Raw genomic sequence first — 72089 nt, forward strand, 5'->3', positions numbered from 1 at the left:
TAGCTGCCACCGATCCCTTTTTCCTTTTCGTTTGTTTTTGTCTAATTGTTTTCACCTGTTCCTTGTTGGGGTTTTGGGATGGGTGTTATTTAAGTTTGTTTAGCCCGCTGGTGTTTGTGCGGGCTTGTTGTTATTTTGACGTATGTGGTGTTTGTGTTCTTTTGGGTTTTCGCTGTCCGGGTTTTCTAGTAACTATGGTTTTGGGTTTGTTGCACCTGTGTTTTGGGCTTCACCCATGTTTTAACTGGTTACTAGCCGAAAGGACATTAAAGCGTTTTTCCCATCTACCTTCTGCTCTCTGCGTCTGACTCCACACCCATCACTCTCCAGACGTTACACATAGGTCATCTGCGAAGAGTAGGCATTTAACTTCTGAATTGTGGAGACTAACACCAGGGGCTGAGGATTTTTCTAGAATAGTGGCCAATTCGTTGATGTAAATATTGAAGAGTGCAGGGCTCAGATTGCAACCCTGACGAAGGCCCTGTTCTTTTCTTGCCAATTTTAATGTTGCACGTATTGCCAGTATACATTGATTTAATTATGTCATATGTTTTACCCCCTACACCACTTTCAATAACTTTGTAGAACAGTCCTGTAAGCCAAATAGAATCAAATGCTTTTTGGAAGTTGATAAAGCAAGCGTATATTTTGGTATTATTTCGGTGGGCATGTTTATCTATCAGGGTGTGTAAGGTGTAAATATGATCAGTTGTGCGATGTTTTGGTATAAATCCAATTTGGCTTTTACTCAAGACATTGTGCTTATTAACCTGTCTAGCCCCGGGGTTCCGCTAGCGAAAACACAATATATATTTCTATTAGCTCACTACAGTAGCCAAACACACAACGCAATTTACTCCCCGCCAAAATAGCTTGCACAAAACCGACAGAATAGAGATAAAATTTATCACTAACCTTGAACAACTTCATCAGATGACAGTCTTATAACATCAGGTTATACAATACACTTGTGTTTTGTTCGAAAATTTGCATATTTAGAGCTACAAATCCTGATTATACATTGTGAATACGTAGCATCGATTCACCAGAATCTCCAGAGATATTTTGGACACTCACCTAATCTGACCAAAGAACTCATCATAAACTTTACATAAAGATTCTGAGGGGGGATATATATTGCGCAAAGGAACACATATTTCAGTACAAGTTATTTTTTCAGTTTTAACCAAATGTGATATTTGCCCATTTTGAGGGGATCAATTAGGTGTTGTAGTTCGGATTTGTACCAAATGATCAGTCCTCCAGAGTCTCTGCCTCTATTGACAGAGCTGTGTTTCTGTGACGGCACAATGACCTCTCTGTAGCCTGTGGGACAGTGAGTGACAATGTCAGCCTTACACCATGTCTCCTGCAGAATGATGACGTCAACATCTTTAAGATTTTTGTTGAACTCCAGTGCTAAACTCTTCAGTCCAAAGGTTGATGAGTTTAGGCCCTGAATGTTCCACATGCTAACTGATAGTGATTTCATGTTGCAAAAAGAAAGAATAGCAGTCAGAAATACAATAACTACTAACTAATAAGTTGTTAAGAGTGAGATAAACAGGATAACAGCTAACATTTTTTCAGTTATATATATAAAAATTCCTATTCATTGAACAATTCAATTCTAGTACAATAGTGTGTGTGGTTGTTTGTGTGTGTGGGTGTGTGTGTGTTGGTGTGTTGTGTGTGTGTGGTGGGTGTGTGTGTGTGTGTGGTGTTGTGTTGTGTGTGTGTTTGTTGTGTGTGTGTGTGTGCGTCTGTGTGTGTTTAGTGCAGATGTATTGGAGGAGACTGTCTTATCCCACTTAATCCTACAGGGTTCTCCTGTCCTCTGACGACCTCTGCGTAGCTGCGCTGGTCCTGCTGTTGGGCCCTGTTGAGTGGAGGAGGGCCAGTTCTGGGCCGTGGGGCTTCCTTTCTGGTCTGGTAGGGGTGGTGGTCTGGTGCGGGGTAGTAGAATAGGCCCGGTCCGGTCTGGATAAGCCGATGGAAGTGGTGATGCTCTGGTGGTGGGTGGGGCCTGTGGGGTGCGCCAGGTCTGGTGTGGCGTTGAAGGGGCCTGGGGCTCCTTGGTGGTGCAGTGGTCTGGTAGGGGTCTCTGGGTGGTCTGTCCAGTGCGGCATGGGGTGTTTGTCTACCAAGTGCCACGTCCTTTAGAGACTTGGCAAACATCCCTACTGTCTGCTTCCTCAGGTGGGAGTGGTCGTGCAGATGCTCTGGGGTGATTGTTGGGTGGTGAGCAACGTGTACGTTCGGGAGTAGGCCACACCCTCTGGTGATGTCAGCGTTGACTTTCTGAATGGTACAGGGATGAAAGTCTTTGCGGGGCAGCAGAGTGGAGATGGTGATGTGGGAGTTGGGGAACCGCTCAGAAGCCCTCTCTGCTATTCTGTTGACCAGGCTGCCTACTCTTTCTCCCTATACTCTCTCTACCTCACACGCTCTCTCTACTTCACTCTCTCTCTACCTCTCTCTCTCTATCTCTTTACTTCTCTCTCTCTCTACTTCTTTCTCTCTCTACCTCACTCTCTACCTGTCTCTCTCCCACACTTTCTCTCCCTCACTCTCTCTCTACATCACTCTCTCTCTCCAAGTCACTCTCTCTCCGTCTCCTTCACTCTCTCTCTCCCTATCTCTCTCTCTTTCTCTCTCTCTCACTTTCTCTCTCTATACTCTCTCTCTACCCCACTCTCTCTCCCTATCCTCTCTCTCCCATGCTCTCTATCTCTCTCCCTATACTCTCTCTCCCTATACTCTCTCTCTACATCACACTCTCTCTACTTCTCTCTCTTTCTCTTTCTCTTTCTCTTTCTCTTTCTCTTTCTCTTTCTCTTTCTCTCTCTCTCTCTCTCTCTCTTTACTTCTCTCTCTCTCTACCTCAATCTCCTTGACCTCTCTCTCACTCCCACTCTTTCTCTCCCTCACTCTCTCTTTACCTCACTCTCTCTCCACGTCACTCTCTCTCCCTCTCTCTCTTTCTCACTCTCTCTCTCTTGACCTTCTCTACCCCCCTCTCTTTCACTCTCTCTCCCTCCCTCTCTCTCTCTCTACCCACTCTCTCTCTCTCCCTCTCTCTCTCTCCCCCTCTCTCTCACGACCTCAATCTCTCTCTACCTCACTCTCTACCTATCCTCTCTCTCCCCATCGTCTCAATCCACACTCTCTCTCTCTCCCTATACTCCTCTCTCTCCTCCTATACGCTCCTCTACTTCTCTCTCTCTTAGCTCTCTCTCTCTACTTCTCTATTTCTCTCTTTACTTCTCTCTCTCTCGCTCTCTCTCTCTCTACCTCACTCTCTCTATCTATTCTTTCTCTCCCTATCCTCTCTCTCCCTATCCTCTCTCTCCCTATCCTCTCTCTCCCCCTCGCTCTCTCTCTACCTAACTCACTCTCTACCTAACGCACTCTCTACCTCACTCACTCTCTACCTCACTCACTCTCTACCTCACTCACTCTCTACCTCACTCACTCTCTACCTCACTCTCTCTCTACCCCACTCTCTCTCTACCTCACTCTCTCTCTACCTCACTCTCTCTCTACCTCACTCTCTCTCTACCTTACTCTCTCTCTACCTCACTCTCTCTCTACCTCACTCTCTCCCTATCCTCTCTCTCACTCTCTCTCTCCCTATACTCAAATTCAAATTCAGCTGCTTTATTGGCATGAAAACCATTGTGTCAATATTGCCAAAGCAACAATGTATACAATATACATTGTAATAAAATTATTAAGAATAAATAATAATACAATATTGAATTATAAAATGTAAATAATAATAATATGGTAATAAATATAAAAAGCTATACATGGAAAATGAAACTATAACTTATAATTAAATCACTGTCATCTTCACCATTACATCAGTACTACAGCTACCATCATCATTACTAATACTACTACTACCACCACCACCATCATTAAACTGCTATCACTACCATCACCCCTACTACCCATACCACAACTATTCGGAATGATAATCACAACAACAATAATAATAGTAATAACAATAATAGCAATAACAATAATACTAATAATAAGTAAGTTACTCTTTACTATGCAGATGTTATTATTCCGTGTCTCTCAYGCTATGGCAGGCAAATACATGTTCGGCTGCAAGAGGAGCCATTGCTCCTTCGCCCATGATTATTTTTAGTTTTTCCTTTGGGTTTAATGAGTTAAAATTTGGAATAAATGTAGTAATTTCTGTGAATAAAGAATCTCTTGGTGAGGAATATTTATCACAGTAAAGGAGAAAGTGCATCTCTGTTTCTACCTCCCCTGTTATGCAGTGACCACATACACACTCCTCTTTTGGTAGCCATGTCTTTTTATGTCTGCCGGTTTCTATTGCCAATCGGTGGTCACTCAGCCTGTACTTGGTAAGGATCTGTCTTTGCTTCGTATCTCAAATGAAAGTTTATTTGTCACGTGCGCCGAATACAACAGGTGTAGACCTTACAGTGAAATGCTTACTTACAGGCTCTAACCAATAGTGAAAAAAAGGTATTAGGTGAACAATAGGTAAGTAAAGAAATAAAATAACAGTAAAAAGACAGGCTATATACAGTAGCGAGGCTATAAAAGTAGCGAGGCTACATACAGACACCGGTTAGTCAGGCTGATTGAGGTAGTATGTACATGTAGATATGGTTAAAGTGACTATGCATATATAATGAACAGAGAGTAGCAGTAGTGTAAAAGAGGGGTTGGCGGGTGGTGGGTGGCGGGACACAATGCAGATAGCCCGGTTAGCCAATGTGCGGGGGCACTGGTTGGTCGGGTGTGCATGAATGTATAATAAATAATAAACAGAGAGTAGCAGCAGCGTAAAAGAGGGGTTGGGAGGGGAAAACAATGCAAATTGTCCAGGTAGCCATTTGATTACCTGTACAGGAGTCTTATGGCTTGGGGGTAAAAACTGTTGAGAAWCCTTTTTGTCCTAGACTTGGCACTCCGGTACCGCTTGCCATGCGATAGTAGAGAGAACAGTCTATGACTGGGGTGGCTGGGGTCTTTGACAATTTTTAGCGCCTTCCTCTGACACCGCCTGGTATAGAGGTTCTGGATGGCAGGCAGCTTAGCCCCAGTGATGTCCTGGGCCGTACACATTACCCTCTGTAGTGCCTTGCGGTCAGAGGCCGAGCAATTGCCGTACCCGGCAGTGATGCAACCAGTCAGGATGCTCTCGATGTTGCAGCTGTAGAACCTTTTGACGATCTGAGGACCCATGCCAAATCTTTTTAGTTTCCTGAGGGGGAATAGGCCTTGTCGTGCCCTCTTCACGACTGTCTTGGTGTGTTTGGACCATTCTAGTTTGTTGGTGATGTGGACACCAAGGAACTTGAAGCTCTCAACCTGCTCCACTACAGCCCCGTCGATGAGAATGGGGGCGTGCTCGGTCCTCCTTTTCCTGTAGTCCACAATCATCTCCTTAGTCTTGGTTACGTTGAGGGATAGGTTGTTATTCTGGCACCACCCGGCCAGGTCTCTGACCTCCTCCCTATAGGCTGTCTCGTCGTTATCGGTGATCAGGCCTACCACTGTTGTGTCATCTGCAAACTTAATGATGGTGTTGGAGTCGTGCCTGGCCATGCAGTCGTGGGTCAACAGGGAGTACAGCAGGGGACTGAGCACGCACCCCTGGGGAGCTGTTGAACAATTTAAGCACAGCATTTTGCAACTCAGGTGTGCTGTTACTCAGCATTTCATTTCTGATGTTATCTAGACCACAATCCTTCTTTGATTTTATGGATTTGAGCTTTTCATTTAGTTCTTGTTGGGTTATTGGATAATCTAATGGATTTTAGTTGTTTTTAATGACTGATTCAAGGATGTTCCATTTTTTTTCTAATTGGTTCTGTTGTAAGTCTGTCTGTTGGATGTTTTTGTATAGATTGTCAAAATAAGTTTTCCAAATTCCTTCATCTTGTATGGTTAATTGTTGTGGCTTTGTCATGCTTAAATTGTTCCACATGTCACAGAACGGATTTTGGTCAATTGTGTTTTCAATTTCATTAAGTGTCTTGTTGGCATAATTAAATTTCTTGCGTTTCAGTGTTTGTTTWTACAGTTTCAGAGTTTCAAAGTATTCATAGCGTAGCTCTGGGTTATTTTGCTGCTTATACTTTTCATTTGATATTTGTCTTAGGTGTTTTCTAATTGTTTTACATTTGTTATCAAACCATTTTTCAGAAACATTTTGATTTTTGTTTCTGAGGGTGCATTTCTTTGGTTTTCTGAWATTTGCTTTTGACGCTGGAATATTCCAAAAACATATTTTTGGAATATGCAATTGATGTTTTGAGTAGCCGAATTGACACATTCTTTATTGTCTTGGTATTGTGAGTTATTGAAGAGCTGTATAGAGTTCATCATTTCATTTGCGTTCACTGTTTCAAATAATCTTTCTGCACTGTTTTTAGCCCATCTGTACGATTGGTTTATGTTGTAGAGTTTATTGGGCTGTTTTTTTATTGAATATTGCTGGCTAATTTCTTCTCTCTCTCTCTCCGCTCCCCCTTACTCTCCTCTTCCTTCTCTCTCTCTCTCTTCTCTCTCTCTCTCTCTCTCTCTCTCTCTCTCTCTCTCTCTCTCTCTCTCTCTTCCTCTCTCTCTTCTCTCTCCTCTCTCTCTCTCTCTCTCTCTCTCTCTCTCTCTCTCTCGTCTCTCTCTCTCTCTCTCTTACTACCTCTCTCTCTCTCATACCCTCTCTCTCTCTACCCTCTCTCCTCCTACCCTCTCTCTTCTACTCTCTACCACTCTCTCTCTACCACTCTCTCTCTCTCTACCTCACGCTCTCTCTCTCTACCTCACTCTCTCTCTCTCTACCTCACTCTCTCTCTCTCTACCTCACTCTCTCTCTCTACCTCACTCTCCCTATACTCTCTCTCTCTCTCCCTATACTCACTGAGCGGCAAGTGGCTAGAGCATTGGGCCAGTAATCAGATCCAATCCTCGAGCTGACATGGTAAAAATCTGTCATTCTGCCCCTGAGCAAGGCAGTTAACCAACTGTTCCCTGGGCGCCGTGGATTTTGATTAAGGCAGCCCCCCACACCTCTCTGATTCAGAGGAGTTGGGTTAAATGCGCAAGACACATTTCAGTTGAATACATTCAGTTACACAACTGACTAGGTACCTCCCTATTCTCTGCCTCTCACAGTGTTTTTCTCTTCCCAGCTCATTCCTCTTTGCCTGCAGAGTGAAACGTGCCATGTGGCACAGACACACACACGTAAAGGATAAATCCTAAGAGACAAGAGCTCTGCGTGGAAGTAAGAGAAGGGCAAGAGGGTGAGGAAGTAAGAGAAGAGCAAGAGGGTGAGGGGGTGGTCGGGGGGAGGAAACACACACTCAAGCACATAGGACTAGAGCGGTGAAAAGGAAAAGAGAAGAGCTGGGAGGCAGAAGGGCTGCTGAACAAAGCAAGGGAAGGAGAGGGGAGTCCATGGGAGAGTAGCAGCCGTGAAATGCCTCGACGGGAGCCTGCCAGCTGCTCCTGTGGCCACCTAAAGGTAAGACTCATGCTAGACTGAGAAAAAGTAGGGAGACACGACCGGAGCAGAGAGAGAAGGAGGGAGAGAAAGTATAGCCTAACGCTGTGGTTATAGGGTACCCTTGGGCTGCAGCTGAGCCGTTCGATCTGCCTTTGAATGCGATGCCATGCTGTCATTACCTTCCGTAATTCATCACCTCGCCATCATCCATTTAGCCGCGTGTCAGATCAAAGTGTGAACGTGAATTAAAACCATATAGTATGGTTGCTATGCTCCCTAAGAGAGAGATACCTCAGATACCTCCAGCCTGCACTGCCTACGACCTCTTTCCCATCACAGCCTGCTTGTGTTCTATATCACTAATGTCACTGCAGTGCATTTGTTTGCCCTCATTCTGAGGGCTAGGTAATCAAAAAACAATGGGTTTCCAGCCCTGTCAGACCAATGTGAGATGCTGCTGAGGCTACTGCCTAGTTGCCTGATGCGAGAGGATGCTTTAATTCTCCTATTGTGGAATGCAGGAGTTTTACGAGTGCAGCAGCCAACAGTGTGGGGGTTTACTACAGAGGGTGACAGCACATCGTTGTGTTGTGTTTCCGATTGCACACATTCAATGAAAGAAGGTGGTGAGAGAGGGATAGAGAGAGACAGAGAGAGAGAGCGAGAGAGAGAGGCCATTATCTGTTTGCAGTAGCTTTTCGCTGGAATATCGGAGACTAGTGAAGAATTTAGAGCAAATCATTTGCATTGATTCCGTTGGAGCACTCTCTGAGCCGGGGATTAGAGAAGCTGGTTTCAGGGCTGTGATGTGCTATTGTCTGCTCTTATAGGCTATCCTGGTTGAGTGCACTCTGCACAAAATATCTTTAGTTGTCCCTGTAAAACTTTCTTGACAATGGGGTCTGTGGCCATGTCCAACGGGCATGTTTTTCCTACGCAATGTTCCCGGGAATGTCCTCAGCAGGGAATGCAGAGGTGGTTTAAAAGTGTTCAGTATGTGATCATTATTTTTTCTAACATTTCCCATTGAGCAGTGTAAAGGTAGGGCTAACAGGCAAATGCTATAGGAGAAGGATGGTGCAGAACAGTAGTATATAGCAAATATTTTATTCTATGCTCACCTTTTTAACCTTTTGATTAAGTTTGTGTGTGTTTATGTGTGTGTGTAACCAGTCCATTGGTATAGGTATCACTTCAATATGACATGAACTGTTGATGAAACGGTGCAGCCTGGACGGCTGTTTGATTGTTGCACGGGGTGAAAGTTGTAGCACCGTAAGTGATTTTGATGGATGGCCCTTTGWCCTTGTAAACTGCATTAGAGTTATGCTGTAACTCCTTTTGGAAAGCCATCATTATCAGCCAGCCTCTGTGCATCACCTCAGTCAACCACTGAAACCAACCCAGTCTCTCTCATGTTGTGGACTGAGGTTCGATTCAGCCCAGAACGCTAGCCCAAATCTAATGAGACATTGAGATGAGATTACTGTGTGTGTGAATAATTAATTGTGTCAATTTATTTTGTGAAAGCCAGGTCTCTGGGTAAGGTGGTAGGCATGGCTGTGATAAAAAGCAGCCCATCCCCGCCTGTATTGCAGCAATGCATCTGTGTCAGGAGCTTAGCCAAGCGTGAACAATTCTTTGTATTAAGTGCTATGGAAACTGTGTCTGTATGATTTGAAAAGAAGGCTACTGCGGCCCTGTAAAGCCACTCAGCTAGGCAGAATGGGAGAGCATTTCTTGTCCAGGTTAATTGGCCGTTACCGAGGTGGAGGTGGAAGTGGGAGGAGAGTAATAATTGGGCATGCTCTAATCTGTCCAGTGTCACCGACTGGAGAACAATGTGGGATGACATTGAGGTTTTAGAGACAGAGCTCCTTGTAAAAGCAGTGATGTCCTTTATCTTGAAGGGAATTATGGGGATTAAGATGCTGCAGCTCGTACGGACTGGAGCTCCATTGTTAAAGGGCGGCTGAACTTCCTGATTTGGCCCCGTTTTAGATTTGGTTTGTTAAGAAATGCTAGAGGCCATGACTGAATTCAAAAGTGAGTTGGTTTCGTGGTGTGGTTTGATGTGGGTGACTCCTGTGTGTTTGCCGGTGGGAAGAGTTAGCCAAATTATTTCGCCAATTGGCTTCAGCTGGCTGGTGTGAAACAGTAGCAAAATTGGCTTGACTTTGGATATCCTATCTCTGGGTCGGTCTTGTCAATAAATGACACAATGTAAATGAGACAGTATTTTCATGTTGCACGTCTTTTAAGCTCTCATTAAATGCTTTCAATATCTGTATGTTCATTTCTAGAAATTATAGTTGGAGGTTTTTAAGTTATTGAAATTTGGAGCTATTGTAATTTGAACATATCCATTGTGTAATTTTGGATGAGACTGAATTTATGACCCAAATTATCCCATTTGCACTTTGTAATACATTTTGATAGTAAAACAAATGTTTCGTACTCATATCAATGCCACATACAGTAGGCTGTTTTCCAAACGTGAAGTTGGATTTTAGGGGCAGTTGCTCTTTAACTCTGATAAAGACATTCTAGAGGAGATCTCATGATACTGTTCCTTGTGGCCAGCTTGTTAACATGCAGGTCAAGTTAGTTGAACCTTATCTCTCTTAGGATCAGACTGGTGCATCAGTCCTTTCTCAGTATGTGTTCACCTTAAGTTACCTTGGCTAAAACCATCTGCCTCATGACCATATTATTATTATTTACTTCAGAAATGTATTCATGACATTATAGCCCGTGCATCAATCTAATTAACATAATACAATTATCCCCATCAAATCCGTCAGTTTAAGCTAGAGATATCTGGGGGTTTATATGGGCTGCCTCTCAATCCCCCGCATCTGCCTATGTCGTCCTTTTTCATCTGTGGTGGAAAGTTGCAGAGCTACAGTCCTGTTTGTCAGACCAGTAGACATCGCAAAAATCAGTCTTCTCACAAAAACGTCTGTAAACTCTCACAAACATGATGGTGCTCTCTGTTTTGCTCCACGACCCCCACAAGTGTCACAGACTCGTCTGAAGGTAACCTATACAAATGAATGGAAGTATGGAGGTAGTTTTGTGCCAAAAAAAAAAAGAGGTTAAATATGTGTCCAAAAAACTAAAATATTTCCTGAGCTTTCTTATATCACCTAGATATATGACAGACACTTCAAAACCTTATTCCTCATTATTTATTTTTGTCTGGCCTTTTTTTGCCATTTATGAATGTGTTATTCAATGTGTTTCTATGGGCTACAGTAGTAAAGGCCAATATAAATGTTTTTAAAATAAAACATTTTAAATCCAAAAATTCGAATTCAAATAGTTAAATGATCCATGGTATGACCGTCTTAAAACAATTCCATATGTTAGGTTAATAGAACCCTTTCATATGACAATATTCATGTATTATTTGTTCTATAATTTGAACCAGTAGTGGTGTCTCCTGAAGAATCATAATTAGAACCCTTGCTATCATTAAGGTGAAATAAGTTAACAACTTGTTGACTTAAACATCTCCAGACGGCTTTTCCTTTGCGTATACATCTATCTATGGAGCCAAGTGTGAGCATCCATCACCCAGGGTGAGAAGTTTCCCTCAGTCACAGCCCATTAACACAGGGAAAGAGACATATGTTCAGCATAACGGGCTCAAGGCTTATTGAGTGACACCATGGATGTTCTGATATGGTATGTGGTAGTGAGAAGGAGCGGCCTCCTCAAAGGACTGGTGCAGGGACAGTGCGAGGTGCCGCAAGAATTCTAATRAGGTCTGTGTAACCTTTGGCTCTTTCTGCATGCGCTCAGCACCCCCTCCTCTCTTCCTCTCCTGCTTTCTACCTCCTCTTGTCCATCCATCCCTCACTCTCTCACTCCTGTGAATGTGGGCTCTGGGCCGTAAATCACAATAAGAGGCTGACGAGCCACCTGATAAATGCGGGACATGGTGTTGGAGCTCCTGTCCTCTCCTTAACCCCCATCCTCCTCTCCTATCACATTCATGTCCTACAGGACTGCTCTGGTCCAGTGGACTGGGTGTTGTTGGCTTGGCCTGGTGCTCAGTCCGTCCAGCATCACTCAACAGTGTTGGGGAGTCTGGGGCATCACTTTTATAAATACACGTACCCTTAGCACAGGGGCGCGAGAGGACGAGATTCGAGCAAGCAGCAGTTATTCCTGGCTGTGGCTGTGTGGTGTTTAGTTTTTTGGTCCGTTGTCATTTCATTAGACTAATAGTCTCCAGTGTGGGCAGGACGTCTAGCTGAGGCGGTGTCAATTGCTCAGGAGAAGGTGATCCGTGAGAGATGATACAAGTACTAGACTGTATACGCTCAAGACCGGCTATCAGCCACGAGGAGGGGAAAAAGGAATCTGGGCCTGAAGCCAAGCTTGCTGGCATTCACAGGCTTTGGAGACATTTTTAGTAATTTTCCCTGACCGACCTCAAAGTGTCATAAGTGAGCAAAGATAGGGATGAAGCACTGCACTGTGAGCCACTTGTCTTATGGCTCGATCACACAGTGTCCGTACATTTTGGCACACCAGAAATACATTCATTTCCAATGGAACACTTTGCTTGCCTGATAGCATTGCGTTGCAGAGGCAATTGCAGTGCGTTCTGTGTGGTGCATACGTTGGAATTATCAAACGTATGCATCAAACTGTATGCGTAGACGGCTTGACAGAAATGGTAGCAGAAGCGGAATGTTGAACTTTTGTTGCACACATATCAAGATTATGCTGCGTACCATTTTGCGCAATGATGCTCTCAGTGTGATTGAGGCATTAGCCTGTGACTAACTCATGAATGAGAGCCTAGTAACCATGACGCTGCTGCTGAGAGTTGGCTCTGGGAAGAAGAAGCAGGGAGGGGGAGAGAGGAGCAGGGGAGGGGAGGGGAAGTTCCAGTAGGCTCCCAATGCTGGACTACAGAAATGACAGAGACATTGGAGCAACTTATTCCACTAGAGAAGATATCTATCTTCTGCACTGATTGTGCAGATCCTCCCAGTGCAGATATTATTGAAGACTCAGCTCTCTCTCTCTTTTCTCCCCTCTGTCAGACCTATGCTTTGTTTTGATGACTCCTCAGAATTGAATTTTCTGTGGAAAATAGAAAGCTTCTGTATGACCTCAGAATATATGGATCAGTGCCCCCAAATAGCATAATTTGTATTGTAAACCAAAGGGTTACTGCAGAATTAGCAGTTTCTCACTGCCCTCATCATTCTCTGAGGAATGGACAGTACTGTGGTATACTGTAGCTTGTTCACAGATCTAGCTTGAAACCATTTGCAAAAAACATGCACGTCTCATGGATATTTTCAGGCAGGAAATGTGCTTGTTTGAGTCCCCTTTTAAAGAGCTTTGATTACCTTCAAATGATGTAAGATAATCGAGAAAATGAAGTGCTCCAAACCCAGTTATCTTGTTGATCAAGTTTTTTGTCTTCTCAGGCAGAGTAATGACTAGTGGCTAATCTAAGGCCTCATTATTATGGTCCTCCAGAGGCCAGTTTAACTCTGTTGGCCGACGGCCGTGTTATTGGAGCAGTAATTAGTATTGATACAAGCCCCATCCTGGCCTGGCCACCTGGCTCCTCACGGCTAGCCCTCACCTTCCCAAACTGCACTGAGGGCTGACAACGACTACATTTTAGAAGTGCCTTTAATTAAGATAATTAAACCTTACAATAGCTGTTTGTGTAACTCAAACAAAGACTTGGACTGTCCTCAAAAAACATAATGTGAAAGTATACAGGTGGAAACACTACAGAAGCCTGACACAGCTGCTGTAGTGAGAGACAGAGAAAGATAGAGAGAGAGAGAGAGAGAGAGAGAGAGAGAGAGGGGGAAAGCAGGTTTACTTCTCTGCCACTGTCACCCTGCCTCTAAACACGACAGATGAGCGCTCACGCTATCAGAGCCTAAACACAATTTACCCAAAGCATCCTGTCGCTCTTCAAGTAACAAGATAAACGCTTGTTACCCTCTTAAAGATAAAACACTGAGCTGGAATCTGTGTTCGCACAACCGCTGGTGAGTCTGCAGCGAGAGCAAAGCAGCAATCAAACGCAGGCAGAGTATGCACACAGGTCCTGGGTTCACCAGTCACTGGGGAGATGTTTAATGCATGAAAGCCTAAACTGACTTGGGAAGCAGGACCTGGTAACACTATAATGCATTCACCCAGGGTTCTTCTGGGGCTTTGTGTGTCTTCTATTCCTCTGTCTGTCTTTCTACATCTCAGATGCCTGTCACGTCACTCTGCCCTTTGCTTTAAACCCGTCAATGTCAACACTGTATTCCTGCGTGGATCTCCTGTGTGACGTGAGCCCTCATTCCTCCACCCTGCTTTGCAATTTCTCTCCATGATGCCTTGCCTTCCATCTCACTGATCAAAACAGAGCAATGTCAGGGCAGGATGACAGAGACAAATCAGATGGTGTTGTAGAAGCAATCTGGTGATTGTTCTCTGATTGACAGAGGTGGGATCAAGTCACTATTATTTTAGTCACAAGCAAGTCTCAAGTCACAAGGTCCGAGTCTCAAGTTGAGTCCCAAGTAGAATGGGGCGGCAGGTAGCCTAGTGGTTAGAGCGCTGTAACCGAAAGGTTGCAATATCAAAAAAGGTTGCAAGATCCCCGAGCTGGTAAAAATCTATGTTCTGTCGCTGAACAAGGCAGTTAACCCACTGCTCCTCGGCCGTCATTGAAAATAAGAATTTGTTCTTAACTGACTTGCCTGGTAAAATAAAATAATAATGGATTGAGTCTCGAGTCAAGTCCAATCATACATTCTAAGAGCAAATCGTTTTGTCAAGTAAAGAAAAAGCTATACATGCAATGAGTTGTTCAACTACACATCTTTGTCTATTTATTGAGACTACCAGATAGCTCTTTTTATTATTTTGTCTAAAACATATTTCGATTATGTAAAAATTAATTTTAACCACAAATTCCAAATGCAAGCTTCATAAGAAAATTATAAATTTCAAGAAATGTTTGACACACCAAAAGACCAGTAGGCCTATGCTAGTAATTGTTGCTTGATGCCCCATTGCTGGTGAGCTTGCAAAGTAAACAGTGAATATCACCAAACATTTTTTGGAGCTGCATATTTATTTATGGCAATCCTCTCCATAAAATGTGATGTTTGCACTGCACCCGATCCTATAGCTGTATAGCAAATCAGAAATCTGTTTGCTAGCTCAATGGCTCTCAAAATGTTTGACCCTTGACCCCCAAAAAGCAGTGGTTAAAAGCTTGTGACCCCCGTGCACGCACGTACATGCGCCCGCAATAGCTGCGCAAACGTAGCCTGCCACTACCTCCATAAACGGCACTGCGTTTTCAAAACTATAAACTATGTTTTACACCTGCATTTTGAGCTGAAAGTCATTCATCTTAGCAGCCAATATCAAGAAGGCATATCATGTCACTTCTCTGGAGGCCAGAGCAAGCAGAATCATACGGCCTACCTACCTGTATGCAGTGGCAGGTGCAGGAAAGCATGGTCAGTCTACACCAAACACTATCACTTTCAAGGTCTGCCCGTCTCCAGAATACTCGTTGCCAATTGGGTAGCCCTTTTCTTCCTCACAAATACTGTATTTAATTCACCAGAATATGTTCAATATTCATCCCATAATATTGAAGGCAGGGAGATGTTACAGCTATCCTTAGACATAAAGCCACTAGCCACCCAAACTAGGCCTATCTGAAATATGGAAGTCACCGCAGCAATGTTCCAACATCTAGTGGAAAGCCTTCCCAGAAGAGTGGAGGCTTTTATAGCAGCAAAGGGGGACCAACTACATATTAATGATCATGATTTTGGATGAGAATTATTACAATATGGCAAATATTTGTAAATTCTTGGATTCTATCCATGCTGGCTTTTGCGACCTACCTGAGACATGAAACAGATAGGTGGGAGGGCATACAGCCTGTCACCATCTGGCAGTCCGACGGACGAATCTGGGTTTGGCGGATGCTAGGACAACACTACCAGCCCCAATGCATAGTGCCAACTGTAAAGTTTGGTGGAGGAGGAATAATGGTCTGGGGCTGTTTTTCATGGTTTGGGCTAGGCCCCTTAGTTCCAGCGAAGGGAAATCTTAACTCCACAGCATACAATGACATTCTAGACGATTCTGTGCTTCCAACTTTTTGCCAATAGTTTGGGGAAGGCCCTTTCCTGTTTCAGCATGACAATGCCCCCGTGCATAAAGCAAGGTCCATACAGAAATGGTTTGTCGAGATCGGTGTGGAAGAACTTGACTGTCCTGCACAGAGCCCTGACCTAAACTCCATCGAACACCTTTGGGATGAATTGGAACGCCGACAGCGAGCCAGGCCTAATCGCCCAACATCAGTGCCCGACCTCAGTAATGCTCTTGTGGCTGAATGAAAGCAAGTCACCGCAGCAATGTTCCAACATCTAGTGGAAAGCCTTCCCAGAAGAGTGGAGGCTTTTATAGCTGCAAAGGGGGGACCAACTACATATTGATGATCATGATTTTGGAATGAGATGTTCAAGGAGCAGGTGTCCACATACTTCTGGTCATGTAGTGTATATAAATAGAAATGGTAGGCTATATGTAACCTATTAAAATATGTATGACAAATATGTATTTTCCCATTCAGTTTCACACTCGCAACCCCCCAAAACCTTCTCCCCAATTTGAGAACCATTGCGCTAGCTCACCCAACCTTCTGGTCTAATCAGAGGGCTGAACATGCATTTCACTAGCCAATCTGTTGCAGGTTTTTTTGGTTTTGCAAATGCATGCTGCAGCTACGGTCTCTGACTGTGTGGAGAGTAATCCATGGAGACTCTGTGCCACAAAATGAGTGACAAAACGTGGCTAGATAATTTCAAGTCCACAGTCTCAAGTCAAAGTCAGGTCCCGAGTCTTGAGGCTCCAAGTCCAAGTCAAATCTCAAGTTATTTTTTTTCTATCAAATCGAGTCTCAAGTCATCGAATTTGTGACTCGAGACAGACTTGAGTCCAAGTCATGCGACTCAAGTCCACACCTCTTCTGATTGGTGATTAGGGAACACACAGTTCATACTCTCTGTCACTCTATTGGTTTATTTTCAAACACCAGTGACCCTATCAGTTATTATGCTTTTATATAACTGAAAAGGTGTTGTTATGAAATTGCTGCTAAAATTAGTCCTTATCGATGTGCCCTCTCCGCCTCTCATATCTGTAGTGCTGACTTCCTGTATGTGTTATTTCATCCTATTGCCAAAATATTTTTTTCTTCTGTTTTTCCCTCTGTCAGTTTGAGTCATTGTAATTGATGTTTAAAAATAAAATTTCCAGCACTTTAAAATCAGATCACAGATACTGCAGTCTGTCACTAGATCACTGTATTACACCAACATACCTAAAATAGCAACAAAGAAACCACATTTAGTGTTCGAAAGAAGTCTTTGAAACTACATCAAATCACCTTTCATAGTGTTACTTTATTTTAAAATGCCAAAGAGCTATTATTGTAGTCACATGGGAAGTTTAAACAAAGAAATGAAGATTTTAAAATGTGCTGTGGACAGAATGTGAAAGGTCCAGGCTGGTGATCGTTGTGATTCAAGTAATGGTCAGCGTGTCCGTGCAGCATCAGGGCTTTTAACAGTTGGGTTGGTGTTCAGCCCAGGCAGCGTACTGGCACTGATGTGTTCTCCTCCTCTCCTCCTCCTTAGACCACATTTACTCCACACACAAGAGATACATTAAAAGTTCTCCCCCACCCTCCATTTGTCAAATCTGACCACAATCATATCCTCCTGATTTCCTGAATTCAAAGAAAAAACTAAAGCAGGAAGTACAAGTGGCTCGCTCAATACAGAGCTGGTCAGATGACGCGGAAGCTACACTACAGGACTGTTTGCGAGCACAGACTGGAATATGTTTTGGGATTCATATGACTGGAACACCACCTCAGTCATTGGCTTCATCAATAAGTGCATCGACGACGTCGTCTCCACAGTGACTGTACGTACATATCCAACCAGGAAGCCATGGTTACAGACAACATCCGAATCGAAACTAAAGGCTGAGCTGCCACTTTCAAGGAGCGGGGACTAATCTGACGCTTATAAGAAATCCAGCTACGCCCTCAGACGAACCATCAAACAGCCAAAGCGTCAATACATGATTAAGATTGATCCTCTACACCGACTCTGACGCTCGTCGATGTGGCAGGGTTGAAACTTATTACGGAATACAAAGGGAAACCCAGACGTGAGCTGCCCAGTGACACGAGCCTACCAGACGAGCTAAATGCCTTTTATGCTCGATTCAAGGCAAGCAACACTGAAGCATGCATGAGCGCACCAGCTGTTCTGATAATGGACTGTGTGATAACGCTCCCAGTAGCCTGTGAACAAAACATTTTAACAGGTCAACATTCACAAAGCTTGCTGGGCCAGACGGATTACTAGGACGTGTACTCAAAGCATGCACGGACCAACTGTCAAGTGTCTTCAATGACATCTTTCAACCTCTCCCTGACCGAGTCTGTAATACCTACATGTTTCAAGCAGACCACCATAGTCCCTGTGCCCAAGGAAGCGAAGGTAACCATCCTAATTGATTACAGACCATGGCACTCACGTCGGTAGCCATGAAGTGCTTTGAAGGCTGGTCATGGCCTCACATCAACTGCATCCTCCGGACACCCTAGACCCACTCCAATTCGCATACCGCCCCAACAGATCACAGATGAACGCAATCTCAATCACACTCCACACCGCCTTTCTCACCTGGACAAAAGAAACACCTATGTGAGAATGCTGATTCATCAACTACAGCTCAGCGTTCAACACCATAGTGCCCATGAAGCTCATCACTAAGCTAAGGACTCTGGACACACCTCCCTCTGCAACTGGATCCTGGACTTCCTGACGGGCCGCCCCCAGCTGGTTAGAGTAGGCAACAATACATCTGCCACGCTGATCCTTAACACCTCAGGGGTGTGTACTTAGTCCCCTCCTGTATTCCCTGTTCACCCACGACTGCGTGGCAAAACACGACTCAACCACACCATTAAGTTTGCTGACGACACAACATGGTAGGCCTGATCACCGACAACGATGAGATGGCCTATGGAGGAGGTCAGAGAACTGGCAGTGTGTTGTCAGGACAACAACCTCTCCTCAATAGTGAGTACAAAAGAGATGATTGTGGACTACAGGAAAGGCGGGCCGAACAGGGCCCCATTTACATTGACGGGGCGCTCGGGTCGAGAGTTTCAAGTTCCTTGGTGCCCACATCACCAACGAACCATCATGGGTCCAAACATACCAAGACAGTCGTGGGAGGGCACGACAAACCTTTTCCCCTCAGGAGACTGAAAAGATTTGTCATGGGCCCCCAGATCCCAAAAGTTTCTAAGCTGCACCACGAGAGCATCCTGAACTGGTGCTCACCGCCAGTATGGCAACTGCTCGGCATCTGAACGTAGGCGCGACAGAGGGTAGTGCGAACGGCCAGTACATCACTGGGGCCAGCTTCCTGCCACCCAGGACTATTAAGGCAGTGTCAGAGGAAAAGCCATAAAATTGTCAGAGACTCCAGTACCCAAGTTATTAGACTGTTAATCTGCTACCGCGACGGCAAGCGGTACCTGAGCGCCAGTCTAGGACCAAAAGGCTCCTCAACAGCTTCTTACCCCCAGCCTTTCAGACTGCTGAACCATTCATATAAATTGCCACTGGACAATTTCATTGACCCCCCTCGTGTACACTTGCTGCTACTCGTACTTGCTGCACACTTGACTCGGTTACTTGGTGCCCCAACTGTATATGAGCCTCATTATTGTATTTCTTATTTGTTATTTTTTATTATTACTTTTATTTTAGACCTACTTTGGTAAAACGATCTGTGTTTCTTGACTGCACTGTTGGTTAAGGGCTTGTAGTAAGCATTTCACGGTTAAAGTCTACACTTGTTGTTATTTGGCACGTGTGACCCTAGATGCCTCACAAGTCCTCAACTTGCAGCTTCATTAAATGTACCCGCAAAAACAACCAGGTCTCAACGTCACAGTTGAAGAGGCGCATTCCAGGGATGCTGGCCTTCTACAGTTAAAGTCGCAGTCCCAGAGAGAGAGAGAGAGAGAGAGAGAGAGAGAACAATTGCAGGTTTACTTCTCCGCCACCAACAGATGAGCACTCACTCTATCAGAGCCTAAACCCAATTCACCCAAAGCGTCCTGTCGCTCTCCAAGTAACAAGATAAACGCTTGTTACCCTCTTAAAGATAAAACGCTGAGCTGGAATCTGTGTTTGCACAACCGCTGGTGAGTCTGCAGTGAGAGCAGAGCAGCAATCAAACACAGGCAGAGTATGCACACAGGTCCTGGGTTCACCAGTCACTGGGGAGATGTTTAATGCATGAAAGCCTAAACTGACTTGGAAAGCAGGACCTGGCGACACTATAACGCATTCACTATTCTGGGCCTTGTGTGTCTTGTATTCCTGTCTGTCTGTCTCAAATGCCTGTCACGTCGCTCTGCCCTTTGCTTTAGATCCGTCAATGTCAACACTGTATTCCTGTGTGGATCTCATGTGTGACGTGGGCCATCGCTCCTCCACCCCGCTTTGCATTTTCTCTCCATGATGCCTTGCCTTGCATCTATCACTGATCAAAATGGAGCAATGTTAGAGCATGACGACAGAGACAAATCAGATGGTGTTGTTATTCTCAGGTAGAAGCAATCTGGTGATTGCTTTCTGATTGGCAGAGGTGGAATCAAGACACTATTATTCGAGTCACAAGGTTAGAGACTCTAGTCGAGTCCCAAGTAGAATGGGTCGAATCTCGAGTCAAGTCCAAGTTGTGCATTCTAAGAGCAAGTCGAGTCTAATCATACGTTTTTTCAAGTCAAGTCTCAAGTATAAGAAATAAGCTATACATGCAATGAGTTGTCTATGTATTGAGGCTACCAGACAGCACTTTTCATTATTTTGTCTACAACATATTTTGATTATGTAATAATTCATTTTAACAACAAATTCCAAATGCAAGCTTCATAAGTAAATGATGCATTTCAAGCAATTTTGACATACTAGTAATTACTAGCATAGTCAAGTTTTGACTATGCTAGTAATTGTTGCTTGAGGCTCCATTGCTGGTGAGTTTGCAAAGTAAACAGTTGATATTCTTGATCACACATTTTTTGTAGCTGCATATTTATTTATGGCAATGCTCTCCTTACAATTTGATGTTTGTGTTGCACCCGATCCTATAGCTGTATAGCAAATCAGAAATCTGTCGGCTAGCTCAGTGATTCTCAAAGTTTTTGACCCCCATTCCCCAAAAAGCAGTGGTTCAAAGCTTGCGAGCATTGCGCACACACATGAATGCGCACACAATGGCTGCGCAAATGTAGCCTGTCAATACAGCCAGAAATGGCAATGCATTTTCAAAACTTAAGATACAGAAATAAACTATTTTTTTACACCTGCATTTGAGCTGAAAGTGATTCATGTTAGCAGCCAATATCAAGTAGGGATATCATGCCGTCACTTCTCTAAGCAAGAAGAATCATACAGCCTAACTACCTGTGCACAGGAGGTTGCAGGATCAGATGGAAAGCATGGTCTGTCTGCACCAAACACTATCACTTTGGAGGGCTGCCTGCCCGAATAATGCTTGTCAACTAGGTAGCCCTTTTCTTCCTCACAAATACTGTTATTAATTCACCAGAATATATCTTCATCCCACAATACTGAAAGCAGTGAGATGTTACAGCTGTCTTTAGACATGTAGCCAGTAACCACCCAAACCTTGAGAATGTTTTAACTTATTGTGTGCATAATGTTGCTGCTACCGTCTCTTATGACCGAAAATAACTTCTGGACATCAGAAAATCGGTCACTTACCACGGACTGGAAGAAACTTTTTCCTTTAACAAGTCCGACGAGAAGTATATCCTGCTTTCACTGGAACAGGCCCAGATCCACGCCTTTTGCGTGAAGAAAAGACGCTGGAAAAGGGGACGCAGATTGGGAATCCTTCTGAGAAGCCAGAGGCGAGCGAGTAAACTCCCAACTCCATCCTCCTTGCTAACGTGCAATCGTTAGAAAATAAAATTGATGACCTATTATTAAGATTATCCTACCAACAGGACATTAAAAACTGTAACATCCTATGTTTCACTGAGATGTGGCTGAACGAAGAAAAGGAAAATATAGAGCTGGCAGGATTTTCCATGCACCGGCAGAACAGAGACACTACCTCTGGTAAGACAAGGGGTGAGGGTGTGTGTCTTTTTGTCAATAACAGCTGGTGTGCGATGTCTAATATTAAAGAAGTCTCAAGGTATTGCTAGCCTGAGGTAGAGTACCTTAAGATAAGTTGTCGACCACACTATCTACCAAGAGAGTTCTCATCTATATTATTCGTAGCCGTCTATTTACCACCACAAAGCGAAGCTGTCACCAAGACTGCTCTCAACCAACTCTATAAGGCCATAAGAAAATGCTCACCCAGAAATGGCGCTCCTAATGGCCGGGGACTTCAATGCAGGCAAACTTAAATCAGTTTTACCAAATGTTTACCAGCATGTCACATGTGCAACCAGGGGYAAAAAATCCTAGACCACATTTACTCCACACACAGAGATACATAAAAAGTTCTCCCCCACCCTCCATTTGTCAAATCTGACCACAATCATATCCTCCTGATTCCTGAATTCAAGAAAAAACTAAAGCAGGAAGTACAAGTGGCTCGCTCAATACAGAGCTGGTCAGATGACGCGGAAGCTACACTACAGGACTGTTTTGCGAGCACAGACTGGAATATGTTTTGGGATTCATATGACTGAGGAATACACCACCTCAGTCATTGGCTTCATCAATAAGTGCATCGACGACGTCGTCTCCACAGTGACTGTACGTACATATCCCAACCAGAAGCCATGGATTACAGACAACATCCGAATCGAACTAAAGGCTGAGCTGCCACTTTCAAGGAGCGGGAGACTAATCTGGACGCTTATAAGAAATCCAGCTACGCCCTCAGACGAACCATCAAACAAGCAAAGCGTCAATACATGATTAAGATTGAATCCTACTACACCGACTCTGACGCTCGTCGGATGTGGCAGGGCTTGAAAACTATTACGGAATACAAAGGGAAACCCAGACGTGAGCTGCCCAGTGACACGAGCCTACCAGACGAGCTAAATGCCTTTTATGCTCGATTCAAGGCAAGCAACACTGAAGCATGCATGAGCGCACCAGCTGTTCTGAATGACTGTGTGATAACGCTCCCAGTAGCCTATGTGAACAAAACATTTAAACAGGTCAACATTCACAAAGCTGCTGGGCCAGACGGATTACTAGGACGTGTACTCAAAGCATGCACGGACCAACTGTCAAGTGTCTTCAATGACATTTTCAACCTCTCCCTGACCGAGTCTGTAATACCTACATGTTTCAAGCAGACCACCATAGTCCCTGTGCCCAAGGAAGCGAAGGTAACCATCCTAATTGATTACAGACCCATGGCACTCACGTCGGTAGCCATGAAGTGCTTTGAAAGGCTGGTCATGGCTCACATCAACTGCATCCTCCCGGACACCCTAGACCCACTCCAATTCGCATACCGCCCCAACAGATCCACAGATGACGCAATCTCAATCACACTCCACACCGCCCTTTCTCACCTGGACAAAAGAAACACCTATGTGAGAATGCTGTTCATCAACTACAGCTCAGCGTTCAACACCATAGTGCCCATGAAGCTCATCACTAAGCTAAGGACTCTGGGACRAAACACCTCCCTCTGCAACTGGATCCTGGACTTCCTGACGGGCCGCCCCCAGCTGGTAAGAGTAGGCAACAATACATCTGCCACGCTGATCCTTAACACCTCAGGGGTGTGTACTTAGTCCCCTCCTGTATTCCCTYTTCACCCACGACTGCGTGGCAAAACACGACTCCAACACCACCATTAAGTTTGCTGACGACACAACAGTGGTAGGCCTGATCACCGACAACGATGAGATGGCCTATAGGGAGGAGGTCAGAGAACTGGCAGTGTGTTGTCAGGACAACAACCTCTCCCTCAATGTGAGTAAGACAAAAGAGATGATTGTGGACTACAGGAAAAGGCGGGCCGAACAGGCCCCCATTAACATTGACGGGGCTGCGGGTCGAGAGTTTCAAGTTCCTTGGTGCCCACATCACCAACGAACCATCATGGTCCAAACATACCAAGACAGTCGTGGAGAGGGCACGACAAAACCTTTTCCCCCTCAGGAGACTGAAAAGATTTGTCATGGGCCCCCAGATCCTCAAAAGTTTCTARAGCTGCACCATCGAGAGCATCCTGACTGGTTGCATCACCGCCAGGTATGGCAACTGCTCGGCATCTGACCGTAAGGCGCGACAGAGGGTAGTGCGAACGGCCCAGTACATCACTGGGGCCAAGCTTCCTGCCACCCAGGACCTATATAAGAGGCAGTGTCAGAGGAAAGCCCATAAAATTGTCAGAGACTCCAGTTACCCAAGTTATAGACTGTTTAATCTGCTACCGCACGGCAAGCGGTACCGGAGCGCCAAGTCTAGGACCAAAAGGCTCCTCAACAGCTTCTACCCCCAAGCCTTCAGACTGCTGAACAATTCATATAAATTGCCACTGGACAATTTACATTGACCCCCCCTCGTGTACACTGCTGCTACTCGTACTGCTGCACACTGACTCGGTACTGGTGCCCCCTGTATATAGCCTCATTATTGTTATTCTTATTGTGTTATTTTTTATTATTACTTTTTATTTTAGCCTACTTGGTAAATATTTTCTTGTTCTTGAACTGCACTGTTGGTTAAGGGCTTGTAAGTAAGCATTTCACGGTAAAGTCTACACTTGTTGTATTTGGCACGTGTGACCCTAGATGCCTCACAAGTCCTCAACTTGCAGCTTCATTAAATAGTACCCGCAAAACACCAGTCTCAACGTCAACAGTGAAGAGGCGATTCCAGGATGCTGGCCTTCTAGGCAGTTAAAGTCGAGTCCCAAGTCTTGAGGCTCCAAGTCCGAGTCAAGTCTCAAATTTTATTTTCTACCAAGTCGAGTCTCAAGTCATCAAATTTGTGACTCGAGTCTCACTCGAGTCCAAGTCATGTGCCTTGGGTCCACACCTCTGCTGATTGGTGATTATGGAACACATAGTTCATACTCTCTGTCACTCTATTGGATTATTTTTAAACACCAGTGACCCTATCAGTCATTACACTTTTATATAACTGAAATGGTGTTGTGAAATTGCAGCTAAAATTAGTCCCTATCGACTTGCCCTCTCCCACTCTCATATCTGTAGTGCTGACGTCACGTATGTGTTATTTAATCCTATTGCCCAAAAATATTATTCATAATTTTTTTCCCCCTCTGTCGGTTTGAGTATGCAATTGATGTTTAAAAATACAATTTCTAGCACATTAAAATCAGAGCACAGATACTGCAGTCTGTCACTAGATCAATGTATTACACCAATAGACCTAAAACAACAACAAAGAAACCACATTTACTGTTCGAAAAGAAGTCTTCGAAACTACATCAAATCACATGTCATGGTGTTACTTCAAAAAAAGCGAAAGAGTTATTATTGTAGGCACATGGGAAGTTTAAACAAAGAAATTAAGACATAAAAATCTGCTGTGAACAGATTGTGAAGGGTCCAGGCTGGTGATTATTGTGATTCAAGTAGTGGTCAGCTTGTCCGTGCAGCATCAGGGCTTTTAACAGTTGGGTTGGTGTTCAGCCCAGGCAGCGTACTGGCACTGATGTGTTCTCCTCCTCTCCTCCTCGGGGGGATAACAAAGGTTGAACACGGTAGCTACTGACAGCTGAGACTGCTTCATTCAGAGATTACAAATTAGCTAACAGAGTGAGTCCCATTTCTCATGTGAGTCCAGAGTTAATCCACACATTAGCATTCTGTGTTGGTGAAAAAGGTCTGTCTTATTATGATGAACTGAGGCTCTGTTTTAATGTCCTCACTACTGACTTCACTGTCCTCACATATCACCTACTGTAGCATGAAGTAATGAATGAAGTAATGTACTGGATTTGCATTCTTAATGGAATAATAGTATGATTGTTGGAATATACTGTTTTAGCCTAGATTTGACATGAAAATGGAGACCTGAGCTTGCATTGTTAAGATTCAGGCTCACTGTTAGTAGTGGCTCCTATTCAAACAGATGACTGGCATAGTAGTACTGATTTCGTTAAAGTGATTGACATGATATGTGTAGAAAACTATTTTTTTGCAGGGTTATCAGTCAATGCAGTATTGACTATGCAGAATTTTTCCTGATCCTTGATTTTTCCTGATTGATCTTAGGGGATATATTGTGAAAAACAATCTATTGTTGAGATTTGATTGATGCATAATTCTGTGCATTAATGAAAGTGAAATGCTGAATTCATTGGATATTCACAGCTTGTTGAATCTCCATCTCCCTCTCTCCCCACAGGTGTTGAACTCCACCTGAGGATGGCAGGAGATTCTCAAGTCCACATGGACCACGACATGGAGATAGGAGTCACACCCACAGCAGTAAGAACATGTTTTCCATACACACACACACATTCCTCTCCCTCCCCCAATTGTCCTGTGTGAAACTGCTGGGAGGTAGAGAGAGAGCGAGGAAGAGGGAAAGAAAGAGGGGGTGGTGAAAGATGGAAGTGTCTGGTGTAAGGGGAAAATATAAGGGGGAAACATTGTGGATCATGAGTTTCCTATTAGAAGGGTGATCATGTGTGTGTGCCTGACTGTCTCTGCGGAAGAGGATGGATGGTTCAGCCCACTACCATGGAGAAGGAAAGAGAGGATGATTGTGAGAAAACGACTCACATGTCCTGATAATGGATGGTGAAATAGTCCAGGTTATTTGTCTTTATTCCAGAGGCGATTTAATTTATTCTTCCTGAGTGTGGTGAGGCAAACCAATTGTGGAAAAACACCAGCACACAGCAACTGCTAATTAATTTGTTTATGGAGTATCTGCCCTGGGGACGTCATTGACTCTGGGCTGGCTGCACTACTGTAGCACTGTCTGTGATGGCTTCATCAATCACTCAATTAGGAATTTCTTTAACACTCTCAAATGGAAACAAATAGGTCCATTGTCTTTGATTTAGGACTGTACAGGTACAGATGTAGGATCTTAATTTGTTCACCCTGTTGGAGGATAACTTGCAATGCAGGAAATGTAAAATGTGTAGTGTATTCAAGGTTTAAAAAATATTCTGAAGTTTGTAATTCCACTTTGAAATTTACAAAAAATGTAGCAACCCCTACAAAAATGTCCATTCTAATCCACATGATAATTCACATTTCCTGTTGCTATATGATTATTTTCCTGCTGTAGAAAAATGGCTCAAATTAAATGAAGAAGAGTTTCAAGTAACCCCTGCTTTCTCCCAAACACACGTCACAGGATCCCAATGTCATTGAGTGACTAATTGCTGTATTGGTCAATGGGTGTTGTCTTTCACTTCACTGTCAAAACTTTCATTACTATATAATATATCAATAAAGCAACATCTGGTACATGGAATACTTTCCTAATGTGCGTGTGTTTATAGAACTACAACGAAGAGTCTCTAGCTAGAATTTCAAACAGTAGCTATGTTTCCATGAACTTGTCCAGTGATTTTTTTTGTCGACATTTACAAAATGTTCATAGAAAATAGGTTTGACAATTGTCTGCTATGGTACGTTTCCATTTAAATGTCTTGTGTCAATAAAAACAGCTGGTCGAAATGACGTCACAGCTAAAAAGAATCTACAGTGTTGATTAAAAATTAAGTGGTTGATGTATTTCCATTACCTATTTAGACAAATTGCCGATTAATAAATTGGTGACAGGCTGTATGCCCTCCCACCTATCCGTTTCATGTCTCAGGTAGCCCACAAAAGCCAGCATGGATAGAATGCAAGAATTTACTAATATTTACCATATTCTAATAATTCTCGTGTCAACGTATCGCCACGGTCCGTGCCATGGTGAAACTTGCACACCTGTAGATCTGAAATAATTGGATGGTGAAACTTGCATTCAGCCAACCACAAAAGTCAAAGCAAATAAGCCATTTTTGAAAGTCAGGACAAGGATCCTACAAAGATAGATTTAACAGGCAGTAGGCATTTCGAATTAAATGTGGAGTGGGGCTTCATCGTTACGTGTTGACATCACATGGACTGTGTACCTTCAAAATTATTGGGCAAGCATTTATTCGAAAAAAAACCTTTTCCATCATAATTTGTCGCAATATATAAAGTTTATTGCTCGACCCCTGTCAAATGGATAAAAATGTTGTAGATCTTTACAGAATTCCTCCTATATCTGCTGTTTCCATTAAGTGTCACAATTACTTTTTGTTTTGCTTTTGTCGAATAAACCTGGGTCAATGGAAACCTGCTTACAGTATTCAGATCTATATTTAAATCATTTGCAGGACTATAGCATGTATTTTCAAGGGCATGTCTTTAATTTGAATTCCTCCAATTGAACATAGCGAGCCATTCTTTCAGTTTTGGAGCTGGATCTGAATCATACTCAATGCAGGTTGCAAAAAAAGAGACTAGATTAGCAGCCTCCTATGTTCCTATCCAGGCCTGCCAGTGTCCCATAGGGAGTGAGGTACAGGAGAGGCGCAGCAGTGGAAACAGATCGCCTGTCTGGAGCTGGGCCAACAATGAGGAATGAAGGCCCCATACCCTTGTGGTCTCTCTCTCTTCTCCCTCCCACAGTCATGATGCACCATGTGCTTGGAGAGACACTCTCTCACACAATGTTATGGGAGCAGTGCAGCTACAGTATCACGACCCTTCATTTCAATTAGCCAGGGCAGCGGTTCCCAAACTTTTTATAGTCCCGTACCCTTCAAACATTCAACCTCCAGCTGCGTACCCCTCTAGCACCAGGGTCAGCGCACTCTCAAATGTTGTTTTTTTGCCATCATTGCAAGCCTGCCACACACACACTATACAATACATTTATTAAACATAAGAATGAGTGTGAGTTTTTGTCACAACCCGGCTCATGGTAAGTGACAAAGAGTTCTTATAAGACCAGGGCACAAATAATATAATAATAATAATCAATACTTTTGCTTTATTTAACCATCTTACATAGAAAACCTTACTTGCTAATCGAAAATTGTGAATAACTCACTACAGATTAATGAGATGGGTGTGCTTGAAAGGATGCACATAACTCTACAATGTTGAGTTGTATTGGAGAGAGTCTCAGTCTTAAATCATTTTCCACACATAGTCTCTCCCTGTATTTAGTTTTCATGCTAGTGAGGGCCAAGAATCCACTCTCACATAGGTACGTGGTTGCAAAGGGCATCAGTGTCTTAACAGCYCAATTTGCCAGGGCAGGATACTCTGAGCGCAGCCCAATCCAGAAATCTGGCAGTGGCTTCTGATTAAATTACATTTTCACAGAACCGCTTGTTGCAATTTCGATGAGGCTCTCTTGTTCAGATATCGGTAAGTGGACTGGAGGCAGGGCATGAAAGGGATAACGAATCCAGTTGTTTGTGTCATCCGTTTCGGGAAAGTACCTGCGTAATTGCACACCCAACTCACTCAGGTGCTTCACTATATCACATCTGACATTGTCCGTGAGCTTGAGTACATTTGCACAAAAAAATCATACAATTATGGAAAGACCTGTGTGTTGTCCTTGTTAATGTAGACAGAGAAGCATTACAACTTCTTAATCATAGCCTCAATTTTGTCCCGCACATTGAATATAGTTTCAGAGAGTCCCTGTAATCCTAGATTCAGATCATTCAGGAATGTCAGGCATTCCCTTGGTAGCATGAGCCTCTCGCTGGATGCTGCAGTGTACCCAAGTGGCGTCGAGAGCAACTGCTTGCATGCGCGTTACCACTCCACTATGTCTACCTGTCATTTCTTTTGCACCATCAGTACAGATACCAACATGAGCAGCAACTACGTTTGGCTACATACGGACCGTTAGTGGAATTCCTACAAGAGAGTAATGGTTAATGTGATTGGATGTTAATTATTTGACTAGGCTACCTGTATTTGACATTGTGTTGTTATTTCGCTGAACACTAGATGGTTTAATTTTATTTTTGCCAGTGAAACAAGGCTACTCAGGCAAGAAACATCAAAAAACCTCACCCAAATGTATAGCCCCATTGGAAAATATAAATGGACTGTTTTTAAATGTGAATCACGTTTTTATTTGGCGTAACCCCCGACGGCATTGCACGTACCCCAATGAGGGTGGCAGTTGAAGGTGGTTGAGGATGAAGTCAAAGCAATTACTTAAAAGGTTGAGAATGTGTATTTTCTCATATAACATGACAGTGTGACAGCACTGGGTAATATGAGGAAATTCCACACAGACATTTCACACAGACATATGAAGACATTTCACACATTTTAGCAACAAGGGTAATAGGAGTACATTTCACACATTGTAGCAAGAAGGGTAATAGGAGTACATTTCACACATTGTAGCAAGAAGGGTAATATGAGGACGTTTCACACATTGTAGCAACAAGGGTAATATGGGGACATTGCACATGAATAGAGGCAGACATTTTTGCTGACCTTTTGACCTGACCAGGAAAAACAATGGTCTCAAGCGATAGACTGTAACGAGAACCCAGTGTTTTTCCTGAACAGGTCACTCCTGGCTCCAAACATTAACTACTGAAGACAATGATATTGTGACCAATGTCTCAGCGGAACTGTCTCTCTTCCTCTGTGTCTCTCCAGGTGCAAAAGCTTCCCAAACACATGCGGGAGGCCCAGATCTCCACCGAGCGCACCCACCTCATCGCCGACTCCGTCAAGAAGCCCCGGCAACGCTATGTGCAGAAAGACGGCAAGTGCAACGTTCACCACGGTAACGTGCAGGAGACCTACCGTTACCTTAGCGACCTGTTCACCACCCTGGTCGACCTGCGCTGGCGCTTCAGCCTCTTCATCTTCACTCTGGTGTACGTGGTCAACTGGCTGTTCTTCGGCCTGCTGTGGTACATCATCGCCCTGATCCGAGGGGACCTGTGGCACAGCGACGAGGAGGGCTGGACCCCCTGCGTTGAGAACCTCAACAGCTTCGTTTCGGCCTTCCTCTTCTCCATCGAGACGGAGACCACAATTGGCTATGGCTACCGTGTCATCACAGAGAAGTGCCCTGAGGGCATCATCCTGCTGCTGATCCAGGCCATCCTGGGCTCCATCGTCAATGCCATGATGGTGGGCTGCATGTTTGTGAAGATCTCCCAGCCCAAAAACCGTGCCGAGACGCTCATGTTCTCCCACAAGGCGGTGATTTCTGTGCGGGACAACAAGCTGTGTCTCATGTTCAGAGTTGGGGACCTGCGCAACTCCCACATCGTGGAGGCCTCCATCCGGGCCAAGCTGATCCGCTCACAGCAGACCAAGGAGGGGGAGTTCATCCCTCTCAACCAGACGGACATCAACATCGGCTTCGACACGGGAGACGACCGGCTCTTCCTGGTCTCCCCACTCATAATCTCCCACGAGATCAACGAGAAGAGCCCCTTCTGGGAGCTGTCCCAGGCACAGATGGATAAGGAGGAGTTTGAGATCGTGGTCATCCTGGAGGGCATGGTCGAAGCTACGGGTACGTCCTCTTGAACCAAGGCTAATAGGTCACTAGAGTATAGGGCACCAGGTTAGTGGTCACCTGAGTGAAGTTCACTAGTGTATTGGACCCCTAGCCCATAGACCCCTCATGTAGACCTGAAACAATTAGATAGTTATATAAGCAATATGGTAGTAGCGCCACTTTGTCTTCTGATAGGCTTGGTGGAATTGACCAATAATTTTGCATCTACACTAGTGAATAGGGGGTAGGGGACAGCTTGGTGTTGTTTCTGAATAGGGCCTTGGTCAGTTCCATTTAAACTCTTGTCTGTTCAGTAAATCCATTGTGGTTCTTCATATTCATTGATAATGTCATGTCTTTCATTCAACAAACCAGACAATTTCCAACCCATACAAACACAATTTCTAAAGGTACCATGTGGTTTGGATCTGCATATACAGTAATAAATATATTTACCAACTCAGGTAAATATGGCTGTTCTAGTTTCATAAGAGACCATGTAAAAAAAAATATATATATAGCTTTTTGAGAGCATAGGTTATGTCCTGTTACCATGACCATCTTTGTAATTTTCCACAAAGACAAATGACCCAAAAAAGAACAGTGGGCAGGGTCTTTACTTGGAAGGTTGTTGCAGGTAGGCAAATGTTTCCACATCCATACTGAGGCCCGCATCTCCCCTATGTTGGTGCATCAGGGAGGCCTCTTTGAGATGTTTGTTTGTTAAAGGAAGGAGCGTTAGCCTCCCACGCTGGTCTGTGTTTAGGGAGAGGTGTTGCAGTAATGAAAGAAAGCGCTCCAGGGGGGTTGCAGACAGTACTGGCCTGGCTAACGTATTCTCTTCTCTGGAATGTTACCACCAAAAACACAGAACCACCTTTTTATACACGTCTGTAAAATAGCCAGGAATTTACACTTAAATTCAAACTGTAAAAAAAACTGTCTCATGCCTAGTGAGTTGCATCCCAGAGACTTGAACTATTTGCATTCACGAGATCCCCAGCTAGCTTCCTGGTAGCCTTGGAAGTCTTTGTATTGATTATTGATTGAGGAAATCTGCTTATTTATCACTGTAGCAGAGGGAATGGTGACACTTGTACAGCCCTGGCCACACTCCACTGCTAATTCCTTATTTGCTCCAAATATGTTCCTGTGGTGAATTAGTCCACTCAGGTAAACACTGTATGTGCAAGCCTAACGCATTGTGTATTGGCCTTTGTTCAAGGACAGATTATAATGCACTAATCTAAATAATAATGCATTATACATGTCACTTGCTTACTTTATTCAGTAGGGTCATGATTTTTCTTCTTCCTTGTAGATATTAATGTTTTTAAAAAGAAAGGAGAAACAAGGCACTCTTCATGTAATTACAATGCCTTTATTTGWATGGCATGTTCAATGGAACAAATATTTAAAAACTCATTTAAGTGACGCATTTCGGCAGCATGGCCTTCGTCAGGGAATAAAAAGATACAATGATGCAATTATTTCTTTGTGCTCCTTGATGAAGGTCTAGCCCAAAGGCAGGCAGATGGCGATATTGAGTCGCTTCATTTTACAGTCCAAAGGGAATGTATGCAGCCTGCTATACACTTGTATCCCCATGGACCGGTTCGTACATAAAACATTCTCCATTCAGGTAGCAAAGACGTCAATTTCCTCCTTAACTCGATTTAATGGCGAGAAGGTGGGAAAAAACGGGGAAAATATGCATACTTTCTTCATGAATCACCTTTTTCCACCACCATACTGGACTGGCTCAGCCAATCAGGTTGCAGCAGTCTGTTGTTTACCCTGAATATATGCAATGTCAGGAAGTAGCATTAGCCACCCAAGCATATTGGTGGGAAATTGTTTAGAATAGTCAGTTTGTAACTCCACTTACTACTTGTAGCGGTATAGTCTGTTTGTTAGAGTTGTTGGTTTTGGATAGCTTATTGTTCCAGTCGGGAGCTAACTAGCACTCACTCACGTGGCTGCTAGCGCCATCATGAAAAGGGACATGAGAGAAGCTCTACAATATTAGGTTTTTCTAAGTACAGAGAACGCTCGAGAGCAGGCAACATTGAAAAGTAATATTTAGACCTGTTTTACTTTTCTTTAATGGAGTTTTATAATATTCTAAAACAAGCAGACAACAAGAAAATTCTGTTTGAAAAAACTAACATTTTAGCTGTGAGGCAATTGGGTAACCTAGGTAACCACAGGTTGTTTTCCCCACAGGCGAACGGGTCCACGACGTTCTATCTAATACCGACTGGGACTACTGCACATGCAGCAAATACCCTTCCTAAAAAAAATTGGGATTAAAATAACAGCTATATATTGGTAAGACACCAAGAGAAAACCAAAATACTATTTAGACACTATTCATATATACAAATATTAATAGTCCTATATGCAGTACAGTTAAATTAGATTTTTAGAAAGAGGAGAGGATCTGTGATACAATATGTATTTTTAATCAGTTTCTTTTTAAACTAAGCTTGCTTTTTGCCTGAGTAACCTCTGGTGGCAGAGCATTACGCGATAGCATGACTCTATAAATAACTGGGTGACGCATTAAATCTGGTCAAAATCATTCATTTTGGTTTGGGTAACGTAAAGAAACCCATTGTGGCGTGTCTGGTGGGACATGTCTGTTTGAAGTGTATGCAGGTAGCCTAGCGGTTAAGCGGTTTGGGCCAGTAACTGAATAGTTAATGGTTTGAATCCCTGAGCTGACTAGGTAAAAAATGTGCCGATGTGCCCTTGAGCAAGGCACTTAACCTGAATTGCTCCTGTAAGTTGCTCTGGATAAGAGTGTCTGCTAAATGACAAAAATGTATGTAAATAGATTATACAAGCACGTAGGCATTTTTAACATAAAAATATTTCTCAAAAAGAGAAGTAGTCAATCTTTCCTCAACCAGGAAAGACTATCATGCATAGTGTTGATGTTAGTTTTGTGTGTGCAGTTAACGACAAGGCATTTTGAGCCAGCTGCAGCTTTGGTAGGTCTTTGTCGCACCTGACCATATTACCAGACAGTAATCAAGATGGACAAGACCAGAGCCTGAACAACTAGTACAGTTGATGTTTGTGTCAAAAACGCAGAACATCTTTTTATAACATATTTCTCCCCATCATATAAATGCAGTTTAAATGCAGTGACTACAAGAAAAACACAGCAGCATAATTAGGAATATTTTAATCGGTGGACAGAGGATTTTCTGTCTGCGTTTTAACCTCCCCTGTTTTTAAAATACAGAAATCACCAACCACTAATTTGATCTGTCACTGCCTTTCATACATCTGAACATTTCTGCTCTATTTTTTMGGGGGGGCTTATTTAATTTGTCTTTTCATACCACCAGTAGTCAACCATCACACTCACACTGTGCCTGATGCCTAGACACAGGCATTAAATCGCATCACTTTCCTCTTGACCAGTAAGAGCATGGCAGACTGGACCGTGTCGTCATGGCAAGCACTGATCATTGAGTAATTCTGACCCCTCCCCCACTATGTCATGATACTAAAGTTTTTTTTTAGCAATCACACGTTTTTTAGCAATCACACGGAATTAACAGAAGGACATCTCCTGACCTGGGAATTGTGGCCTTCAACCATTTTGCATTAAATGTTGTTAATCTGCAGGAGAGGAAATCAATGCTACGGGGGGATATGGTCGACTCTTGCTAATGACATTGATTTTGTGGACTTTGTGTAAATTGCATCTGTACTGCATCTGACGAATGGCCCAAGTGATCAGTCGTCTTGGTATTGGCTATAAGCCAGAGAAACCATAGGTCTACAACTCTTACTGTTGGATCGAAGCCCACAGTACCTAAATTGGGAATGATGGCTCACTTTTTTGTCATTACAAAGGTTTGTTAGCCTGCTCTGTTATGGCTAGATAGATTCTATATGAGGTACATCATCTGCTGCAGTGATAAATTACTAGGCTTGTACGGTAGCTAACGTGCTGTTGACAGACAGTAAGGATTTTCAGACTAATAGTGGAATCATCTGGATGGTTAGTGGGATCCATTCCTATAGCCAAGCAGATGATTTGCTAAACAGCCACCAATGCAAAACACATCTCCATCTCTTGAAGTACAGTAAACTGCACTTTTTGTGTACATTTTTTGCAGTGTGGACATTTATAGCCCTTCAGCAAGCATCTGATTGCATAAGCATAATCTCATTGACAAAAATAAAATCTGACATTTGCTGCTACTGTCAACAGAGCCTATCATATAAACACTCATACACACAATCTATAAGGTATGAGCCACCTGCAGATAGAATGCTACAGCGTTCTGAATTCTGACAGAGACAGCATATTAAGAGGAGATGAGGGATTGGAACAGCTTCAATTTCATGCTAATGACCTTACCACCCTGTAGATTGGACAAAAACACTGAGTCAGCAGCTTATATCACTGACAACTTTAATTTCTCTCTCGCCTTGAGCATTTCAGATAATTAGAAAACATTAATTAATGTCAAAGAACATTATGTCAATGTCTTTGTCATTGCAACAGTAACAGATATAAAGCGAATACATCAAATAGTCTTGTACGATACTCTGATTATCATTCTCACAGCACATATATTATTAAAATGTCCATACACTATTTATTAGAACCTGCTTCAAATGCAATATCACAAATGAACATCTTATGAGACCCTCTACATTTAAAATTCAAGCCAAGCTAAGCTAATAACCATTTTAATCCTCCCTGACAAACTGAACAGAAAACACATGTCAGCAAGTATTGCAATGCACAAGAGAAAACAAGGTGTTCTGTGTCCCCATACAGCCTGCATTGTGTTACCAGCAGTCATCCTGTGTGTGTGTGTGTGTGTGTGTGTGTGTGTGTGTGTGTGTGTGTGTGTGTGTGTGTGTGAGTGTGAGTGTGAGTGTGTGTGTGTGTGTGTCTGTGTGTGTCACTGCGTTCCGGACACCGCAAAGTCGGGGGGGGGGCGGGGGGCAACTTGACCTTCTGTCGGTGGACAAATGCCATTGGCTAAGGCTAGGACAGCTCCAGTGCAATGAGTGGCGCTTACTCAGGTGTTCAAAAGTGCATATCAGACCAAGAGCCTAATGATTCTTAGGTAGTTCTTTACGAGTTTAAGTTTAGAAAACAATCTCTCCACAGAAGTTACAGAGATGATAAAAACAGCTTGACTGCCGTAGCAACATCAGGGAAACTGGGCAGAAGAGAGCTTCAAATACAGCAGTTCTACAACATCTTTAATTGAGCCTCACATTCAAATTAATTGCTGGTCTCAACATGTTACGGAAAGAGATTAACTGTATAGGAAGCTCTGGGGACAGGTCGTCTGGACTTGACAGCCGATAAATTAGCAGATGCAAACAGATTATCATATTTAGCAGATATTTAACAAAAAAAGAGGTTTGTGATTTCGTTCATACTGGTGAACCGGCATTTGAATTGTGTGGTTGCAATATCAACAGTCATTCAAAACATTTTCACACAAAGAAAGCAGGACATCAGGAGACCAGGGGAGTCTCTCAAGTAGGATTTAATTTGATTTAATTTAATTTGCCTTGACTATTGCAGTCCATTTGTGTAGGCTAGGTATTCCCAAACTGTGGTATGCGTTACATTTTTGTTTTTAAATCTTCACATTTTCAAACAGTCAATTTATATTTTCCAATGGGGCTATACATTTGGGTGAGGTTTATTTCTCGCCTGACTGGCCTCGTTTCACTGCCCCCCCCCCCAAAAAAATCAACCATCTAGTGTTCAGCGAGATAACAACACAATGTCAAATACAGGTAGCCTAGTCAAATAATGAACATCCAATCGCATCAACCGTTACTCCCTCGCAGGAATTCCACTAACGGTCCGTATGTAGCCAAACGTAGCTGCTGCTTATTCCGTTTCCTCAAAATTTGATTAATTGTTTAAAAAAAGTAAAGCCCGCGTCCGTAGAGACACATACCATCTCTACTGGTAGTATTGCTACTACCAGCAGTACTACACCTGCACTTGTCGACGACACAAGTTGTACTGCTTCAACGAGCACATCCAATGCTAGCATCAGTAATTGTACATTTGTTGTTAGCCCAGCTAGCATGGACACTGAGATTTGTGAATCTGATGCAGCCGAAGAGCTACTGCCCCCTTATCTGGGAAAGCACCGTACAACAGACAGGGACGTTGGACCATCGAAGAGGCGCAAATATGATGAGAACTACATTGATTTGGGGTTCACTTATATTGGGAGTAGTGCCATTCACTCAACCCCAGTGTGTTATATGTGCAAAAGTACTATCTCACAACTCAATGAAACCTTCACCATTGCGCAGACATTTAGAAACAAAACATGCCAATTTGAAAAATAAGCCACAGGAGGTTTTTGAGCGAGAATTGAAATGACTTTTGAGTAGTAAGACATGTATAAAAGCAGCAGATACCATTAATAAGAAGGGGCTAGAAGCGTCTTATATGGTGAGCTACTGAGTGGCTAGGACAGGCAAGCCCCATACTATTGTGGAGGACTTAATTCTTCCTGCTGCCACGGATATGGCTGGGACAATCCTGGAAGAAAAGGCCCAAAAAACTATACAGACAATGACTTCATTAAACAACATTGTTTCACAATGCATCAGTGACATGGCAGTAGATGTTTTGAAACAATTACTGCTACGCATACAAGCCAGTGAATTCTATGCGTTACAGCTGGATGAGTCAACAGACGTGTCGGGCCTGGCACAGCTCCTGGTATATGTCCGTTACGTTTATGGGGGGTCAAATAAGGAAGACATCCTCTTCTGCAAACCACTGGAAACCAGGACAACAGGAGAGGATAATTTGAAAGTACTGAACTGTCTTGTGACATCAAATGGACTTTGGTGGTCAAGATGTGTTGGTATCTGTACTGATGGCGCAAAAGCCATGACAGGGAGACATAGTGAAGTGGTAACACACGTGCAAGCAGTTGCGCCGGACGCCACTTAGGTACACTGCAGCATCCACCGAGAGGCTCTTGCAGCCAAGGGAATGCCTGATAACTTGAAAGACGTTTTGGACATTACAGTGAAAATGGTTAACTTTGTTAAAGCAAGGTCCCTGAACTCTTGTGTATTTTCTGCGCTATGTAATGACATGGGCAGCGACCATGTAACTCTTTTACAACATACATAAGTGCGCTGGTTATCAAGGGACAAAGTATTGACACGTTTCTTTGAATTGAGAGACGAGCTTAAAGTTTTCTTTACTGACCATCATTTTCACTTGTCTGAAAGCTTGCATGATGACGAGTTTCTCACACGACTGGCCTATCTGGGTGATGTTTTTTCTCGCCTGAATGATCTGAATCTAGAATTACAGGGACTCTCTGCAACTATATTCAATGTGCAGGACAAAATTAAGGCTATGATTTAAGAAGTTGGAATGAACTTAAGCTTACGAACAATGTCAGATGTGATATAGCGAAGCACCTGAGTGAGTTGAGTACGCAATTACGCAGGTACTTTCCCGAAACAGATGACACAAACAACTGAATGTGTTATCCCTTTCATGCCCTGCCTCCAGCACACCAATATCTGAATAAGAGAGCCTCATCGAAATTGCAACAAGCGGTTCTTTGAAATGTAACTTAATCAGAAGCCACTGCCAGATTTCTGGATTGGGTTGCACTCAGAGTATCCTGCCTTGACAAGACACTGATACCCTTTGCAACCAAGTACCTACACTACCGTTCAAAAGTTTGGGGTCACTTAGAAATGTGCTTATTTTTGAAAGAAAACTATTTTTTTGTCCATTAAAATAACATCAAATTGATCAGAAATACAGTGTAGACATTGTTAATGTTGTAAATGACTATTGTAGCTGGAAACGGCAGATTTTTAATGGAATATCTACATAGGAATACAGAGGCCCATCATCAGCAACTGTCACTCCTGTGTTCCACTGGCACGTTGTGTTAGCTAATCCAAGTTTATTCTTTTAAAAGGCTAATTGATCATTAGAAAACCCTTTTGCAGTTATGTTAGCACATCTGAAAACTGTTGTCTCGATTAAAGAAGCAATTAAACTGGCCTTCTTTAGACTAGTTGAGTATCTGGAGCATCAGCATTTGTGGGTTTGATTACAGGCTCAAAAGGGCCAGAAACAAATAACTTTCTTCTGAAACTCGTCAATCTATTCTTGTTCTAAGAAATGAAGGCTATTCCATGTGAGAAATTGCCAAGAAACTGAAGATCTCGTACAACCTTCACAGAACAGCGTAAACTGGCTCTAACCAGAATAGAAAGAGGAGTGGGAGGCCCCGGTGCACAACTGAGCAAGAGGAAAAGTACATTAGAGTGTCTAGTTTGAGAAACAGACGCCTCAAGTCCTCAACTGGCAGCTTCATTAAATAGTACCTGCAAAACACCAGTTTCAACATCAACAGTGAAGAGGCAACTCTGGGATGTGAGAGTGGATTCTTGGCCATCGTTAGCATGAAAACTAAACACAGGTACAGACTGTGTGTAAAAATTATTTAAGACTGAGTCCAAATCAACCCAACATTGCCGAGTTATGTGCATCCTTTCAAACACACCCTTCTCATTAATCTGTCGTGAGTTATTCACAATTTTCGATGAACAAATAAGGTTTTATATGTAAGATGGTTAAATAAAGAGCAGAATTATTGATTATTATTATATTATTATTTGTGCCCTGGTCCTATAAGAGCTCTTTGTCACTTCCCATGAGCCGTGTTGTGACAAAAACTCACACTCATTCTTATGTTTAATAAATGTATCGTATATTGTGTGTGTGGCGGGCTTACAATGATGGCAAAAACAATATTTGAGAGTGCGCTGACCCTGGTGCTAGAGGGGGTATGCAGCTGGAGTTTGAATGTTTGAAGGGGAACGGGACTATAAAAAGTTTGGGGACCACTGGTGTAGGCTATAAGCCAGACAAAACTCACTGAGTTCAACAATAAATAGTGGCTGAATTTATCCTCAAGCCGACTACTTTTTTCCACATTGTTAGGCTATTTGATGTGTAATTTTTATAAAAAGTTTATAAATAGCAACTAATTACGATATATAGATATAGATAGTACACTGCATAATGAAACAATCCCTTCTAAGCTAGGGTTTTGAGGATGGAGGGACTGTATTCTTTGGCATTAATAGACTTTGCAGGGGTCCAGAGAAACTGTGTTACCTAGTGGTGTGTGTGCGGGCATGCGCACATGCGTACGAGCGTTCCATTGTGTCAGCTGAACTCACTGTCAGGCAGCACACACACAGCTCTCTAGATAGAAATAGCCAGGGAACCCTGATGTTGAGGTGCTGGCTAGTGTTCTTAAGGGGCCAGAAACACGTTCCAGTGTTCTATTGACTCTCAGAATTAAGAGGGATCCAGGTCCAGTATGTGAGTAAATAGGCTCCGTTGTGCTGCTGCTGGATGCTAAATGAATGATGCAGAGAGATGACATCCCTCTCCCACACATGCCTCTTCAATTTTGATGGCCCTGAGAAGTGACTGTGGATGGGGATGGAGGGGAGGGGTGGGTAGAGACCACCGTGGCGTAGTGTTATAGCCCATGGATTATTCCAATCCCAACTTTGAGAAGAGCTGTAGAGAAATTGTGGTGAACAACATGCGACAGAGCCTTGCAAAAGTTTTCTTCCCCTTTGCGTTTTTCCTATTTTGTTGCATTACAACCTGTAATTTAAATGGATTTTATTTGGATTTCATGTAATGGACATACACAAAATAATCCAAATTGGTGAAGTGAAATTGAAAAAACAATTTCTTTCAAAAAATTCAAAAAAAATTCAAAACTGAAAAGTGGTGCATGCATACATATTCACCCCCTTTGCTACGAAAACCCTAAATAAGATATGGTGCAACCAATTACCTTCAGAAGAAACATAATTAGTTAAATAAAGTTCACCTGTGTGCAATCTAAGTGTCACATGATCTGTCACATGATCTCAGTATATATACACCTGTTCTGAAAGGCCCCAGAGTCTGCAACACCACTAAGCAAGGGGTACCACCAAGCAAGTGGCACCATGAAGAACACGGAGCCCTCCAAACAGGTCAGGGACAAAGATGTGGAGAAGTACAGATCAAGGTTGGCTTATAAAAAAAAGTCAGAAAGTCTGAACATCCCACCGAACACCATTAAATCTATTATTAAAAAGTGGAAAGAATATAGCACCAAAACAAACTTGCCAAGAGAGTGCCGCCCACCAAAATTCACAGACCAGGCATGGAGGGAATTAATCAGAGAGGCAACAAAGAGACCAAAGATAACCCTGAACGAGGTGCAAAGCTCCACAGCGGAGATTTGAGTATCTGTTCATAGGACCACTTTAAGCCGTACACTCCACAGAGCTGGGCTTTACGGAAGAGGGGCCAGGAAAAAAAAGAAGAAAGAAAATTAATTGCTTAAAGAAAGAAATAAGCAAACACATTTGGTGTTCGCCAAAAGGCATGTGCGAGACTCAAACATATGGAAGAAGGTACTCTGGTCAGATGAGACTAAAATTGAGATTTTTGGCCATCAAGGAAAACGCTATGTCTGGCGCAAACCCAACACCTCTCATCACCCCGAGAATACTCTCCCCCACAGTGAAGCATGGTGGTGGCAGCATCATGCTGTGGGGATGTTTTTCATCTGCAGGGACTGGGAAACTGGTCAGAATTGAAGGAATGATTGATGGTGCTAAATACATGGCAATTCTTGAGGGAAACCTGTTTCAGTCTTCCAGAGGTTTGAGACTGGGACAGAGGTTCACCTTCCAGCAGGACAATGACCCTAAGCATACTGCTAAAGCAACACTTGAGTGGTTTAAGGGGAAACATTTAAATGTCTTGGAATGGCCTAGTCAAAGCCCAGACCTCAATCCAATTGAGAATCTGTGGTATCGACTTAAAGACTGCTGTACACCAGCAGAACCCATCCAACTTGAAGGAGCTGGAGCAGTTTTGCCTTGAAGAATGGGCAAATAGTTATGCACGCTCAAGTTTTCAGATTTTTGTCTTATTTCTTGTTTGTTTCACAATAAAAAATATTTTGCATCTTCAAAGTGGTAGGCATGTTGTGTAAATCAAATGATACAACCCTCCCCAAAATCCATTTTAATTCCAGGTTGTAAGACAACAAAATAGGAAAGATGCCAAGGGGGTGAATACTTTCGCAAGCCACTGTATAAGCACTGGTTTACTTTTTGTGTTTTAGTAGCTTTTGGAGTTACTACGCCCAAAGACACTAGTCATAAAATAACTTCCTGCAGTGTTTCTTGTTGCCTATATGCACTGCTGTTGTTTTTAATGTTCTCGGAAGAGTTGAGGGATGAGAAAGTTTCACCTTATTTATAGACCAAATATTCCTGTTTTATTCCATTTTCTGACATTTTTGTTGTTGTGTAAATGCTGAAATCTATATAAAGATGCCCTTGGGTATGCATCCCTTTAAATGAGAGAATAAACTTAGTCCTATGTATAATGATAGGGACGGATGGTAGGGAGAGAGATAAATACATTTTGTCTGTTTACTGAACATTCTTCTCCAATATCCCTCTTGCTCACTGTGTGATTTCAAAGAAGAGCGTGTCAAACTTAAAACAGAATGACTAACTGATTCATGAATGTGTTAAATATAGAATCTTGTTTTGTATTATGTAACAAAATGTAACATTTCTATGATAATCTAACCACATATACTGCAGATTTCTTGTGTAGCCTGAAAACATTTGCATAATATACACTGAGCCCACATGTAATTCATATGTTAACCTAGAAGTTGGAATTGTATAGAAAACATCTATTGTACATTATAAAGTGGATTTATTGCTTAATTTGAAACATGAACAAACACTGGTTACAGTCAACCAACCAGGTCTCAGAGTATTTCGTATTATTCTGTCTGTAAATCCCAGATATCCATTTAGTATGATATGTTACTTTTGGGTGGTATGTATTAATTTGTGGCTGTCCGTCACCCATTTCATATGCTATTTCACAATTCGTATTATATGTTACGAATTTACTAAACATATAATATGTTACGAATTTACTAAACGTATAATATGTTACGAATTTACTAAACGTATAATATGTTATGAATTTACTAAACGTGCAATATGTTATGATTTTGCAAAATATACGTTATGTTAAGAATTCTAGCTAGGTGGCTAGGTTGCTAACGTTAGCAACCTTTGAGTTGCTAGACATTCGTGTAGTACGCCCACCCATCCACCCCGACCAACCACCCTGCTTTTATTTTTGTCTTAAGTAGCCATCTGTCTTATGTAACCATACCAAACGTAACATATCATACTAATTTGGTGTCCCAAATTTGTACTCATTTGGTATCCCGGTTTATGTTTACTATGTTACGTCTAGACTATGAGACCAAGCTGAGTCAACAGGATCATACCACATCTTTCTCTCTCTTCCCATATAATAGATAGTGTTTGTGTCTTCTTCCCACCCAGAGTAATGGATTTACTATGCCCTGATGTAATCACAGCAGGAGAGTAGCAGGCTGCTGTAGATGCTGGTATTTAGCTCTAGATCACAGCAGATAGGTGGGTCTTTGTTTTCCCCAACAGACCAAGAGATGTTTATTCAGTGATTCACCAATACTTTTTTRCCCTATGCCAGTTACCTAAAGAAGCAGTTGGCTTCGCAGATCAATTGATTGTGTATCAAGGACGCTGTGTGCTGTCAATTACAATGAGGACCCTCCAGTATTCTGCCCTAGCAAGCAAAAGAGCAGGTAATTGACTGGAACTGAGAAGAATGGCATTAAAGGGTTTTTATTGTCAAACCAAATTAGTTGTAGGTAGATCACTGTAAATGTGGTTATTTGTTGTCTTACTAACAGGTTATGTTTTATTCATATTGACCGTGACCTCTGACATGACCTTTGACCCTAAACGGCAGTTCCTGCCTTCTTGCTTTGTACACCTACTGGAATACGTTTCCATGATCATTTATTATTGCACAAACTTGTGTTCATAGATTTATTTATATGTGGTTGTCAGTTTCATATAGTTTGATACTTGTATTAGCAAAGAACAATCAATAATACCAAGGTAAACCGTAGACACTGCAGCCCAAAGCTAAAAGTTATTTACTGAGGTAAGTGATGGCAGTTACTGTTTTTTTCCTTGCTTTCACTGTAACTTTTTTGCAGCTACTGCAAACATGACCTCCCATTTTCTCCATAACACAAAACAATGGAGGCAGGATATACTGTGTGTTCACATGATAAAGCAGGTATTAAATGTCATTAACACATTTTTGACCAAATGTGCAGTTACTGCCCTTTTGCTTGCTAGAGCAGTATAGTCTACATACTCAATGTGGATAGATATTCCCCATGTATTATGTTGGACACTACAGCGAGGGCTGTATGGTTAGTGACATCTAATTTATAATACTTTGGATTCATATCAGGTTATGAGACAGAGGATCCAGGGGCATGGACATTGGTGTAGACACACAGAGAATCCCAGGTGGAATACATCTTCTTGGACCTCTCACTCCTGATGCTCCTCGTACCTTATTCTCTCTGACCTCAGACCGTTATTGACTCTGGAGTGTTGTTTGTGAATAATTTACTATTCCTCTTCCTCCCTCCATCTGGCTCTCCTTTTCTGTGTTTGTGTGTGTGTGTGTATTTCTGTGTGTGCATGTGCGTTTGTGTGTGTGCACGTGTGATCGCGTCTGTGTGTGTTAACAGGGATGACCTGCCAGGCCCGGAGCTCTTATCTGGACAAAGAGGTGTTGTGGGGCTGGCGTTTCACCCCAGTCCTGTCTCTGGAGAAGGGCTTCTACGAGGTGGACTACAACAGCTTCCACGACATCTACGAGACCAACACACCGTCGTGCAGCGCTAAAGAGCTAGCCGCTACACTACGAGAGGGCCAGCTGCTCCCCACGCTCTCTRRGCTGACGCCCGAGCRCKCCAAACCCTACACCCTGGAYCCRKTGTCCACCCACAACCCWCTCWCCAAAGAGGTGGACAAGGGGGYGGAYGGGGAGAGGGGYGAGATCAACGGCTCYGCTGCAGCTCTGYAAGACCAGCCCGGACTGGACTGACTACTTCAGATAAGCCAAACCAGAGACAAAGTTACTAAAGACTATGCTTAATTTAGTCAATGGCCAGCTTGTTCCATTGCATTGCTTGGAGATCAAAGATCCCCCTCCCCATGCAATACTTCTCTAGAGTGTCAATCTTTAGTATATATTTGTTTTGTAGACACAAATACACACAAACACAGACACACACACTTACTCCAGATTGGTCGTATTGTCTTTATATATTTGAGGCGACCACATATTTCCATTACACTATTAATAGCTCAAGTGATATACTGTAACCTGAAGTGGAACAGGTAGCCATGATGAATGAATATCACATCTTACAAATGATCCAATAACCTCATTTTAGAGGTTGTTGATTCTGCTGATCGAGTATTGATTCCATCTGTTGGCTAATATCTCCCCACGTTGCTCCCTGCTGCTCCTAACACAATGACAGAATATGTGCGGACCAGATCATTATCTTCAATCCCATCACGCTTTGTTATTACTCCACTATGGAAACTCTTAATTGAAGGCAATATGTACGCAGCCGCGCTTTAACCCTCCTTCATTCCTGTAGGCAGGATGTGGAGCTAAGCTCAGTTCAGCTCATAGATCAAGCTTTGTCTCTTTGTATTGGGTACAATCATCTTCGTTTCGCATTTTGTCCAATCACCCTTGCGTTTCCACTGTCATGCTTAATCGCATTACGTGTGAGGAATATACTAGAAAAACAAAACACAGGGCCCAGAGTTCCTCAGTATTGGAACCAGAGCAACGTGCAGTACCTCATTTTGATACTCATGATACATAAGCACAAGTCCTGTGACCCTGATATGCCCCCCTTTCCTCCATCCCTGTCCCCCCTCCTGCCCATGACTGGTGCATATTTTAGTGCATGGTGTTGTGTATAGGCTTCTGATGATACAAGCAAGTTTATAATGATGTCTACGCTCATGCGTGTTTCTTCCCTGCACTGTGACATAATACAAGCTATTAGTGCTATTCCTCTTCTTTAACCTTTGGTTAGTTCTCTTTATATCAAAAAACAATGAAACTATTATTCGAGAACACAAATTTTGCAGATGTCCAGATTCAGTTTTATTCTACCCATAGTCCTGGTCTGGACTCAGCTAGCTCCTGTTGTCTCTGCTTGAGAGAGTGTATGAGCCTGTCACATTTTCTACAGTTGTATTTTGAGGATGTTTGTGACAGAGCTTGCATGATAATGAACTGTCCCCTCGACATAGCAAGTTTAATACACTGCTAATAATACAGGGTATTTTCTAGGCATGCAAATTGCAATTAACATTTTCTACAGATATTGACAACCAATACGTTGATGATAGCTAAAATGACAAATCTCTTAAACGTTAACCATTCCCCCCCTTCTATAACATTTATTTGCATTTTTCTGGACACTTGTCCCATCAATGTATTTTATTTCACTGTGACATTGTAGCATCATATTTATGCCATTTACATAAAGATCATTTATCATTAGAGAAAAAAAACTGCTCCCATATCTGGAATGTCATCTGTTTTCTGTGTGTTCTCATGGGAATAAACCTAATATGGCCAAAAGCACATTACAGTATGTTTCTGTTAGAGAACCGTGTGTGTGTGTTTGCATGCTTGTGTGCATGTTTGAGTGGGTATCTCTGTCCGCGCACACGTGTGTGTGCGTTTGTTAGTGTGTTAAAACCTCTCTAGGGTATGTGGGACGCTAGCGTCCCACCTGGCCAACATCCAGTGAGATTGCAGAGCGCCAAATTCAAATACAGAAATACTCATTATAAAAATTCTGAAAACAAAACATATTTTACATAGGTTTAAAGATTAACTTCTTGTGAATCCAACCACGGTGTCAGATTTAAAAAATGCTATATGGCGAAAGCATACCTTACGATTATTTGAGAACATAGCCCAGCAGACAAATCATTACAAACAGTAACCAGCCAAGTAGAAGAGTTACACAAGTCAGAAATAGAGATAAAATGAATCCCTTACCTTTGATGATCTTCATATGTTTGCACTCAGAAGACATTCATTTACTCAATAAATGTTCCTTTTGTTCGATAAAGTCTCTTTATATCCAAAAACCTCCGTTTTGTTTGCGCATTTTCTTCAGTAATCCACAGGCTCAAACACAGTCAAAACAGGCAGACAAAAAAATCAAAATTGTATCCATTAAGTTCATAGAAACATGTCGAACGATGTTTATATTCAATCCTCAGGTTGTTAACCTCTAATTCCTCCCAAACCCGGATCCGGGAGCACCCCCCACAGTAAAAAAGCTGACTAGCATAGCCTAGCATAGCTTCACAAGTAAATACTAGCATCTAAATATCATTAAATCACAAGTCCAAGACACCAGATGAAAGATACACATCTTGTGAATCCAGCCATCATTTCTGATTTTTAAAATGTTTTACAGGGAAGACACAATATGTAAATCTATTAGCTAACCACGTTAGCAAAAGACACCACTTTTTTTACTCCACCAGTTTTTTACTCCATCAGTAGCCATCACTAATTCGACCAAATAAAGATATATATAGCCACTAACCAAGAAACAACTTCATAAGATGACAGTCTGATAACATATTTATTGTATAGCATATGRTTTTTTAGAAAAATMTGCATATTTCAGGTATAAATCACAGTTCTACATTGCAGCTGCAATCTGAAATAATGCCGAAGCTGCCAGAATAATTACAGAGACCAACGTCAAATACCTAATTACTCATCTTAAAACATTTCTGAAAAATACACAGCGTACAGCAAATGAAAGCCCAACATCTTGTGAATCCAGCCAATATGTCAGATTTTTTAAGTGTTTTACAGCGAAAACACAATATAGCATTATATTAGCTTAGCACAATAGCCAGAAACACAAGCAATTTACCAGCAGCACAGGTTAGCGATCGTAACAATACAGCAAAAGATATATAATTTTTGACTAACCTTGATATACTTCGTCAGATGACAGTCCTGTAACATCATATTACACAATGCATATAGGTTTTGTTCGAAAATGTGCATATTTAGCAGCACAAATCGTGGTTAAACAATGTGATCAGTGGCAACAGGTCATGCATTCTGGCCGGCGCCATCTTGGAAAGGCACCTAAGTTTACGATTATTTATTGACTAAAAAATACAGGTTGGACAGCAAATGAAAGATGCATTAGTTATTAATGCAACCGCTGAGTTAGATTTTTAAAATTAACGTTACTAGACATACAGTGTGCGTTACAGCCAGACTAGTGCCGCAATAATGGCGGACAAATGCGTTAACATTTTTCCACATKAATACGGAATAACATCATAAATAGCTCTTACTTTTGGACGAGCTTCCATCAGAATCTTGGGCAAGGTGTCCTTTGTCCAAAATAATCGTTGCTTGGTTGTAAAACGTCGTCTTCAACTTCGGAATTAGCAGCTAACAATAGCTATGTGGCCACAACATGCCCAAATCCCCAAAACGCAATACTAAGGAAATTCCGAAAATAGCAATATACTCGCATAAACTGATATAACTCGGTTTAAAATAACTTCGTTATGATGTTTCTAACACCTATATCGAATTAAATTACAGACGGATATAACTAAGGCCGATAACTGAGCGTTTCAAAATGCCATCTTGAGGTCTTGCTTTGCGCAATGACGAACGACGAAAAGAGAGCTCACTTCGTTCCTTGGCCTTTTATAAGCTCTGAGAACTACGTAGACACTCCATTCCACTTCTCATTGGTTACTGACATCCAGGGGAAGGCGGGTGCAGTTCATGTCGACCCATAGGATACATACAGAGCTTTAAACTGATCTGAGAACAGAGCCTCATTTTCAGACCTTCGCAGTTCCTGTCATGGATTTCGCTGCAGAAAGAGTTCTGGTTCACCCACAGACATAATTCAAACGGTTTTAGAAACTACAGATTGTTTTCTATCCAATAGTAATAATAATATGCATATTGTACGAGCAAGAATTGAGTACGAGGCAGTTTAATTTGGGAACGATAAATGTCCAAGTTGAAACAGCACCCCCTGTAGTGTCAAGAGGTTTAATAGCCTAAATAATCGATAATATTTCAACCGGACAAAAACGTCGTCAATATAAAAGGTCAACAAGAAAGGCACTCTCTCTGGTCGCGCGCATGAAAAATCTCTGTGACACGGCAGGGTCCACTCATTCAGACTGCTCTTATTCCCTCATTTTTCAGAATACAAGCCTGAAACTATTTCTAAAGACTGTTGACATCTAGTGGAAGACATAGGAACTGCAATTTGTGTCCTAAGTCAATGGATACTGTAATGGCATTGAATAGAAAACTACTAAACCAAAAAATATATACTTCCTGAATGGATTTTTCTCAGGTTTTTGCCTGCCAAATCAGTTCTGTTATACTCACAGACACTATTTTAACCGTTTTGGAAACTTTAGAGTGTTTTCTATCCAGATCTACCAGTTATATGCATATCATATCTTCTGGGCTCGAGTAGCAGGCAGTTTAATTTGGGCATGCTTTTCATCCAAAATTCCGAATGCTGCCCCCTACCCAAGAGAAGTTTTAATTTAGTCCTCTGTAAGTATGTGTGGTTAGGAGTTATTCCCCTCACAGAGAGAGAGAGCTTCAGTGGCTTGCGAAAGTATTCACCCCCTTGGCATTTTTCCTATTTGTTGCCTTACAACCTGGAATAAAAATGTATTTTGGGGGGGGATTTGTATCATTTGATTTACACAACATGCCTACCACTTTGAAGATTAAAAATATTTTTTTATTGTGAAACAAACAAGAAATAAGACAAAAAAACTGAAAACTTGAGCGTGCATAACTATTCACAAAGCCAAGACTTTATAGAACCACCGTATTACAGCTGCAAGTCTCTTGGGGTATGTCTCTATAAGCTTGGCACATCTAGCCACTGGGATTTTTGCCCATTCTTCAAGGCAAAACTGCTCCAGCTCCTTCAAGTTGGATGGGTTCCGCTGATGTACAGCAATCTMTAAGTCATACCACAGATTCTCAATTGGATTGAGGTCTGGGCTTTGACTAGGCCGTTCCAAGACATTTAAATGTTTCCTATTAAACCACTCAAGTGTTGCTTTAGCAGTAGGCTTAGGGTCATTGTCCTGCTGGAAGGTGAACCTCCGTCCCAGTCTCAAATCTCTGAAAGACTGAAACAGGTTTCCCTCAAGAATTGCCCTGTATTTAGCGCCATCCATCATTCCTTCAATTCTGACCAGTTTCCCAGGCCTTGCCGATGAAAAACATCCCCACAGGGATGGTATTCTCGGGGTGATCAGAGGTGTTGAGTTTGTGCCAGACATAGCGTTTTCCTTAATGGATAAAAAGCTACATTTTAGTCTCATCTGACCAGAGTACCTTCTTCCATATATTTGGGGAGTCTCGTACATGCCTTTTTGCGAACACCAAATGTGRTTGCTTATTTTTTTCTTTAAGCAATGGCTTTTTTCTGGCCACTCTTCCGTAAGGCCCAGCTCTGTGGAATGTACGGCTTAAAGTGGTCCTATGGACAGATACTCCATTCTCCACTGTGGAGCTTTGCAGTTATCTTTGGTCTCTTTGTTGCCTCTCTGATTAATGCCCTCTTTGCCTGGTCTGTGAGTTTTGTTGGGCGGCTCTCTCTTGGCAGGTTTGTTGTGGTGGCATATTCTTTCCATTTTTTTTWWATGGATTTAATGGTGTTCGGTGGGTTTTTCGGATATTTTTTTTATAACTCACCCCTGATCTATACTTCTTCACAACTTTGTCCCTGACCTGTTTGGAGAGCTCCTTGGTCTTCATGGTGCCACTTGCTTGGTGGTACCCTTTGCTTAGTGGTGTTGCAGACTCTGGGGCCTTTCAGAACAGGTGTATATATACTGAGATCATGTGACACTTAAATAAAGTCCACTTGTGTGACTTTAACTAATTATGTGACTTCTGAAGGTAATTGGTTGCACCAGATCTTATTTAGGGGCTTCATAGCAAGGGGGTGAATACATATGCACGCACCACTTTATACTTTTTAATTTTTTAGAATTTTTTGAAACAAGTAATGTTTTTCATTTCACTTCGCCAATTTGGATTATTTTGTGTATGTCCATTACATGAAATCTAAATAAAAATCAATTTAAATTACAGGTTGTAATGCGACAAAATTGGGTAAACACCAAGGGGGATGAAAACTTTTGCAAGTACTGTAGTGGAAATGAAGGTTCAGCTTGAGCAAGACCTGGTTTCACCCAAGGCTCTGCAAAACAGTTTTACACATGCTACCTGACAACTGGATTAGAGGTGCATCGAATCATGATAAACAGACTTAAGGAGCCATTTGGCACACCACATTGGTGTGGAACAATCTCCTCTTGCACAGAAGCTCTGGGCACAAACACACTGCTCAGCACAGGCAGCTGGTAGGGAATAATGATACAAAAAAGAAATAGAGATCCAAGGCTATGTATGAATTTAGCACCATCTGTACTGTACATACAGCGTGTATTGAACCACAATTCCTTGGATGACTACCAAGAACTGTGTGGGTGATACAGTTTTCCTGTGCTCATCGGTATTGACCAAAAACATAATGTCATAGGTTACCAGGGAAAGGAGCCAAATCCTGGCTGTATGATTCCCAGCTTATTCACTGTTGCCTATCCAAATGATTTATGAGTAAGAATCCCTGGTAACAGAAATAGCTATACTCACCACCCAGCAGCAAAACACCATCTCTGAGTCAGCTTCCTCAGTGTATTAGGAGATTCGTAAGGAGATTCATTTGGATGTGGTTCCCCCTGAAACAGCCTGCCAAACGATTATGAAGATGTCACAGCTATTAACCGGGAACAGAGAAATAACCCGCCACAAAAGTCACTGCCATAATCACATTTCTGCTTGGGTTCAAAGCAAAGGCTAGCACAATCAGATCAAGCTACCAACAATAGCAAATATCCGCATAGAGACTTTTGGGCACGTCGGAGCCGTCAAATTGGTGAGCTATTGCAATCATTGTCATGAAGCAACATCCGCCCCACTGGTGTTAGATGTTCAGAAGGAGAAAGTGTAGGCTACATAGAACAATAATGATAATAATAATGAGGGTTTCTATCATTATACTGGAGGTGTAGATTACATCTCAAATTCCAGTGTTCAAACTTGGAAAGAAGGCTGCATGGGATTTCTCATAACGCAACTCAATGGCAATTTCCAATGGCAATTTCCACTAAGTTTAATGACAGGAGCCTCTTGTGGATTTTACAGCTGTTACGCAGTTCCACCTCAGACACCGCCAAAAAAAACGCTATGCGGATCAGATTGAATAGACCCTAGTCTTTTTTACTGTTATTTAACTAGGCAAATCAGTTAAGAACAAATTCTTATTATCAATGACAGCCTAGGAACAGTGGGTTAACTGCCTTGTTCAGGGGTAGAAAGACAGATTTTTACCTTGTCAGCTCTGGGATTCGATTTTGCAACCTTTCGGTTACAAGTCCAACACTCTAACCTCTAGGCTACCTGCCACCTCAAAGTGTGTTTGAGTTTGGAAAAATGCAGTTGTGGTTGAGACTTGGGTGCCATAGAAATACGTTGCCAAGGCTGTACATGGATTGAGGTTTTTAAATCAGAACCTTGAACTTCAAATATCTACTGGCTCCAATATGACTATAAATAACCTGAAATGATGACAGAAACAAAGGTTTCATGAAATTATGAATTACTATTTATATGAAACTGTGTGTGTGTGTGTTTGCGTGTGTGTGTGTGCATGTTTTCCTACATTTTCAGAATGTCCTGGCAAGGTCGGAAAACAATCATTTTTTAGGGTTTGGGGTTAAGGTTAGGAGTTAGGGTTAGGGTTAGGTTTAGGGGTTTGGGGTTAAGGTTAAGGTTAATCATTTTTACTCCCCAAAAAGTCCTGAAAATTCATGAGTGCTCGTCAAATCAAATTGTATTGGTCACATACACATGGTTGGCAGATGTTATTGTGAGTGTAGCGAAATGCTTATGCTTCTAGATCCGACAGTGCAGCAGTATCTAACAGGCAATATCTAACAATTCCACAACAAAACCTAATATCTAACACATTCCACAACAAAAGCTAATACACACAATCTAGTAAAGGAATGGGATGAGAATATATAAGTATAAAATATATGGATGAGCAGTGACAGAGCAGCTAAAATGCAATAGATAGTGAAGGATACAGTATATACATATGAGATGAGTAATGTGAGATATGTAACCATTCTTAAAGTGGCATTATTAAAGTGACTAGTGTTCCATGTATTAAAGTGGCCAATGATATCAAGTCTGTAGGTAGGCAGCCGCTTCTCTGTGCTAGTGGTGGCTGTTTAACAATCTGATGGCCTTAAGATAGAAGCTGTTTTTCAATCTCTCTGTCCCAGCTCTGATGCACCTGTACTGACCTCGCCTCCTGGATGGAAGTAGGGTGAACAGGTAGTGGCTCGGGTGGTTATTGTCCTTGATTATCTTTTTTGCTATCCTGTGACATCGGGTGTTGTAGGTGTCCTGGAGGGCAGGTAGTTTGCCCTCGGTGATGCGTTGTGCAGACAGCACCACCCTCTGGAGAGTCCTGCGGTAGTGGGCGGTGCAGTTGCCATTCCAAGCGGTGATACAGCCCGACAGGATGCTCTCAATTGTGCACCTGTAAAAGTTAGTGAGAGTTTTCGGTGAAAAGCCACATTTTTTCAGCCTCCTGAGGTTGAAGAGTGTAACGAACGTCGTTGGGAGAAGGAGAAGAGGACCAAGGTGCAGCGTGGTACGTGTCCATATTTATTAAATGAACACTGAAATAACAAAGCTAACGGCCGAAACAGTTCTGGCTGGTGCAGACACACAAAACAGAAAACAACTACCCACCAAGCACAGGTGGGAATGAGGCTACCTAAGTATGGTTCTCAATCAGAGACAACGATAGACAGCTGCCTCTGATTGAGAACCACACCAGGCCAAACACCTAGAAATACAAAACATAGAACAAAACATAGAATGCCCACCCCAACTCACGCCCTGACCAAACCAAAATAGAGACATAAACAAGGAACTAAGGTCAGGGCGTGACAAAGAGGCGCTGTTGCGGCTTCTTCACCACACTGTCTGTGTGCGTGGACCATTTCAGTTTGTCGGTGATATGTACACAGAGGAATTAAAATGTCCACCTTCTCCACTGCTGTCCTGTTGATGGGGATAGGGGGGTGCTCCCTTTGCTTTTTCCTGAAATCCACGATCATCTCTTTTGTTTTGCTGACATTGAGTGAGAGGTTATTTTCCTGACACCACACTCTGAGGGCCCTCACATCCTCCCTGAAGGCTGTCTCGTCGTTGTTGGTAATCAAGCCTACCACTGTAGTGTCATCTGTAAACTTGATGATTGAGTTGGAGACGTGCATGGCTACGCAGTCGTGGGTGAACAGGGAGTATAGGAGAGGGCTGAGAACGCACCCTTGTGTTGAGGATCAGCGGAGTGGAGATGTTGTTTCCTACCTTCACCACCTGGGGGCGGCCCGTCAGGAAGTCCAGGACCCATTTGCACATGGCGGGGTCGAGGCACGGGGTCTCAAGCTTAATGATGAGTTTAAAGGGTACTATGGTGTTGAATGCTGAGCTGTAGTCAATGAACAGCATTCTTACATAGGTATTCCTCTTGTCCAGATGGGATAGGGCAGTGTGCAGTGTGATGACGATTGCATCGTCTGTGGACCTATTGGGGTAGTAAGTAAATTGGAGTGGGTGTAGGGTAACCGGTAGGGTGGAGGTGATATGATCCTTGACTAGTCTCTCAAAGCACTTCATGATGACAGAAGTGAGTGCCACGGGGCGATAGTAATTTAGTTCAGTTACCTTAGCTTTCTTGGGAACAGGAACAATGGTGGCCTTCTTGAAGCATGTGGGGACAGCAATTTGGGATAGGGATTGATTGAATATGTCTGTAAACACACCAGCCAGCTGGTCTGCGTACGTGCATGCATGCATGCAAGCATGTGTGCCTGCGTGTGTGTGTGATTGTGGACACACTCACTGTAGAAAAAAGGCAAAACTCTCTAGGACTGATGAATGTACCTATACAGTACAGTTAGTACAGTACAGTACAGTTGGACTAAAGGGCTACTGTTCTTACCAGGGCCATCCGTGGCAATGCAGGTTCTCTTACCTTTCAATGACGCAGGCTCATTAAGAATATAAGTGCAATGTCCATTAACAAACATGTAGCCAAAATAATGAAGGAAAATATATTTTAAAAAGATGTGCGTATATATACAGTATATAAATAGGAGACAGGATGCACCCTAATTCTTTTTTTCTTTATAGTAACAAGCCTGTTTGTTTATATTCTACTGTATTTGTTTTGTCTGTTACTGTTCATCCCGAAATCTGGATGAAAATACAATGTTTTGAGAAAGAAATACATTTTATTCCCCCCCTTGCATTTCTGTTTATAGTGTAAATATATACTGAATATGCATACATACTGTATATATTTGTGCACATACATGTACGTGTGAGTGCTATGACCAACTGCCGTGGACTCCACTGCACACTGAACATGCAAAAGACACAAGATGGTAGTGTTTTTAAATTTTTCAAATCTGTGTGTAGTTGGCGTGTATAAGAGCTGATCATTTTATGGTTTGTGTGTAGAGATTTGGGGCAAAAACACAATTTTGAGAAGAGTTAAAATTGTTTGGAATGAAGTGTTTGATTTGCAAGAGATGTGTGACGTTTTGCATGTTGTGTGTGTGTTTTGGGGTTTTGTGTGTAGAGTCTAGAGAAAAGGAGCCATAGTTTCAGAAATCATGTGTAAGCAATTGTCAAAAACTGTGAAGCTGATCTACCCCCCCCCCCCCCAAAAAAAAATAAAAAGAATAAAAGTAACCAGAACTGAACATCCTGTTTAAGCAAGATATTTTAACTTATGGAAAAGCAAGTGGGAGGAATTCACTTGGCATRTGTTCCAAAACAATGGAGTGGGCCCACTCTATCTCTGACCCTACTGAACAACACCCACGCACTACTGAACACACACACACACTCCACTTTTAGAGATAGCCTGTACCTGTAAATGTATTAATTTTGAATTAGTAGACATACTGTCTTGTGTTATTTTTCTCTGAACTATACTGAACAAAAATATAAATGCGACATGCAACAATTTCAATGATTTTACTGAGTTACAGTTCATATAAAGAAATCAGTCAATTGAAATAATTTCATAAGGGCCTAATCAATGGATTTCACATGACTGGGCAGGGGCGCAGCCATGGGTGGGCCTGGGAGAGCATAGGCCCACCCACTGCGGAGCCAGGCCAAGCCAATCAGAATAACTTTTTCCCCACAAAAGGGCTTTATTTACAGACAGAAATACTCCTTAGTTTAGTAATTTCTCCGGGTGGCTGGTCTCAGACGATCCCACAGGTGAAGAAGCCAGATGTGGAGGTTCTGGGCTGGCCTGGTCACAAGTGGTCTGCGGTTGTGAGGCCGGTTGGACGTACTGCCAAATTCTCTAAAACGACGTTGGAGGTGGCTTATGGTAGAGAAATGAACATTAAATTATCTGGCAACAGCTCTGATGAACATTCCTGCAGTAAGCATGCCAATTGCCTCAAAACTTGAGACATCTGTGGCATTGTGTTGTGTGACAAAATTGGGTATTTTAGTGGCCTTTTATTGTCCCCAGCACAAGGTGCACCTGTGTAATGATCATGCTGTTTAATCAGCTACTTGGTATGCCACACCTGTCAGGTGCATTGATTATCTTGGCAAAGGAGAAATGCTTACTAACAGGTATGTAAACAAATTTGTGCAAAAGATTTTGGAGAAATAAAGCCTGTGCGTTCTCCTCCAAGTGTTGAGGTGCATCTGATGGAGAGATGATCACATACACCAGTGTTATGTGATCATCTCTCCATCAGACAGGCCTTTAACTTCACCTCGGGGCCAGAGAGGCGAGAGACTCTTTTATGCGTCAGGGCTGCTTATGGGTAGTGAAATGCGTCCCATTTTGCCTTGAACACAAATAGTTACATTTTGAATCATAATGTATGTAGTTTATGTCTGCAGAGTTTGAGTGATCCTTTCGCTGACAATTTTTGTTCGTTAGACAGGAAACAATAAAGAGCCATCTGATAGTACCTTCTGTCTTGGAGCTTTTCAGTCTCATAACATGCAGTTAAGGAAAAGGGCATCCAGATGGTTATTGTAGAAATGACTACATCTCCCTAATGATTTGGACATCGTTAGTGAAGGAACATTCAAATGAGGATAAAACAAAAAAATGAAAAGTAGACTTTTTAAACATCCTAATGTGCTTGAAGTCAATGGACTAGTTCAGCTACACTTTTGATTTGCATTAAAACTATGGTAAATAAAACAGGAGCTGCTGCTTTCTTTCCCATTTCGATTTGTGTACATTTGTAGTTGTGTAGAATTATATTGAATATAATAATTAACTACATTCATCAATCTGACTATATTATTATGTGAATAAATGCAACAGGTCCTGTGCGTCTCTGGAGGATCTAGTCAAGGTAGCGAGCCTTACATCACCTCTCAGTATTACTATAATGAACATGTGTCTAACTTGCACCATTATGCAATTATTAAAAGGGTAGAGACAAATACTGTACCTAATCCTGGCGACCAATGTTCTAGAGAGAGGGTTCTGTTCAAAGTGAGAAAACCTACATCAATGGTAAATCAATAGGCCCAAACAATGGCTACAAGTAGAGGCCTCAGTTAGTTGTGTCTTGAAGTTCTATCGTCAAAAGATACTTTGTTGTAACAAAGTTCTGAGCTTCTGCAGGGCTTGATTCTGCGCAGAGACAGTTTTCTATACCAATATTAAAACTCTACAACCAGTTAGGATGCAGCCTCCTTGTTCAGGCGTATCTGATAAACAGACTTCAAAAGGCAGACAAATGGTTCTGGGCTATTTAAGATTTGATTCAGAAACATCAAAACTCCCACCACAGTATACAGTACGACTGAGTCAGTAGAACTACCTGTAGTATGGCCTCTACAGTAGAATAATGTCCACTGTGTCCAAAAATGTTGTGAATAACTATCTGTAAAGAACACTTGAATAACTGGCTGGCAAAATACCAACTAGGCACAGATGTCAATTCAACATCTCCCATGTTGCGTCAACGTAATTTAATTGAAAAGACGTGGAAACAACATTGATTCAACCAGTGTGTGCCCAGTGGGTATGCCCTGAGGTACCATTTTCATGGCCAGTTTTAATTATAAAAGAATATGGACTGCCTACTTTGCAATTTGCTACTTATTGGTATTGAATAACAGTAGGGACCAAATGACATTTGAGACACATTTTTTTCTCTCTATTATTTGTTTACTAGAGTTCTTCACCTTGACTATGTGTTTCCCACTTCCACCTACACACTAAAACACAGTGTAAAACAAAAGCGGTATACTGTCCTCACTCTCACTACAGTCGTGACGCATAACTGGATGACTAAACAGTTTTTCCTCCTACTGACTCACACTCCTCACTACTGCAGGAGTTTAACAGTATACATTTTTCTGCTCACCTGTACAAAATGACACCTATTGTCCCTCATAAATAGAATATATTTAATTTAAACTGCAACATTAAGTTTGATAGATTCCGCATAAGGCAAAAAACACCCCATTAGTTATTTTATTAAGCGGAATATCTTGTCTACTTACAACGCTGTATTGGGGCACATATCCATACTGCTGCGTTATTCTTCTTAGCTTTGGGTTACAGATATTCTGGACCAGTTCGCGGACTCTGACAATTCCAGGACTAAAATTGTCCCTTTATGTTCAATGGATTTTCATACCATTATTACATACTGTAGTTGCAGGGTATATTGACTTCTGGAACATTTGGTGGGTTAAGTCAGGCCAGGGTAAAGGGTATTGAAGATAGATAAAAATGAGTGTGGCCAAGGGGGAAAAACTCTAGTGAAAGTTCAGTGATTACTCATGTGATCCAATTGAAATCCTCAGTGAGTGAACCCTGGCTGACCCCTCTGGCTGTGAACCTTTAGCCGTAAATTGCATTAGGATTATGAGGGAAGCGCCGGATGACAAGGAACAAATTCATAACAACCAGAACCATCCTTTTCCTTAGCCTCTGCAATTTATAGATTTACTGTACGTATGTACTGTATTGACTGCGTATGTGTACTGCCTGTGCCTTTGCGTAAATACTCTTGTATAGAAAGAAGCATGCTGCAAGATCCCGCTGGATGAGTCATCCTTAAATCATCAGCAATAGTATAGTGCATTGTACTTACACATACAAAGCTAAGATGAAAGACAAATTGCTCACACAATTGTCACTGCTCTATACAACTAAACAAAAGAGTTTGCAAGCCTCAGTCTCAACCACACTTTATTGTTCTATAACGTGAGTTTCTTCTCCATTGCTGTTTGTCTCAAACAGAGAAAGTACATGCTTGTGACCTTTCCGCAGATTCCCCTGACATCCTCCAGCCTGCAGCCATAGTTCTCAGTCAGTTCTCTCCTCAGCCTCACTGCAGCATACTTAATAACGCTTCTCACAGAGTCATATTTAAGTGACAGAAACGCCTTAGATACCCCCCAAAAAATATATATATACATATGAAAAAATAAACGTCTTGGATTTAATGTCGATAGGTAATGTTTTAGTAGTAATAATTAAACGTTGTACGTATAAGTGCATCTTTAACTGTGCTGTGCACTGTGATTGGTTTGTCTACCCTTCGGCATTGGATTAAGACTATATTTAGCCCTTTCGGTCATTGTAATGAGCACCTTGCTACTGGAATGCATTTGTGTTAGTGATAGCTTCCACTGATCCTTGCCAAGTCCACAGTCTTATCCCCACTGTTATGTTTGTTATTTAGCTCCTGTGAGTTTGTTTTGTTGGTATTTTGACTCACCGTACTATTATCCTGAAGGGCCAGCATACTTTGGCAAAATGTTGTTGTCATGCGAGCTCAGGGAAGTGGGCATGTAAGAGTGAGAGCTAATAAACTTGTGTCATTGATAAAGAACAAAGTCTCGTTCTTCCAACACAACCTTGGCGACGAGGATGGCTGATACCGCACCCATCATCTCCACCATCTCTCTGCCTCCTCCGGCCCCATTTCTGATCCTGTCATTCCCTGGGAGCAATGGAAAGGCTTGCTTGAAACGTACCTTCTAGCCATAGGACTAGATACTTTTGCCGGCGCCAGGAAACGTGCTATCCTCCTACACTGCCACGGAGAAGAGGGGCGCCGCATTTTCAGCACTATTGTTTCTTAGTAGTCTCATACTAAGAAACAATAGCAGCTCTTAACAGACAGTCTCAAAACGTTCTACTGAGACGGCTTCTGTTCAAACAACGACGTCAGCGAGCTGGTAAGTCAGCTAGCCAGTCTGTAGCTCATTTGAAAGCTCTAGCATAGTCGTAATTTTGGAGCAATACAAGACCAACTGATAAGAGATCAGGAAATTTGAAAAACTTCCAACCTCCGGGTACAAGAAAGACTGTCATGTGAAGATGCTAATTTAACCCTTGCTAAATCACACACTTGCTCTACAAATGTAATATTTTCTGGATCTACCTGTCACACTTCAAGGTCTCCAGATTGCCCCGCTATGGGCCAGACATGCAGATAATGTCAAAAGTTGAACCATTTTGGAAAGTGGCCGCTCCACTCCCGCCAAAGCATCAGCGAAACCACGTGCCTACGACAGCCACAACACACAGGCAGTGATCCATACAGTGGGGCCCCACTCAGAGAACTTTAAAATGTGCCCTGGAAGAGAGCTGCGTTCCCGCTCTCCTTGACACCGGTGCCAAGGTGTCTTTGCTAAATGCAACAACATACCAGTTCTTCCAACACGTACCGCTTCTACCTCTGTCCACCACACTCTGTGGCTACGGTCAGAGCAAGATAGATGTCGTTGGCCTCCTCCACCTCCCAGGCCTTAGACTCCTTCCAGCTTCACATCACATGCCAGGGTGCAAACAACATAGGCCTGGACCTTTTTGTCAGTCTCGGATTCTCTCTACAGGACAACAGTGGGGCCAAGATACTTCATGTGTCTTCTCCGTGGCATCAACGGTATCCAGAGCTGTTTAGTGGTTTGAGATGTCTGACTGCATTCAACCACCGCTGCGTCGGATTCCCCTGGGCCTCCACAAAGACAACAAGGAGGATCTCCAATCGTGGCTGAGGATCTAATCGAACCCATTGACGCCTCTCCCTGGGTTTCGAACCTGGTGATTTTTCAGAAGAAAATAGGGGGCATCAGAACCTGTGTTGACATGCGAGCAGCCAACAAAGCAATAGTGCCTGACAGATATCCACTACCCACCACGGAGGAGCTCACAAAACACTTCCATGGCTCCCACGTCTTCACCAAACTCAACCTTCGACAGGGCTATATGCAGGTTCCTCTTCATCTGGAACTTAACGGCCTTCATCACTCACACCAGACTGTATCGCTACAAGCGCATGGCTTTTGGCCTGAGCTCAGCACCAAGTTTCTTTCAGAAGATCATGACCACTGTCCTCGCCAGCTGCCCTGGTGTTGTGGTCTACCAAGATGACATCGTGGTGCATGGGTCACACATTGCCACTCATGATGAGCGCCTATGGCAGGTGTTCACCGGCCTCAACCACCATCACCTCACACCTCACACCTCACACTGACAAGTGTGAGTTCTCAGCGTCAGCCATAGACTTTGTGGGGTTCCGGTGTCATCCAAAGGTATCTCTCCGCTGCAGTCGAATGTGTATCCAATCTTCGAAGTGCCCGCCCGCCCTCACATCAGCTTCACAGTTGGCATCATTCCTAGGTATGACCACCAACTACTACTGTGGTTTCTACCAGAATACTCCTTCATCACATCACCGCTGTGACAGCTTCTTAAGCAGGACGCTCCTTGGAACTGGACTCCGGCCTGTCAGGCAGCAATCAATGAGCTAAAACACCTTCTCACCACATCTCCGACCCTGGCTCATTTCCACTTGATCTGCCGCACGCTGGTGACCTGTGACGCCTCAGCAGCACTCTCAGTCCGACAGGGCAAAGGTACTCAGTAGAGGTTCTCGCTTGCATCTGGGCTTGTGAACGGTGGCATTGCCACCTTTATGGTTGCTCCTTCACCCTCCGAACAGACCATCATGCCTGACAGCCCTGATGTCCACCACTGGCAGGGGACACAGGCCCCTCTGTCTCAATAGATGGTCAGATCGCCTACAACAGTACGATTTCCAAGTACAGTTCACGCCAGGAAAATAATGTTGTAGCAGACTCCCTGTCCCGCCCCATCAGCACACAGAACTCATCTACTCAGATGGTGACAGATGGTAAAGAGGAGTTGGTGCATCTTGCCTACTCTCCTCTACAGAACATGGTGTCCCTGCAGGAACTCGAGGACGCGTCAACTGCAGAAGCATGATTTGGCACACTATTTGAGAACATCYGGAATGGATGGTCTTTCCATGACCCATCAGAACTGAAGTTATTCTCACATGTGAAAATGAACTGTCATGCTGAGGTGATGCCTGCATTGCACGCGGTTACTGTGCAGTGAACCTTTCTGTCCTCAGGGGTCGCGAAATAACAATGGCACATGAAGGTCATCTTGGCATTGTCAAAATGAAACAGCGGTGTCGTGACATGGTGTGGTGGCCTGGCATAGATCGTGACCTTGAAGAGCTCGTCAGGTTCTGCACGTCATGCCTCATCAGTGGGAAGACTGGCCCACCTGCTCCTTCCCCTCTACAGGCCCTGGACTACCCATCTGGGCCTTGGGAGCACCTACAGCTCGACGTCTGTGGGGAGCTACACAATAACCCACACCATCAAAGGTTCCACATTGTGCTGTATGACCTTCACTCTAAATGGCCCGAAGTCACCCCAATGGGCACAGTCACAGTGGAGACCATAGTCAATTTTCTGGATCAGCTCTTCGCACAGTGGGGCCTGCCACGGGCCATTACCACAGACAAGGGACCCAAGATCTTATTGAAACCACTTCACCTCTTACCTAGCAACCAAAGGTGTCACACACATCCGCACTGCTTTCTATCACCCACAGGCAAACAGAGGGGGTGGATAGATTTAATCAGTGCCTAAAAAATGGACTGCGCATGCACATGGCCAGAGGTTGCTCTCTGGGGACTGCACTCTCCCAGAGCCTTCTCCACTACCGCTCAGCTTGTCATTCCACTACAGGAGTCTCCCCCGCCTCACTCATGTTGGGGCGTGAGCTTGTGCTACCCCTCACCAGACCTCGCCCACCAGTTGGGTCTTCAGTGCGGAAGCATCAGCATGACATGAAGCACAGGTTTGACAAGAAGCCCAGAGCTCAGCCACCAATCATCGAGGTATCTGAATCCGAGCATGTCGACCACATCGGGCCAACAAACTGAGCACATTCTGGTCCTCTCCAAGTCAGGTCAGTCGTCAACAGGGCCCATTGACATTTCAACTGGCAGATGGATCTCGTTGGCATGCCAGCTGTCTACTCAGGGTTCCTGCTCCCATGAACACAGTAAACGTGGCCACTGCTCCAGTGGTCAGGCAGGACATTCCTGTTGCCATGCAACCTGCTCAGCCTCCTGAACAACAGCCAGCTCTGTCTTCTCCTGAGTCCAGACATCAGGGCTCGTGGCCTCATGCACCCCCTGGGCATTTTCAGGATTTTGATACTACAGTTGAAGTCGGAAGTTAACATACACTTAGGTTGGAGTCATTAAAACTCGTTTTTCAACCACTCCACAAATGTCTCGTTAACAAACTATAGATTTGGCAAGTTGGTTAGGACATCTACTTTGTGCATGACACAAGTAATTTTTCCAACAATTGTTTACAGACAAATTATTTCACTTACAATTCACTGTATCACAATTCCAGTGGGTCAGAAGTTTACATACACCAAGTTTACTGTGCTTTTAAACAGCTTGGAAAATACCAGAAAATTATGTCATGGCTTTAGAAGCTTCTGATAGGCTAATTGACATCATTTGAGTCAATTGGAGGTGTACCTGTGGATGTATTTCAAGGCCTACCTTCAAACTCAGTGTCTCTTTGCTTGACATCATGGGAAAATCAAAAGAAATCAGCCAAGACCTCAGATTTTCTTTTTTTACCTCCACAAGTCTGGTTCATCCTTGGGAGCAATTTCCAAATGCCTAATGTTATGTTTGTTATTTAGCTCCTGTGAGTTTGTTGTGTGGGTCTTTTGACTCATCGTATTGTTATCCTYAAGGGCCACCATACTTTGGCAAAATGTTGTTGATATGTGAGCTCAGGGAAGTGGGCATGTAAGAGTGATAGCTAATAAACTTGTGTCGTTGTTAAAGTCTTATTCTTCCAACACAACACCCACATCCACTTCACTTTAGCTTCCCCTTGTGTTGTGATCCTATTGTTTAGCCTACGTGCTCTAGGATCAGACAACACTGGACGCCTGATTAACATGGACTTGGGTTTGAAAGGTTAGCTCTGTTAACACGTAGTGCACACATAGTGCTGTAGCATCATCTAATTGAAACCCAGGCCTCTCAAGACATATAGCGAGGCACTTGTATAATTGTGCTCCATGAGGAAGACAGAGGCAGACCCTCTTGGGATGTTTTGGTACTGTGCTGTCCTGATCTAACCTAGTATGTATGGAGAGTGTGTGTTCAGTTATGCAACCATATGCAGAGGGGCTTAGTTTAGCATTGTTACGGTCCATTCATGTTTGACAGGATCGTTTTCAATGGCTTTCTTTTAAATCTCCCACATTGACTACAGTACATGCCATAGATAATTGGAACTGTAGCTATTTGGATTAATTTACGCAGATGACTGTAATGACTGCTTGAATCTGCTCAACACAGTATGCAGTATTTTTTGCTATTTATATATGTTAATTGAAATGCAGTATATGTGTTTTATAAAATGAATGGTCCCATAGAGCCTTTACTTGAACAAATGTAATTTCAGAAACAAAACAATAAGACACTGGGGTAGACATAAAATGTATTATATTCGCATGTTATGCTGTGGTTTCCCTGATATAGTCCAACTCTTGTTGATGACTAATATTAGCTCTCTTTGCCAAGCAGGCAGGGCACCTTACCCCAGCCCCCCCCCCCCCCCCCCCCCCCCCCCCCCCCCCCCCCCCCCCCCCCCAAGTACTTACCACACCACACTGAGTTGAAAAATGAAAAGCCATCTCTAATTTGGCAGTGCATTAATATTTATACCATGAGGTGGTGGCTGAGGGAAAGTTCTCTCCAAAAAGTAGTTTGTTTTGTTTTGTTGTTGTTGATTATGAAGAATGTGATGCCTATTATACAATATAATGACTTATACAAGATAACGTTTAGTTAATCAATTCCTTAATTATTTTTTTTACAAAAGATTCAAAAGAACCTCCTAGCCACATTTGAAACCATAGAAGACCCCCGTTCAATTTGTCCATGTYAAGTTGAAAACCAAGTACTTTGACGTCACTCTTCAGTCACAACTGACTATTTAATCTCTTGCTGTTATCACTCATTGTGACTCACTTCCACCACTCAGTGTTAGGACATCACTGTAACCCAAAAGGCTATTTTATAATGTATTATTTACTTTATGCCCACCGTTTTACACATCACAAGTTCTTTGGGAGTTAAGTATGTCTCTGAATGTACAATACTTGTTACCCACTGGACTTGACCAGTGAGTTTCCTTCTCAGGTGACTGAGAAGGAATGAGCTTATAAGGCCTCTTTAATTACAGTTGGATGACTCCCTGTATGCTGGCTGGCTGTTCTCTGCTAGTACTTCTTCTCTCTCCTCAGAGACACAACCAAGGTACAGGAAGGCTGAAGAGTTGAGATGGAGGAACATTTGACTATTGGGTTGTTCAATTATGTTTTTAGTTTGCTAAATCCTTTGAGGGAGATGGCCCAGCTCAAGTCATTCATTAAAGTGTGTATTTTATTTCTAAGGACATTTTAAAGAGCTTGCATTACCACAAGAAAGAACAATAAGATATGATGATTTTTCAATTAGAAATTATCTGCTCCAAAGTACTGCTTTTGGCTTGTGTAATTTATCAAGGTGGTGAAGGTGAAGACATTACTATTTGATAACCAGGGATATTGATATCTTGCAATCAATGTACAGTGTGTTACCCTACTAATGTGTAGTATATCAATGTATAGTGTGTTACCCTACTAATGCCTAGTATATCAATGCTCCAATTCATGTCTGTGTCATTCTTAATCCAAGAATATTCACAGTGGGGAGCTTCCTGTCATGTGTTATTATATGGGCCACGGCACAGCGAGCCACCTGCAGCATGACAAAATCCTAATGTCAGGGGATGAGATCATGTGGAAGCCTGGTGACTAGGACACATTGTGCTACATACATCAACTGGGTTTGACAGAAACCACCTATGTTTTTGGATGAGTAGTGCTTAAATACACATTTATTTACTCTGCAAATTACCAATTGTATTTTTATTTAATTTGGTTTCTTAATAAACTGGTTAAGGAGGAGTGGAGGAGATAACACGCCAAGATATGTGTATGAAACCACTGCTGACACAGCCATTGTAGAAGATGTACACTGACTTCTGGCCAGGAGCCTTGACACCAGCAACTCTCACAGTGGAAAGCATTTTCCCATTCCAAGAGCCCTGAGCCCTCAATACAGTCCACCTCAGTCTGCTGTGTCTGCTCCCAGACATTCCATTCCATTTTCTCTCACATCCTTCACATTATGTGACTGCTGACTTTTGTTTCACAGACAATTGGTTCCTTGGCTCAGTTTCAACTTAGTACCCCCTTGCAAACAGAAGTGCTGTCAACTCATCCCCGATCCCCACTCTGTCCCGTCCGTTCTCACCATGGCCCAGGAGTCAGGACCACTTCAGTGTCCGATCAGATCCACTCCTCCTGACACCTCTCTTCCACAGGCCAATCAAGGGAGCTAAATCCCTATGACGATATCAATAGCTGAACCTGAGACCATTGGTTCTCCTTGTTTTACACTTGAAAATGTGGCGATGTCTCTCACTATAGCTTCAATTTGCTCCCACAAAGGGAAGGGAAACCATAAGTGTCTGAACATTTCAAATAGCACACCATTTTGGGACTTGTGCCCACACCTACCATCTCTYGACAATAAACAACATATGTAGATTGATAAATAAATTCACTTTATTAGATTCAGCTCTTGTGATCGCTTGGCGCAACCATCTCATTTGCTCCTGTGGTTGTTATCATTGATTGGGTGTGATCAGGGTCTAATAAACCACCTAATATGTTCCTGTGGTGGAGTTTTGATTGGTTAATGTAATATTCCTTATGTTTAATATCAATAATAAAGTAATGTCCAGACACAGATCCAGTTGATGGTCATTTATTTAGAAGTGTTGATTGGCTCACACACTCACGTTCGGGGATTGACTGACTACCATAAACTGTAGTACTATGGATCCACCATGAGGTGTCGTATTAGGTTAGTGTTGTCGTAAACAATTAGCAGTGTTACTGCAATGTTGTGCATAAACAATTACAGTTAATGTTCTAATTGAGCCTAATCTTGGGCTATATTCATCCATGCTGCAGCAGCGAGGCTCCTCTGTGGCCCCCTCCCTCCACAGGGAGTCAGTCTAACAGCTCTGTCTCCACTTTCCTTCCATCCCTAATCTTCAATGTTTCATCTTTTAATGGCTGCTCATTTCCTCCTTTCCACCCTTTTCTGTCTCCCTCTCTGCATCACTTTCCCATCATCCCTTATAGTGGTGCAGAGCTCCAGAGAACAGCTGTCAGTCACCTGTGGAAACAGTATAATAAGCTCAGACAACAAGACTGGGACTCAAAATTGTGCAGCCGTTAAATGTCCCTCCCAGTCGCAGTAAGCCTCCTTTTAAATCTGCATACTAGGAGAAGCTGGAATATTAAAGTGGGGCGTAGGGGCGGGTGAATGAGATGCAACGGGCACAGTTGGAATCAGTGTGGAATGAAGATGAAAATTCATTCCCAGTTTTTGCATTACCATCTTTCACTGCCAAGAAGAGCTTGGTCAGGTCCAAGGAGCAGAGAATTGGCTGGCAAATATTCTGCTGATCTATGGCTTCATACAGCTTTTTTCACAGGACAGAAACTGTTGCATTGCTGCCAGAGATGTAAAAAAAATGGTAGGACACCACTTGTATACAGATTGTCAGTCTGAGAGGGAAGTGCTAAGTGAAAGTGATGGGGTCACCTTGGGGTCATGATAGGGGCTGGACCAAATGATTGATGTATTACAATAATTGATTACGCTTATTTACATTTACATTACATTTAAGTCATTTAGCAGACGCTCTTATCCAGAGCGACTTACAAATTGGTGCATTCACCTTATGATATCCAGTGGAACAACCACTTTACAATAGTGCATCTAACTCTTTTAAGGGGGGGGGGGGGTTAGAGGGATTACTTTATCCTATCCTAGGTATTCCTTAAAGAGGTGGGTTTCAGGTGTCTCCGAGGTGGTGATTGACTCCGCTGACCTGGCGTCGTGAGGGAGTTTGTTCCACCATTGGGGTGCCAGAGCAGCGAACAGTTTTGACTGGGCTGAGCGGGAACTGTACTTCCTCAGAGGTAGGGAGGCGAGCAGGCCAGAGTGGATGAACGCAGTGCCCTTGTTTGGGTGTAGGGCTGATCAGAGCCTGAAGGTACGGAGGTGCCGTTCCCCTCACAGCTCCGTAGGCAAGCACCATGGTCTTGTAGCGGAGCGAGCTTCAACTGGAAGCCAGTGGGAGAGAGCGGAGGAGCGGGGTGACGTGAGAGAACTTGGGAAGGTTGAACACCAGACGGGCTGCGGCGTTCTGGATGAGTTGTAGGGGTTTAATGGCACAGGCAGGGAGCCCAGCCAACAGCGAGTTGCAGTAATCCAGACGGGAGATGACAAGTGCCTGGATTAGGACCTGCGCCGCTTCCTGTGTGAGGCAGGGTCGTACTCTGCGTACTCTGCGAATGTTGTAGAGCATAAGACCTACAGGAACGGGTCACCGCCTTATTGTTGTATTAATAGAAGCGGAATGGGCTATAAGACCCTCCCCCACTACATTTATAGGGTCCTGGACCACAGATTAGCAATATATGCATTATAAGGTTTAATATTGTTCCACAGTTCTTTTCTAGTCTCTGCCTCTTATAAGAAACGGTCTGAGAGATGTGTGAGTTATTGCAGTCAAAACAGGGTGTCTGTGAGAAAGCACCTCAAGGCTAAAAGAGATACATAGACACAGAACCCTGCAGGGGTGTAACGGGTGTCGTCGTCTGAAGAGGAAGAATCGGACCAAAGCGCAGCGTGGTAAGTGTTCATGACTTTTATTGAACTGAACACTGGAACAAAATAACAAAGAGAATAAARGAAACCGAAACAGTCCTGTCAGGTGCAGAAAACACTAAACAGAAAATAACTACCCACAAAACACGGGTGGGAAAATGCTACCTAAGTATGGTTCCCAGTCAGAGACAACGATAGACAGCTGTTCCTGACTGAGAACCATACCCGGCCAAAACAAAGAAATACCAAAACATAGAAAAATGAACATAGAATGCCCACCCAAATCACACCCTGACCAAACCAAAATAGTGCCATAAAAGCTCTCTAAGGTCAGGTCGTGACAAGGGGAGTAAAGAGATAAGAGACAAGTCAGACATACCACTGTAAGCCACACGGGAATTGAAAATTACTGCTGAGCCCTTAGAAAACACTGGACTACTGTTTTCTCCTGCAAGTTTGCATTACTGTATATGCATGGGCTTGGTCTCATGAGTAGAAGGTGTTGACGTAGGCAGTTACATCACTAGGGGTTGACTGCAAGCATATTAAAGCAACTTTGACCTTTTTTATTTTGCAGAACTTACTCGGAAACATGCGTGCTATGTTCTCGTTGTCAACTTCTGTCTGCAATTGCATTAATAAAGGTTTGATTGATTGATGTACTTAAAAATATTGTCTGATTGCTGATTTCACCAATAAGCCAATGATTGACAAGGAACAATGAACCTACCCCAACAAAAGCTAGGAGCTGAGTCACCACAGAAAGGAGGGTCGTTTGATGGTTCGAGCCAACATGTCCATTACCACAGCGATGTGTCCTGGTCTTAACTCCTGTCCTGATGCCTTGCTATATCATGTAATGGTTTCTAAAGACCAGCATGCTAATGGGGAAGACAGAAATCAAATGTCACTACAGAATATAAATTAACTGGTGGAACATTTTAAAGGCAGAGAAAAGAAAAATGTGTTTGTGAGCTAGATATTTACTAGAGTTGTCTAAATGTCAAACTAGGGTTGCATGCTTTTCTTTCCAGTAACTGGCATTCTGGCCCCACAGGCCTTAATGCGATCCAGAGGCTATTCAATCTTGTGTGTGTGTGTGTGTGTGCCCGCACGCGTGCTGTGTGAGACCACGCTAACTGGGACAGGAGCCAAGGGAGAATTTCTCTCCAGCTGCTCCTCCCAGCCTGCCTCTGTACCCCAGGGTTATCCCTCTCCTCTGGGACATCACCACACAGAACACATCCAGCTACCTCAGTTTCACAACATGGCTGAAGGGGAGAGAGAGTGTTTGGGGTTAGAAGAGGCTAAATGAGCGCCTGACAGACCAGCCTGGTGCCTGTCACAGTCTTATTGAGAATCTATCGCGCTGGCTCCTTTTTCTCAGAATACAGTTATAACACAATCACTAGTGTCAATATGCTTAAACCTACAAGTGGCACTTCAGTTAGTTGTTTGTAGACACATGCAACTCTGCAAGTCCAGCTAACCAGATGCTAGAATACAAGGGGATTTCTTTTGTCTGGTGCCCATTTGTGTGAGATAACCGTAAAGTGCAATGTTTGCCAYGATTGTCCTAAAATGCTCAGTCAAGCACAACCTTTCAGAAATGATCAGAGTCCAAGGAAAAGCTTTTATTCATGTCATAATTAGATCAAGGAATGGCCCCTGGAGTTCTGGGAACATGGCTTGACAGTTCCTTTGGAACAAACATTCTTAGAACACTGAAAAGAAAATGGACAAGATGAGGTTACTTATACTTACAGCTATTTGCTCCATGTGAAGCATAAGGCTGAAACAAGCTCACATCATGACTGCAACATGAGGTGAGCTGAGTATTGCATCTAACCATGTAGTGGGAACCAAAATGTGTTTACTGGTAGTGTGTAGTGTGGTAGTGTGTCTGGTAATGTGTTTACTGACACCCAGAACATGATTTATTGTTTGCAGGCCTTTGACACCGGTTGCAGGGGGCAGAAACATTGCACTGAGATCCTTTGAACTCTGGTAGCCTGGAGTGCTTATTTTTGTGGCCACTGAGATGTAAAGCTATGTTGGCTCAAGGTACTCTTCAATTTGTTGCTTGGAGATAAGGCTCAGATATATAGATCCTGCTTGTCCGACTCTGTAGCACACAGTCCCCTATAAAAGTGCCAAGCAGAGTCTGCACTTGAGCCCTTTGCAGGCCAGATAATCATGGTCCACCTCATTTGCTGATTGAAGCACTTTTTCCCCATTGAACATAGAGAAATCTATTTAGGTTTGTCAGATATGGTCTCATTTTGAAAGAATAAGCCACACAGAAGAAAATATATTACTTCTTCAAGCCCGGAGTGCATTTAGGCTGACCACTGTTCCTCAACTCTCCCTCAATCATGCTTGGCGAAATAGGTTTTTCTCAAATCCTCTTTATGTAATCATATTTACTGCCAAGCGCCTCATTGGGGAGGAGTTAAGTGGGAGGGAGAGAGCCAGTCAGAGGGGCCATACATAGTTGAACTCCACTGATTCTAATGACATATGATGATGTCACTTAA

The 72089-nt window shown here is 42.9% G+C and overlaps 1 protein-coding gene across 1 annotated transcript; it reads left to right on the forward strand.

Moving 5' to 3' along the window:
* The first annotated feature begins 7168 nt into the window (after nt 1–7168).
* On the forward strand, nt 7169–46813 carry LOC111982709 (G protein-activated inward rectifier potassium channel 4). Its single transcript, XM_024014317.2, has 4 exons — nt 7169–7522; nt 26005–26087; nt 30300–31173; nt 44883–46813. The coding sequence occupies exons 2-4, from the start codon at nt 26025–26027 to the stop codon at nt 45239–45241; spliced, it is 1296 nt and encodes a 431-aa protein (XP_023870085.1). The 5' UTR covers nt 7169–7522; nt 26005–26024; the 3' UTR covers nt 45242–46813.
* The last annotated feature ends 25276 nt before the right edge of the window (nt 46814–72089 follow it).

This window comes from Salvelinus sp. IW2-2015, linkage group LG22, assembly GCF_002910315.2.
Source record: "Salvelinus sp. IW2-2015 linkage group LG22, ASM291031v2, whole genome shotgun sequence".
Taxonomy (NCBI): domain Eukaryota; kingdom Metazoa; phylum Chordata; class Actinopteri; order Salmoniformes; family Salmonidae; genus Salvelinus; species Salvelinus sp. IW2-2015.